Here is a 71,047-nt window from a genome sequence, read left to right as displayed (position 1 = left end):
CTCATTGCTACTAGTGCAACAGACCCCGTTTCCTATGCTGCCGTGCTTGATTCTGGAAATTTTGTGCTTTATGACAAGGATTCCAAGATGATCTGGCAGAGTTTTGATTTTCCTACCGATACCATTTTAGGAAATCAGACTCTGTTCAATGGAGGTCAACTGTCCTCCAGTTTAAATAAGAGTGACCACTCAACCGGACGGTTTCATCTCAGAATGCAGAGTGATGGAAACCTTGTTTTATACCCAGCAACCAGTAAAGACGACGTGGGAGATGCCTATTGGGATACTAACACTTACGGTTTGGGTTTCAATTTGCACCTTAATTCTACCGGCAGTTTGCTCATCAGCAACGAGTCCAATTTAGAAACCGTCCTTTATCCTTATTTTTATTCATCCAGCAGCATCAACCTCAACAGCAACAGAAATACCATATATCGTGCAACTCTTGATATTGATGGAATTTTCCGATTGTATTCTCACACCTACCATGAGAATGGCAACTACAGTGTCTCTCCTTTGTGGTCAGCATTTATCAGTTCATGTGAGGTAAACGGGTTTTGTGGCTTCAATAGCTTTTGTACACTCGATAACGATAACAACCAAACCGTCTGCCATTGCCTTCCTGGGCATGATTTTCTAAACCCTGATCAAAACACTCTTGGCTGTGAGAGAAACTTCCCAGATGCAGGGTGTAGTGGTGGTAAAGAAAATGCAGCCTTTTATAACATCAGTACTATGGAGAATATGACTTGGGGAGACACTCCATATTTTGATGAAAAAAAATGTCAATGGAAGATTGCAGCAGCTCATGTTTGGAAGACTGCAATTGCGGGGCTGCACTCTTTGATCATGATTATAATTCTTGCCAGAAACAAAATTTCCCACTGAGATATGTTAGAAGAGATGAAGAAAAGGGGTATACAGCGCTCTTGAAGGTGGGTCTTAACCAAAAGAAGCCACAGCCATCCGTTTCTAAAATAGCAACGGTACAAATTGTTCTTATAACAGGATTTACTATATTGTCATGTGTAGCTCTTGCAACCTTTGGCCGTTTCATTCTCAAAATTCGAGTTTTAACTTACAAAAGGCTGTTAAAGAATGGAAATTTGGGCCTGCCTGAGGAGGTAACCTTAAGATTGTTCACGTATAATGAGCTCAAAAGAGCAACAAATGGTTTTAAGGAAGAGTTGGGTAGAGGTTCTTTTGGAGCAGTTTGTAAAGGTGGTCTAAACAAAGGGAAAAAACTTGTTGCAGTTAAGAGACTCGAGAAATTAGTCGAAGAAGGTGAAAGAGAGTTCCGAGCAGAGATGCGAGCAATTGGAAGAACCCATCACAGGAACTTGGTTCGGTTGTTGGGTTTCTGTGCTGAGGGCACTAAAAGGCTTCTGGTTTATGAATTTATGAGCAATGGCTCTCTTGCTGATCTTCTGTATGGGGCTATATGGCGTCCAGATTGGAATGAGAGATTGAGAATTGCATTGGATGTTGCAAGAGGAATTCTCTATTTACATGAAGAGTGCGAGGCCCCTATAATTCATTGTGATATAAAGCCTCAAAACATTTTGATGGATGATTGTTGGAATGCTAAAATCTGTGACTTTGGGCTGGCCAAGTTCTTAATGTCAGATCAGACAAGGACCTTCACAGGGGCCAGAGGAACAAGAGGGTATGTGGCACCAGAATGGCATAAGAACATCCCCATATCAGTGAAGGTAGATGTTTATAGTTATGGGATTGTGCTCTTGGAAATTGTATGTTGCAGAAAGAACATAGATGTTAATGTATCTGCTGCAGAGGAGATTGTCCTTTCTTCATGGGTCTATAAGTGCTTTGCTGCTAGAGATTTATATAAGCTTGTGATTGGTGAAGAGGTAGATATGATGAGCTTGGAGAAAATGGTGAAGGTGGGACTGTGGTGCATTCAAGAAGAACCAGCTCTTCGTCCATCTATGAGGAGTGTCATCTTGATGTTAGAAGGTATTACTGAAGTACCGGTTCCCCCATGTCCAACTAGTCCCTCCATGTAATCAATTTCCCCTATAGTTGAAATTTTCGCTTCTCATTTGTACAAATAAGTGATGACACATGATGCATGGGCATGTTGTATTTTCATTTTGAAACAAGTGTATTACTTATGTGTAATCTGTTAGAAGTATGTGGTTAAATCATTGAATTTCTCATATCCCAATAGCTTAAATTTTTAAGAGAATCGGTCATTTAACATAATTCTCATTTAATAAATTGTTGGAGAATTACTTGAAACAAGATGTGAATATTGTGCATCATGGCTGCTTGTCTTTGGCAAGTTAAGATAGACTCGCACCAGAAGATAAAAGATCTAACAGCCTCCATTTGTAACATATGTTGCTCTACAATGCGAGGCAGATATGCATGGTTCTTGTGGATAGCAATAGCAGGCAGCCACAATATCTTATACAAATTCCACGCCAAATGTATCTTAAAATTTAATGAAAAAAATCTCCAAAAAGTTCAACCAACCAATGTCTTCAACATACCCCTTATATTTCTACCTGTTGCTCTCAGAGTATATGCTGTAATTTGAGTGTTTTGTCACCAAATTTTGGAAATAAGGTGGTGGTGGTTGTGCAAGTTACCAAAAATATAGCTGATGAGAGGGTCAGATGATCAATAATCTGCAAATAATCTTAATATGACATCTCGTCTGTTCATCAAAGTCTTACCATCACAAAATAAATAGCTTGATTTAAAACATTTTAAAGTTAAGTCATGTAACAGAAGTTAATCTCAAACAAGCATCTGTAATAATCAAATAACAAGACATGTAAAGGTGAAATAAAATTCTTAAATGTGAATGAGGAAATGATTTCAAAGATAAAAGGAAATAACATGATATGTAAATGTGAATTATTAAAACAAATCTGTTTAGTGGTTGACATGAAATGAAACTCGCAAAAATACATTGTTCTTAGCAAAACTTGTTCAAGTACTTTTAACTTGAACTCTACTTTCTCATTAAGCAGTGCTATTTCTGTGAAGGGTGAAGTTATGGAAGTGGGGGTAATTGCAGCTCTGAAGAAGTAAGGACATATCAATCTCTCTGTGCTAAAAGGTGGATGTCATGTGATTTCCTACCCTGTTGCATCTGTAACTGCAAAATTTATAAATTATCAACCTTTACCCCTAAATTAGATTCATAGTGTCGCTGGAATTTATAGTTGTATTTAAGAAAGAGCTTGCCTTTTAAAGCACCCACGCAGGGGAAAAAAAACCCCAAAAGTTTTAAGGACATGAAGTCCTTTCACACTTCAATCATAATAACTTCAAAACAGATCAGTTATATAATAGTATACCATATTTTATTTGTTGATGACATATTAATCTCTATTATTCAATCTGTCTGAGACAGCATTCCATGGTCTACTGCATCTTAGTATTTGAAAATATTAACTACTTATGCACTTAATTCTTTTACTCTACTCCAGGGAAATGGATGCTTGTGAAGAGAGTAGCATCTGCAGTTGAAGATGCTATTTCCAAGAAAATCAGAGAAGGGACAATAAAGCTTGATTCCTTATTGCAATCCCTTCCAAAACAAGTCCCAGTATACGACATTGCTGTTTTAAATGTTACTTTTGTGGACAAGCCTGTGTTGTGTAATTCTTCCATTGAATTTGGGATTAACAGTCTAGTCACAGGTACAACAAAGGACGCATTTGCAGTTTCAAATTATAACCATAAAGGATGGAGGCCTTCTACTTCCTGCAGTAGTCCAGCTAAGAAGATTCAGATCTCATTACAAGAAACTGTCCTTGATTCTTTATCACAGTTTACTTTGATGTAAGTGATTTTACTGTCAACTCTTTGCTTTCTACTTCATTATTCAATTATGGTTCAAAGGATCTCTATTGCTTTTGTGAAAGTTTCAAGATGGAAAAAAAAAAACTAAAAATATCAAGCTATACAACTGTGTGATGCATTTTTTACATTGTCAAGATGGGACATATTACTTTTTTTCCTTTTTGAGGGAAACGATGGGGCATATTACTTAGACTGGCTTCTGGCTTTGTCTCAGTATCGTCAAAGTGTCTTATGGTAGATTGAAATTGTTGCCTGAGCACTAATAACTCAACTTGAAATTGAGCATATCTGTGTTGCTCCCTTGTGTTTTCTTTATTGTAATTGAAATTAGACACTGAACTAAAGCTTCTTTTTGTGGTCAGGCAGATTATTTTCACTGAGTTGTTGACAAAATACCGTATCTGTCCATTTTGAACACTGCTGGATGTAGATACATTGTTCCTAAACTGTACAAGCAGTACTGTGCTATTTGTTAGTTCAAGAGATGAGTACTTCAAGCTTTGCAGAAATCTTGAGGAATAATTTAGATAGTAGTGTCAGATTGAAAGACTTTGCGACATACTTGAAGTGGAGTGAGATTGGAGACTTGCGCATACATCTTTAGATTAGTGTCATCTTGGTGTCTGTCAGTTTGCAACAACTTATTGTTGGGAAATTGAAGACTAACAGAAAGCCCAAAAGTGACCAAAATTTTCAGTGACTAGCAGAACTCTCGGAGTTAACCCCAACTACAAGGAAAATTTCACTATTAAAATCAACATTTACAATTAAAATAGGCAACATTACAAACTGCAACCTCTAACTTTGCCTAAAAATTCAATTTAGTCATGTAACTTCAATTTCATTCAATTCAGTCCTCTAACTGAAATCAAATCAATTAAAAGTTAAAACCATTGCAACCACTTCCAAACCAATTCATTCAACCCAATCAATTCAAACCAAAATCCATTCAAGTCTCATGGAGCTAAAGGACATTCCTGGTAAGCAAAAAATAATAATAAATTCAAGGGTTATGTGTTTTGGGCTTATTCAAAATTAATGCTCGTTGGAATTCGTTGTGTTTATTTCTGAATTAATGATGTCAATGAATGAATTGGTTATTTCTTTCGTACTCCACTTTTGGTTGGAGAATCTGTTCCATATGTTTTATCTGATTTGTAACGGATTCAAGGACGGCAGAGTACATTTCACTTGCTTTTAGTGGCTAGGAAGCTCAGCTTTGAACATGGTGACTGTGCTCAAGTAAGAAGAGGGGCTCAGATCTACTGCGAATGGACAAAGTTTGGGTACAACTTCACTCAATATCTTTTTATCAGATGTGATTTTGACAAATTCATCATTAAATTACATTTTTTTTTCTTAAATCCTTTATGTTGCAAATTTTCCAAAATATCAAAAATCAATACTTATATCATCAATTAAATATTTGAATTTCAAGTTTTTGTAGCCTTAAATTATACATTAAATAAATAAAATTTATAGATCGAATAATAAATAACATCTAATTGATACAAAATTTGATATGCGTATTAAAAACATAAAGAATATGCAATCCAATGATTAAATTTTTTAAATACATGATCATGTTTGTGAGAGTTATAGTCATCAACTACAAACAAGTATGTAGCTAAACTTTGTTTATTATGAATTAGACTATGCGCTCAAATGCGCGTTATCAGCAATTTGAGGCAATCTACTACAAAGAACGAAAGTAATATCCGTAAAAGAAATTTGAAGTAGAAAGTTTGAATTTTGTTGAAATCTCTGTATTGAAATTTTTGGATGAGAGAGATCAAGAGATGTCAAAAAAATTGCTTTTTAATTTTCTTTTAAAAAAAATAATATTTATCAGTTTTTTGGTTTTTTATTTTAAATTTAAAGAACCACCACCAAAAAAAAAAAAAAAAAAAAAAAAAAAAAAAACTAAATCACTTTGAACACTTAAAGACAGCCCATTTAGGGACATTAAAGGGAGAATTGAATTAAATGAAGTTGAAATTATAGGACTGAATTAAATTTTAGATAGAATCAGAAAATACAATTCATAATTTAAACGTTAAAATATATGTATATTCCTAATTAGTACCTAGTAGAACTTATTAGCGTGATCCCACAATCTACTCCAAGTCGTTATGACTATTCTAGTATGAACTTTTCCACATGTACATGACTTCAAGAAACTCCTTGATAATTCTTCTCCACTATAGAACAAAGAAAGCTTTGTGGCTTCAACTTTTGATCACCAAACTTGAACATCATTCTTCATATTCACTTTTGATGAACTATATTATGTGGTGAAAGAGATTCTAGGGTTTTGATCTTCTTAAATGCAAGCATTGTTTTGTCAAACCTCCAAAAACCTTAATTAGGTTGACTTTAATGAGCCCTTATATAGTAACCCAAGTAGGGCACGAATTCCACCTCATTAGCCAACCTAGTGGACCTCATTAATAATCAGGTTTCCCGTGTCTCAATTGAGCGGGCCTTAGTCGAGGAGAAAGTATACCATGTTTCGGTAATATCAACTCAGCATCTGTTTTGGTATTTTCTACCTAATAAATGAGTGACACATATTTCAAAAAACCATATTAAACTACTTCAATAAATTAATCACAATCTTCTATAATATCGGGAAAATAAATTAATCATTTATTAGAGTAGTCTAATATGGTTTTTTGAAATAGGTATCACTCATTTATTGCATAGGAAATACCAAAAAAGATGTTGAGTTGGTATTATCGAAACATAGTATACTTTCTCCTTAGTTGAGGGCATGTTGAGAGATTGGTCTAAATCAATCGAGAGACAACTGAGGGTTGATTGATATTCTAGTTATTATCCTTTTTTTAAGATAAATCTTAGAGTTGATCTTGTCTTAATATTTGACACTTAAAAGTCAAAAACAAGATACATTGTCACGGATTTGCTAACACCAATATTACAAACCTTTTATTTTGAGCTACTTAAATCAAAACAAGGGAGAGAGATTCTTAAAACACATGCCCATGTTTGGGTAAGTAAAACTAGAAACCTACTAATAATGTCAAGAGCCTTACAACTTAATGGCATCTCAGGCTCTCCTTTATGAGTAAAACTAAGGTTCAAATATCTCCATTATTGTAACCATCAAATTTTATTTAGAGAGAGAGAGAATTAATTAGAATCTTTTAATAAATTTGCTACTAGCAATATAAAAAATCTAGCAGCTGAATTAGACAAAAATCTCAAAATGAACAAAAATTTCAGCAAAAGGGTTAGGTAATGATATAATATAACTATAAGATAACAATAAAAATTACCATAATAATGTTCAAACTTGTAATATAAAAATTCTTAATCATATAAAAAGACTAGTTTATTTTTCCCTTTTACTCAAAATACTTGCTATAGTTACTTCCAATTTTTTTTTCAAAATTAAAATTGTTAAAATCCTACTCAAAATGAATTACATTACAAGCACATTAAGTGGATTAGCTCTTTATCAATTAAAAAAAAGTTGTTAGCTAGAATAATTATTTGCATCTTAGAAGCAAGACGAATCATTTTTAAATAAAATTTAGTGTATATTATACTAACCTCCCTTGTGGTTTTACGAAATGACACACTTTGTTGAATGTTTCATGAAACACTCACCCCTTGAGGTTTATATATGAATGCAACAATTAAGTTTTTTTTTGTTTTTTTTTTTTTTTTTGAGAAATAATAACATTATGCAGCTAACCCTGTAGCTCGAACCATTTTCCCCCTAGACCCCCAAGCACTTTGTACATAGGGAGTTGTCAATTCAGCTAAAAGGCCTTTGGCAATGCAACAATTAAGTTTTCACTTCAAGGGGAAGTGTCATTTATACAAACATTTAGCAAGAGAGTGTCATTTCAATAAATCTCAAGGGAGTGTGACGTAATTTACACAAAATTATATAATATATAAATTTAAATAATATTATTTAATTTCTATTTAAATATATTACGTTAAAAATATCTCATTTAATTTATGGTCATATCCCTCAAAATGTATCGAGCCTGATATGTCCAATGCATGAAATAATTAATGTTAAGATTGGGCCGAGACAAGTAAACAGAATCAAAGTCTTTTAAGTTTTCTAGCTAGCCTAGTCTATCAGTATCTTGTAACCTTTTAAAAGGGTGATTTTGTTGCTTCTTAAATTCTCAAAAATGACATACGGCCGATAAAATAAAATTCTCAAAATGATTAAATATCTATAATTATGTGAATCCAAGATAAAGGGAAACACTACAATAGGTAACTAAAGAAAGCAGAAAGTTAAAGGTTATGGGAATATGTTTGCTCTGAGTTTCTAAAGTAAAGGTTCAGAGATCATAGGATTTCTTAGTTGGATAAGTAAAGCATAAAGGGATATTGTAAGAAAACATGAAACACGAGCTTTGCACATAAACGTGAATTGTGTGATAAGGGCAATATATGTATGTATCATGGGAGGATCAAATATGAGTCACCTCTTTTTACAATACATCGATCTATCACAGAGTCCAGAACAAACATCTTATATTATAAAGTTTCTCATGATGTTTGGGCTAACACATAGATCTATCATTTTAATCCAAAACTAAAATTAGTGGTCAAAAATATATTATCAATCATTTATATTCTTTACTCGATGTGAGGAAATCATAAAACCAATCATATTCCACTCACACAAAACTATTCCAATAAACAGTTACATGTAATGCAATTGAAATGTGGATTTTGCTAAGAAAAGTTATTACCAAGAGTCGAAATGATGATACATTTTGACAGTAAATTAATAATAACGATGACAATAGTTATTCTAACGACAAAGAACAACTTTACATATATAAAAGATAATAATAATAATAATTGTAGCTTTAGAACAGCCGTACGTGTTGTGACCAAGAATAGCGTATTAACCTTGGACAGGAAAATTTTCCGTTTAGCCACTTGTTTTAAGCAATAAAAGTGGCCTTATTTTAACATAACAAACGTTGCTTGTTAATCCTCTCAAAAAATAAAATAAATAAATAAAGAAAAACGTTGCTTGTTAATTGCAGTAAGGCATCTTGTGAGACAGATGAGTGACCGTGTACTCTTTTTTTTTTTTTTTAGATTGGCTGATTTCAGGTCTATAATTGCCTTTTGAGCAAGATAGAAGCAAAATGACCAAATTCTCCGTAACCTATATTGATTTTGGCTTCATATCAATTTTCTTTTTTAACGAATAAAAGAAGGGTGGGTTGGGGAGAGGGTTTCTATACGTACATATCAGATCCACGTTAGAGCATTCATGTTAGTTCGTATATAATAGAAAAAATGTGTAAAATTTACATAAATTTGTCGAAAAATCATCTACATCAGTCCGTGTATAATTATGTAAATTTACGAGTTTGCTAGAGTCACCCTGTAAATTTACAATGACACTATTCATTTTGCATTTAATTATTTATTATTTATTTATGTATCTCGAAGATGAAAAAAGAAAGTGGATGGTGGTTGTTGTGTATAAAGAAAGAGAAACAATTAAAAAAAATCAAGAAAAATTGATATTTTAATTAAATATAGTGTAATAAAATAATTGAATGTGAGGTATTTTGAAAAGTGAGTATGTAAAATTTTATAAAAAAAATATTGGTTTTTAAGCAAAAATAGACAAAAAATCTTTGTACAAACTGATAAGAATGCTCTTAGAGTCACTCCATGCAACTTCTACCAAAGATAATTTTCAATTGGGTAGAGGGGGTTACCAACCGTGGCAATTTGACCTAAACGTGACTATAATAACTTTTTTACCAACTGAAGAACCAATTGAGGAACCTAAATAATAAGGGCTTTGATAACTGCACATTCAACTGTATATACACTCTTTCACATTATGTGTAAAATGTAAACATTCTTAAAAAATGTGATTACTGATATTCACGTTTTATCGCATGGTGCATCCGTGCATGGTGCGAAAGAGTGCATGCACTATTGGATGTGAAGTAATGATTAGGCAAATAATAAAGATTGTACTTTGTAGGCACCCCTTGTAGTAAAGTTAGAGACAACCAAGCCTTAGCATCTAGGCCTGTAACACTTCTTCAAACTTTTAAAAATCAAGCAACAATACAGTAAATCAATCCAATTTAATAGGGGAATAAAGTTATTGAGTAATGACACGCACAACACCTTTGTTACGCTTTGTGAAAGCATTGGTAATGGGGTAGGCTACATGGTCCAAAAGGGTTTCTGCCAATGAGAAGCTCCGCATAATTTCTTTCCCTACTTTTATCCAAACTACGGAATATAGTTTCACACTTCTATATGCCATTTTACCTAAGCTACTTTAAAACTGTCTCAAAAGACAGATACCAGAAGTAAGCAAAACTTAGGAAACGGTTGAAGAACATGTCTTCTTCTACCGAAATTGTAATAATTCTCATCACTTTGGCCTTTTTATCTCTTATCCTTAACATCAATGCTCAGACTGATTGTAGTGAATCTAGTGATGAATTCTTTGACTTGGCCAGTGCAAGAAACATCACAAAGTGCAAGAAATTGACAACATTAGGAGCTGAATTTGGCTGGAAATACAACGTCGACAACCACACCAAACATTTGCAGCTTGACATAATTCTCGGTGCAAGCCTGCACAATGCAATGGGATGGCTGGCTTGGGGTGTCAATCCAGGACAGAGGCCACAGATGGTTGGAACCAGAGCTATCATAGGCATTAGATACCTCAATGGAACCTCAGTAATCAAAACCTATAACATCACACAATATACAAAGATTGGTTGCCCACTCCTGCCTTCAGAGATCAGCGATGTAAACGTTTCAAATACACAAGTAAATTACTTAGCAACAACGAGGTACATGACTATACATGCCTCGCTAATTCTTCCTCAGAAGGACTACACAGTTTCAAAGTTGAACCATGTTTGGCAAGTTGGGCACTCTGCCGATGATGTGCAGCCATTGATGCATGCCACAACTCTTCAGAATGTAGATAGCACTGAGACTTTAGACTTGGATACTGGGACTTGTGTTAACATTGGACATCGCCGCCGCCACCTTAGAACGGTAAGAATAATTTGACTTACTTTACACACCCTTTACAGAATTGAATGTATATAGTGCATTAATTTTGATATGTTATGAACCAATGAAATTTGAGACTGTCCACCATATCTAGTGTCGTAGGGAACAATATCCTCTGCAATCCACTGGAAACGGAGAAAGTTCATTTCATGTTACTTTTGTGATTTATATGATTGAAGTATTATGACTTTTTTTTTCTGCTGGGTATATGAATTTAATGTGACCCCTATGTGGCCTTCAAGATTTATAGTCGCTACCAGCTACAGGGTAATTAACGCCTGCATATGTTCTTAAAATTTGAATATGATTGTTTAAGTTGTTGTGTGATTGTGTTTGACGTTTGAATTATAAGCAGAGCATGAAAGGATATATGTTCATAGAGAGAAAGTCCTTGACAGCTACATATCATGTGAAGCACTTATATTACAATAAACTTAAAATAGCGTTTATATAGTAGATAATATTTTACTAATTCTAGACTAACCCAAAGTTAAGTTACTTATTTTACAAGTACATGGGTCTACAATTAATTTTGGCCACTTGGGTCATATAACATATCTACCAATAATCAATCATTGTGTGCAATAGCGGTCTTACCAATTAACACTCTGCGCTACAAATACACAGGATATGTGTATAATGAATGGATATATAGCTCATATTCTGACTTGGGCAACAGAGGGTTTCATGGACCATGGTTACCTTGGCATGGTACTCACTACGATCAGAATTGTTTATTTCAAGTGCTTTAATTCATGAAAGAATGTTGGAGATTATAAAAAACTTTAGAAATGTATGAATATGATAAAATGATAAGACAGTATATTTTCCCCCCTTTAAATGCCTTAACTTGCTAAGTTGATATAATGGTTTGTGCACACTTTGTAGGTGCATGGAATTCTGAACATTTTGGGGTGGGGAATACTCTTACCCATCGGTGTGATTATCGCTAGGTACTTCAGGGTGCATCCATTTCCATTTGACTTTCAGAAGAAAAAGAACTTGTGGTTCTATCTTCATGTCTCCTTTCAGAGTGTTGGTTATGTTCTAGGCACCATTGGCTGGGGCATTGGTTTATGGCTTGGACACGCTTCAAAATACTACACCTTTCGCACTCACCGGATTCTTGCTATATTCATATTTACATTTGCTACATTGCAAGTAACTCTCTCTCTCTATCTCTCATTAATTTTGTGTAATTGTATTAATTTTTTTACATGGTTACATATTTAAACAAGTCGCATAATGTGAATGGTTTAATCAATTGTCATGTTGTTTGGAGGTAAACTTTTTCTCTTTTGTATTTTTTTTACCGATTAATAATGCCAATTTTGGTTCCTCAGATGTTAGCCTTTCGTTTAAAGCCAAAAGAAGCCGACGACTACCGCAAGCATTGGAACATGTACCATCATTTTCTTGGCTATGCACTGCTGGCTACGATTTCTGTGAACATATTTCAAGGGATTGCAATTTTAAAGCCGGTTTACACTTGGAAATGGGCTTACGTAGCGATTCTTGGAGCCTTTGGAGTCGTTACAATTGCGTTTGAGATTTACACATGGATAAAATTCAGAAGAGATATTAAAAATAAGAATCAAACCACAGCCACGAATCAAGAACAAAAACCAAAATAAAACAACACAAATGAACATTGTTGGAGGGTTTTCTATCTTTTGGTCTTCCCTTTTGTTGTATTTTTAAGTTTCCATTGGAAAATTGCGCGTACTTTGTTCGGAGTGTAGCAATAAACGCACTAATAATGTTGTGTCAAATTTTACTCAAAGTTGTAATTTGGAAATTCCTAAATATTCGATTTTTTTTCTCTCTCACTTTGAAATTTTGAATAACCAGTAGTAAAAAAAAAAAAAAAAAAAAAAAAAAAAAAAGGAATAACCAGTAGTCTTGTCCATAAGGACCATGACAATGTTCGAACTTCGAACTTCGAACGACTCTTTTGGCTTTTTTTGGCCTGGGGGCAGGGGTTGAATTAATGGTTTATTATTCATTAACATTTCTCAAAAAATAATAATAATAATCGCTCTGATTTTTCAGACAATGATGCTAAATTTTCTAAGAATATTATTAGTCTGTTATTGATACATGAGTAGAATATTTGTATACAATTTTTTTATCACAACTTTATGACCCCAATTCATCTCATTTTCCCATTAGAAAAAGAAAAAAGGAATTATTTCCTCCGGTAAAATAAAAATTTAAAAGGGAGCTACCCCATACTAGAATTTTAAAATTAAACAAGAACTATTATACCCTCCCATGTTTTGTTGCATCCATTAACGAAGAAAGAACGATAAATAAATATTAATTGGTGGAGACGATATACATTGTGCAAGTCTAATGACTGCCCCTTCAAAATTAGTACATGGATCATGTACTTGGATTTCATAACATTTTTTTTTTCAGCAAATTAGGCCACACAAAACTATTCCATCATCTAAGCATGCAAGTACTGTAGACATCAACAATAGCCTCTATTCCTCTAAATTGCTTTTGCATTCATTTCTTTTATGATTTTGTCTTGAAATATGTTTTTTCGTACGAAAAAGAGTGAGATTGAAGGAGTATACGGTTGTTCAATGGAGGTAATTTTAGTGGATAAAGTGACTTTTTTTTAAGTGTATGAAAGAGTGAAGTTAGAAAACATACAATCAATAAGATAATATGTATTGGAAAGTATTACATTCATAATATTTTTATAACAAATTTTAAATAGAATGTTATTATTAGTTCTAGCTTAATCCCATCATTAAATTTTTTTTTTTTTTTTTTTTGGCCCATTAGTATCAACCTGCCATTAAGGATTTATTATGAAAATTTTATGTATATTTTAACATTTTTAGTGAGTAATTATCCCCTTAATTACTACTATCTTATTATGTATGTATCATGAATGAATAAGTAGCATATTGTCCTTAAAATAAAGAAAAATGTTATTTCTATAACATTTTCACAACAAATCATAAGTGATATATTGTTATTTGTTATTTCTGATAGATAAGAAAGTAATTTCAATAATAAAATTCAAATTAAAACTAGTAACAACCTACCACTTAAGATTTTTTGAAAAAATATTGTAAAGAAGTGAAAGAAAACACTTATCTTCTCAAAAAAAATAAAAATAAATAATTTTTTAGAGAATTTTAACCTGTGACATCTACTTTTAATAATAGAGTAACAACCTACCACTTAAGATTTTTTGAAAAAATATTGTAAAGAAGTGAAAGAAAACACTTATCTTCTCAAAAAAAATAAAAATAAATAATTTTTTAGAGAATTTTAACCTATGACATCTACTTTTGATAATAGCTTTTTCTCTTCAAATCAAGATATCAATCAGTTTTTAGTATAAATAAAATTGAACTATAAATCTCTTACCCAACCATGAAGATTCTCTAAAATAAATATAAAAGTAATAAGAATTCAATAAAAAATTATATATATTCAATAAATTTTTTTTACCAACCAAAAATAAAAATCCAAAAAAAAAAATCCTTCACCTCAGGTTCCTCAGCTCGCCAGCACCGCACAGTCTCTCTCTCTCTCTCTCACTCACAGAACTTCGCATATTCTTGTTCATTCAATTTCAACCTCTCTAAGAGCCACATGGCTGCTCCTGCGGTGGAAGGCACAGCCGTGGCGGCGCTCCGGGCGGTCATGTTCCGAGTCCGGCAGGCTGCGGAGCGGTCTGGTCGGACACCCGACCTGGTCCGGGTCGTGGCCGTTTCGAAAACCAAACCGGTCTCCCTCATCCGCCAAGTCTACGACTCTGGATACCGTTGCTTTGGCGAGAACTACGCACAAGAACTCATCGAAAAAGCCCCTCAAGTCTCTTTCTCTCTTTGTCTTTCATTTAACTATTTAAGGTTTAATAATTGAGGTTGTTTATTTATGATTTTGTTTATGTTTGTGTTTGTGTTTGTGTTTGTAGCTTCCTCAAGACATAGACTGGCATTTCATTGGGCATTTGCAAAGCAACAAAGTCAAATCGCTACTCAGTATATGATTCTTTGCCCTTTCTTTTTCTTATAAAATCCCATTTTCCTCGTTGGAATATAAACCTTAAAGTTTTCGAATTGACAATCTGGGTCTGTTTGCTTTAGCTTTAAAATCTAATTTTCAATTGAGGAATGCTAGAGACATACATAACATTTTTCAAAATTGGCCACCTCAGCAAATTGTGATCCATGCAACATTTACTTTCACCACTGACATCGTTTTTATGGTGCACCAATCATAACAGGCTACCTCAACAAGTGGTGAAAAAAAAAAAAACTACTGTGGTGTGTGGCATACTTTAGGTACATATGCTAGGATGTGAAGTATCGGGTTAAATAGATTCCACAGTAGTATTGATATATGTTTTTTGAAATGGTTTTGATTCGACAAAATCGAAACCATTTATTTAATAATGTCAAGTTAGGATTTTGAGAACTTTATAGTGGAGTTATTTTAGGAATTCTAGGGGATCTCAATCGGCTAATAACCAATAGTGATTATATGATTACCTTTTGTTCTCACGTTTGGTGGATTTTGAGGGCACATAAAGAACAATTTGCAAATGGGGTTTTGAATAATCTGGTAGATCTTTGTTTGCCATATGGAGAGTTGGATTTGTGTCTTGTGTGCATAACAACAGTGATTCAGAAATCACCCACTTGATGATCATGGTGACAGTGTGTGCATTATCTACTTATCTTATTCTGTGTCTTCTTTTTAAGTATGTGGGAGAGGAGTATGGTGAATGTTAAGGTTTTAATTTTGATACGCAGCTGGAGTCCCAAATCTGGCAATGGTTGAGGGTGTAGATAATGCAAAGGTAAAGACTTAGCCTCATATCTGTTGTGTGTTTGTTGTCAGTAAGAACTTATTTTCTCATTTCTGTTTATGATATGAAGGGAATTCATATCATTGTTCTTGGATTGTGCTCAACTATGTAATTTTTGTTTCTTACAACTAAAAATGTGCTGTAGAAACCTTCATGACTTCAGTTGCTTACTAGTTGTCTGATGCTTTCCAAATGTTTTTGACATTAATGTTTTTTTTTTATAGGTAATATAAGAATTATTATTGATGAAAATTGAAAAAGAAACATACAATGTGTTCATGAAAATGAACACAGCAAAGCACAAAACAGAACACAACAGAAAACAATCAAGAGACTAAACTAAGAGAAGAAAAAAACTGAACATTGTACCGTAACATGAATTAACATACATTAATAGTTCATTCATGTTACAGTACTTATGTGGCCCTGTTTGAGTTTCAAATTGTAATTTTAGTAGCCTTCAATGAAAACAAACTCGTGTTCTAATTGATTCACGTGGAATGTCACTCACATGACATTGCATTACTATACATTATTGATCTTCAGGTTGCAAATCATCTTGACCGGGCAGTTTCAAGCCTTGGAAGAAATCCTTTGAAGGTTTTGGTCCAAGTGAATACCAGTGGAGAAGCTTGTGAGTAAAACCAAAAGTCATTTCTTCTTTTCACATATGTTCTGCCTGTTATTTAGTTGGGCATAATAATGACTTTCTTAGCTCTGTAACTTCCTGAACATCTCTCACCCCCCCCCCTTCCCCTTTTAGCATCATATGCTTATCCTTAAACCTATGGGCTTTTGTAGCTCTACAGCACATACTATCCAAATTGACAATGTTTAGCCAAGGTTACACGACTACACAAATGATCAGAAAATATGGTTGTATAAGAACACAGAAATCATAATATTTTGAAAAGGATACAATATTTACAATGAAGATGATGTCTTCATTTCTTTACATTTACTATTTTGACTTGACTGCCGTAGCACTAAATATTAACACTCCAGTGTTATTTACATGTGGTTGCATGCACAAAATAGCACCTTCGTCTTAATAATTGTTGGCTTCTCTGTGATGTTATTTTGGTATTATTTGTGTTCTCCTTTCTTCCCATATTTTCATTGACTGGTTAGTTCATGGATTTTTGTGATATTCTTGCAGCAAAATCTGGCATTGATCCTTCTGACTGTGTCGAACTTGCGAAACACATTAAGTTGCAGTGCCCAAATCTAGAGTTCTCTGGCTTAATGACAATTGGGATGCCAGACTATTCATCGACTCCAGAAAACTTTAGGGTGGTGATTCTGTGTTTAACAGTGAAGTGAAACTGCATAAGATTGAATTTACCATATCTTTATGCAGAATTTGATTACTAGTTTTAGTTTGTCTCACAATACTTTTTATATTCATGAACTTCAATTCTTTTTCAAATTTAAAAAATTAAAAATAAAAAAAATCATCTATTTGTTATTTATCTGCTGATATTAATGTTGTTTCATTTATATATTTGACTTAATTTTCAATTGCTATGAAACCAGACATTTGTCTTCTTCTCCACCCCACCACGTTTCTCTTATAAGATTTCTTTTATTCTTTTTTCATGTAATGTTGCTGCATTACTATCTTAGAAATTGTCTTTATTCTTTTTCTACTTTTCTTTTCTCTGCATTTTTTATTTTAAGTTAATATACTGAGGCATTAGCTTTTGTGTTGTGATGCATTAGACGCTATCAAACTGTAGAATTGAGGTTTGCAAGGCACTTGGAATAGCGGAGGAGCAATGTGAGTTGTCAATGGGCATGTCAGGTGACTTTGAGCTAGCGGTAAGGGCTACCTTGTGCTTTTGTCAAATGAATTCTTAATAAAATATAGCAATAAACTTCAATTTTCTTTATTTTTGGATTGCGAGCTATTATGACAGTAATTCCTGAACATTTTAATCCTTAAGCATATTGCTGTCCGAAACCATCACTGGACTGCACTGTGGTTAGCTAGAAATTTTATCACTGGCTGGATGGATAATGTGTTGGTAAGAAATGGGTTTACAAGGAGGGATTAAGCTGCAGGCTTTTTATGGTAATTGTTTGGAAAACACTAGCAAAGCACTTCAGAATTGCTAGGGAGTAAAAAATGATCAGGGATTGTCTCTAAAAAAATTGGCAATTATAGTACCTTACAACCGAATTTTACATAATTCTCAAAGTCTTGTAACATTGTAATAATGTATTTCTTGTTCTTAACTTCTTATTGCATCTTGTAGATTTTTTTTTTATGCCTTAGCTCATATCCTTATCAAGGATGGAGCATCACTAAAGAGATCTTGCCGTTGATAATGGGGCTTTCTGATACCTGCAGATTGAAATGGGCAGTACCAATGTGAGAGTCGGATCAACCATATTTGGCCCGAGGGAGTATGCCAAGAAACAACCAAATTAGCATCTTCAAGATGCATACTGTTGCTTCAGGACAAAAATGGGAATTCATGCTCTTGCTTTATGTAATTATGTATTCAAATTTGTTGGTCTAGCACAAAAAGAAAAAGAAAAAGAATTGTACCTTTTACCTGAATGTCATTTTTTATGTAAATCAAAGTGATTACCTATCCAACTTCTTTTATTTTTGGCTCATTGACTCTTTGATATCATGATTAAGTTATTTACCAAAAAATAATAATAATGATTAAGTCAGTGTCTTGCACATCAATTATTTAATTAACTTTGTCAGGACTTTTATTCTAATTATTTTGTTCATTGCCAATTAAAAAATGCCATCCATTAACTCTCTTCAAATGATTCGTTCACATTTGTTTCTCAAAAAAAAGAAAAAACGATTTGTTTCACATTTGTAATTAAACAGGAAAATTTGATGCCCTTTTACTCAGATGTTGGTTTACTCATATGGTTTAGAAAAAATAAAAATGAAAATCTTTTGTTTTTGTTTTTCAGTTTTTTAACTAAAGCAAGAATGTATACTTATAAGTTAAAACCTACATGTATCTAAGAAAAAATGTGATGTAAAAAAAAAAAAAAAAACTTCTTTTTTTCTACAAACAAATGGGTAGGGTTCCTTCGTAGGATTATTATTATTATAAGAATAAGAATTAGATTATAATCAATGGTAAAAGTAATAACCTTTTTAAAAATTTGGAAAATATTTCTCTTCAAATTAACTCTTTAAAATCTTCATATATTTTTTTATTGAACGTGAATTTTAAAAATTTAATTATTGAATTGCGTCTTTATATTTGTAAAATTAAAAAAAAAATCAAATATTAAAAATTATGTTTTAAATTTTAAGTTTTTATGTTAAAATATTATCGAATAGTAAAAAACATTTAATTTAAACCAAAATTAACATTGTGGGGCCCGGCCCAGAAATAATGGGCTACTCCAAAATCAGGCCCGTCCGAGGAGCGTCCTGCCCGAAGAGAAACCACACATGAAGCACTATTCAATCCCAATAACGAGGAGGCAACCTTTCCGAGGAGCAACTCCTCCTCGGACGTCACGAAGTCCAGACGGGGAACTCTCCCCAGCCAACTCAGTTCACCCTCTCAACATATAAAATGAATAAAATCCAAAATATCCCAGGGAGAGCTACCACCACATTAATTGCGCCCCAACCACCCTCTTGGCCGCATTAATGAGGAAATGACCCCTGAACAGTACCGCCTTGGCCTCTGCAACTCACATAGGGAGAGATGAGGGCGTCTGATGGGACAGACACTCAAGTAGATGCTTAGATGATCAACAGGTGTAAGGTTGAGATGAGAGGAAGGGAACTATATAATGTAGTGGAGTCCCTCAAAGAAGGGGACGAAAAATTCTGTATGAGGAACTGAAGAAATAAACTTATACGTGAGAGATCCATCCTGGTGTTTTCATTTTCTGCAACAATGCTATCCATATATCAGACCGAATAGACTCACTGAGACCAAGTTCTTTGACCCATCCTCTACAAATATTTATTGTGGGTTGCGCTTTGGGCCAGGGCCTGATCAATCGAATTTGGGCCGGGAAAATCGTGCAACCACAATTGGCGCCGTCTGTGGGAAGAACTAGAGCATCAGCTAGCACAACGGTCAAGCATGGCAGAACTAGGTCCGCACCAGGAGAATCCTCACCAGGCTGACTCCCAACAGACACAACCCGCCGAGTCCCAGAGGCAAAATAACCCCGTCAACCCAGGCCACAGGGGAAATCGTGAGGGAAGTGCGCATACTATCCGGACAAGCCAGAGTCACACTCAGATAGGTAGTCACGTGTCCTAGAAGCGAAATAGTCACCAGGCCATGCAGCGAGAGATAGATGATCTGAAGAGGAAGCTACGACGAGCACAGCGAAGGCAATCTCCTTCAGACTCAGACAAGTCCTCTAATGCGGAGGATGTGAGTTACCGACGGAGGTCAAGGACCCCCCCAAGCGAAACCTTTACCTACGAAAAGGAACCACGCCCTGTGCGGAAGTATGAGAGCACATCTAGTAAGGGTTCGGGAAACGACGCCATGAAGAAGGCGTTGGATCAGGTTTCAAGGTCCCCTTTCACGTATAGAATTGAAGGGGCTGAGCTGCCTCGACGGTTCAACCAACCAGCATTCGCCATCTATAGCGGTCGATCAGACCGGGTAGAGCATGTGAGTCAATTTAACCAAAAGATGGCGATATACTCGCAAAATGAGGCCCTTATGTGTAAAATCTTCCCGTCCAGCTTGGGATCAATGGCGATGAGGTGGTTCAACGGCTTGAAGACAAATTCCATAAGCTCTTACAAGCAGCTCACTCGGGATTTCTGCTCTCGCTTTATCACCAACACCAGAGTCCCTAGGCCCCTCGGTTCGCTATTGTCCTTGTCCATGCACGAGGGAGAGACTCTGAAAGCATACTCCGATAGATACTGGGAAGTATATAATGATCTGGATGATAACCACGACGCTGTCGCTATCAGCACATTCAAAAGCGGCCTCCCCACCGACCATGGCTTAAGGAAATCCCTCACTGGTAAACCGGTTGCCAACGTTGATCAGTTGAGGGATAGGATAGACAAGTACAAAAGAGTGGAGGAAGATCAGCTGCAAGGGAGGGGGAAGGAGAAGGTTATCCACCCCAAAGCAAATGATTTCAGGTCGGAACGGCACAACCATGGTCAGCCGAGGAGAGATTTTTCGCGACAGGCTGGGCAGAGTAACCCGCAAACAGTGAATGCCGTATTCAGAGAGCCCGTACAACAGGTACTGGAGAAAGTAAGAGATGAGCCCTATTTCAGGTGGCCGGGAAAGATGGCTGGAGAACCTTCCAAACGTAACCAGAACCTGTACTGCCACTATCATCAAGACCATGGGCACACTACTGAGGACTGCAGGAATCTGTGGAATCATCTGGATCAGTTGGTCCGAGAAGGAAAGTTACGTCACCTGCTGCACCCGTCGAGTGGCCACACCAGCCAAGCAACACAAGAGCCTCGAAAGGACGTGACCTTAAGACCACCCACCGGGACGATACATGTCATCCTCGCCGCACCAGGAAGAACGGGACCACCCATCCCCAGGGTGTTAGCTGTTGATCGGCTCCCCTCTGGGAGCAGGCAGAGGGAACACAAAAGGTCAAAAAAGGGAAGCTCTTTGATACTGGGGTTCTCGGATGAGGATAAGAGAGGAACTATTCAACCTCACGATGATGCCTTGGTGGTCACTCTGAGGATTGGGGGTTTTGACGTGAAAAGGGTGTTGGTGGATTCGGGAAGTGCAGTAGAGATAATGTACCCTGATCTATACAAGGGGCTGAACCTGAAGCCAGAAGATTTGGCAGTTTATGACTCCCCCCTACTTAGCTTCGAGGGAAGAATGGTTACGCCAAAAGGACAAATCCGACTACCCGTACAGACTGGGGCGGAGGTGGTGGAGGTGAATTTTATCGTCGTCAACGCTTACTCACCCTACACCGCGATAGTCGCCAGGCCATGGATCCACGCCCTGGAAGCCGTAACCTCCACACTTCATCAGAAGGTGAAATACCCATCCAAAGGACAAGTAGAAGAGATCCGAGGAGATCAGGCCGTATCCAGGCAGTGTATGGTGGCCGCCGTCTTACATCGGCCCCATGCCGAGTCCTCGGCCCCTGAAAGTTTATAGCAATCAGCCGCCTCGGCAGAGTAAGACGACGGACTGGCCGAGGAGATAGGGTGTGAAAGTTTAGATAAAATCGCTGTCAACGACGACCCGGAGAAGTTCTTTCTGGTCGGCTCGGAATTGCCGCCTCAAGAAAAGGAGGAACTGGTCAGATTTCTTAGAGGAAATGTCGACGTGTTCGCATGGGACGCCTACGACGCCCCGGGCGTCGATCCTAGCCTTATTTGTCACCACCTGAACGTCAACCCCTCTTCCACTCCGAAGAAGCAGCCACCCCGACGCCCTTCAAAGGAACATGCTAGTGCCGTAAAAGACGAGGTGGCAAAGCTAAAAAGAGCGGGGGCTATCAAAGAGGTCTTCTACCCAGAGTGGCTGGCAAACACTGTGGTGGTAAAGAAGAAGACAGGGAAAATGGAGGGTCTGTGTAGACTTCACGGACCTGAACAAGGCGTGCCCAAAGGACCCATTCCCCCTACCCCGAATTGATCGATTGGTGGATGCAACCGTGGGGCACCCTCGAATGAGCTTCCTGGACGCCTTCCAAGGCTATCATCAGATACCCCTTGCGCTAGAGGACCAAGAGAAAACGGCTTTCATGACGCCCATCGAAACTATCATTACAAGGTGATGCCGTTTGGGCTAAAGAACGCAGGCTCAACCTACCAAAGAATGATGACTCGGATGTTTGAACCACAACTGGGCAAGATCATTGAGGTTATAGACGATATATGGTCGTCAAGAGTAGAAGGGCGTCCGAGCACGTGAAGGACCTCGGAACAATCTTCACCATATTAAGGGAGCACCGGTTGCGGCTGAATGCCTCCAAATGTTCCTTCGAGGTCGGGTCTGGGAAATTCCTAGGGTATATGGTCACCCACAGGGGAATAGAAGTAAGTCCCGATCAAATCAAAGCCATTAACGGCCTACAGGCTCCTCGGAATCCGAAGGAAGTACAGAAGCTCACTGGTATGATTGCGGCATTGAACCGGTTCATATCGAGATCGGCGGATCGATGTCGGCCTTTCTACCTCCTGATAAACAAGTGGAAAGAGTTTGCATGGTCGGAGGATTGCGTTCAAGCTTTCCAGCAACTTAAAGACTACCTGTCCCGACCACCCATCATGTCCAGCCCTGAGGCAGATGAGGTGCTGTTTGCCTACATCGCCGTAGCTCCCCACGCTGTAAGCCTGGTACTGATACGGGATGATAATGGGGTGCAGCGACCGGTGTACTATGTGAGCAAATCACTACATGAGGCCGAGGTGCGATACCTACCTTTAGAAAAGGCAATTCTGGCAATAGTGCATGCAACCCGAAAACTTCCTCATTACTTTCAGGCGCACACGGTCATCGTTCTGACTCAGCTTCCTCTCCGAGCTGTGCTTCGAAGCGCTGACTATACAGGAAGGATCGCCATGTGGAGTGCGCTCTTGGGAGCCTTTGATATAAAATATATGCCCAGATCCTCCATCAAAGGACAGGTCCTCGCAGACTTGGTAGCGGAGTTTGCTGAGCCCTCCATAGAAACAACAACCGAGAAGAGGGACATGGATGGAAAGTCGGTTGGTGCGATTTCCACAGGGAGGAACACGCATTGGAAGGTCTACGTAGATGGCGCAGCCAACCAGAGAGGGTCAGGAGTTGGAATAGTTTTAATATCCCCGGACGGTGCTGCCATTGAAAAATCATTAAGGCTCGGATTCTCAGCTACGAACAATGAAGCCGAATACGAAGCCTTACTTCAAGGGATGACGATGGTTCAAAAGTTGGGCGGAAGAATAATAGAAGCGTTCTCGGACTCCAGACTGGTAGTCGGACAGGTGATGGGTGAGCTGGAAGCCCGAGATACTAGGATGCAAGAGTATCTGGGACAAGTCAAGCGGCTGCAGACGAATTTTGAGTCCTTCAATCTGACACACATTTCCAGGAGTGTCAACACCCATGCGGACTCGCTGGCCACTCTCGCCACGTCCTCGGCACATAATCTGCCGCGAGTGATCCTGGTTGAAGATCTAGCCCAGGCAAGTCCCATCAGCAGAGGCCCTGCCAGAGTCCATCAGATCAGCAAGAGTCACAGCTGGATGGATCCCATAAAGAACTTCCTTCAAAACGACGTCTTGCCGGAAGAAAAATTGGAAGCCGAGAAGATACGAAGGAATGCTCCTCGGTTTTGGCTGTCAGAGGACCACAAACTATATCGGCGCTCCTATTCTGGACCGTACCTACTCTGCGTACACCCAGAAGAATCCGAATCTCTACTTGAGGAGTTACACGAGGGGATTTGTGGAAGTCATACCGGAGGGAGATCGCTGGCGCACAGGGCACTTACCCAAGGGTATTGGTGGCCGAACATGCAGAGAGAGGCCCAAGAATACGTTAAGAAGTGCGATCAGTGCCAAAGATTCACCCCGAATATCCACCAACCCGGAGGAGTTCTCAACCCCCTCTCGAGTCCATGGCCGTTCGCACAATGGGGCCTTGATCTAGTTGGACCCTTCCCCAAGGCCGCAGGGAACAAGCGATACATAGTAGTCGGAACAGACTACTTCACTAAATGGGTGGAGGTTGAACCATTGGCCAACATTAGGGACGTGGACGCCCAAAAATTCATCTGGAAGAATATCATCACCCGCTTCGGGACTCCGCGTACACTCATTTCCGACAATGGTCTGCAGTTCGACAGTAAAAACTTTAGGGAGTATTGCCGCGAGTTTGGAATCATCAACCGATATTCCACCCCCGCCTACCCTCACGGAAATGGACAGGTCGAAGCCGTGAACAAGGTCATAGTGAACGGACTGAAGAAGAGGTTGGACGAGGCGAAGGGGAGATGGGTAGAAGAACTCCCCCATGTCTTATGGACTTATCGGACGACGCCGCGACGATCGACCGGTGAAACCCCCTTCTCGATGACTTACGGGGCTGAGACCGTGCTCCCGATAGAGAACAACTTTCCCACACTGAGGTCTAGATCGTTTACCCCAAGCGATAACGACGAGTTATTGGAACGGAGTCTGGACCTAACCGAAGAAAGAAGGGAAAAAGCGATGATTCACGTGGCCTATTATCACCAGAAGCTGAGACAAGGATATGATGCTAACGTCAAACCACGGCCTCTGGGGCCAGGTGATCTCGTAATGAGGAAGATTCTTGGCAGCGCAAAGAACCCCTCATGGGGCAAGCTGGGGCCCAATTGGGAGGGACTATACCGTGTCACATTCGTGGCCGGAATAGGCGCCTACTACCTAGAAGATTTAGATGAAAAAGCTGTACCTCGACCATGGAATGTAAATAACCCCAGAAGATATTATTATTAATGAGAATGGCTTAGCATACGTTTTCTTTCATGATTATCCGCTGCTTGCTGAGCTACTGACAACTATTCATAGTTTTAAACAGAACCCAAGTCCTGCATGGCTCCTCGGACCACAGACTTGGGGGAAATTATTACTCATAAGTTTTAAACAGAACCTAGTCCTGCATGGCTCCACGGACCACAGACTAAGGGGAAATTAATACTTAAGGCAACTATTCATAGTTTTAAATAGAACCCAAGTCCTGCATGGCTCCTCGGACCACAGACTTGGGGGAAATTATTACTCATAAGTTTTAAACAGAACCTAGTCCTGCATGGCTCCACGGACCACAGACTAAGGGGAAATTAATACTTAAGGCAACTATTCATAGTTTTAAACAGAACCCAAGTCCTGCATGGCTCCTCGGACCACAGACTTGGGGGAAATTATATCTTATGATAGATTGGGAGATTATTACTTAAAGGAAATCATTTTAATACGTGCGCGCAGTCTGGCACCATCGCAACTCTCAGATGCGCAGCCCAAAAACCCATTTTATTTTGACCGTTTATCTGTATCTACATAGTTGCAAATGTTCAAAGAAGAGCGCTCTTGACGTGCATCCATAGTGAGCAAAACGAACATTTTATATTAATATTCCGAGTACATTAGAAGGAGAGGTCCTTACAAAAGAATGGGAAAACAGGACGACTCTCGATCAAAAAAAAAAAAAAAACAAAAAAACAAAGATCAAAAGCCTAGAAGGCTAAGCCTCAGCAGGAGGATCTTCTTTCTGCTCGGGCTGAGGAGGCGGAACCTCGATGGTAGAGTCTGCGACGGGATCCTTCGCCATATCGGGCACAAGGACAGCATCAGGCGTCGCCAGATCCTGCTCTGAAGCCATTTGGGCGTCATCAAGCTTCTCTCGGATCTCCTGAGGATAGAAGATGTTCTCGGGCAGTCTTAGCGCTGAATCCGCAGGAACTCCTGCAGCATCGAGAGCATGAGCCCATGAAATACTGCAGTAATCCCTGCACACCTCGGGGATCTCCTCGGATAGCCTAGCCTCCGTCTCTTCGGCCCCGAGCTGGCGAGCGGCACTCTTCTCAGCCTCTGTGGCCTCTCGGATCAGTTGGGCCTCCTCTTTGACCCGCAGCAACTCATCCTCGACCTTTTGCAGAGCAGTCTTGAGGTCCTGCACTGCCTGTTTCTCGGTGGCGAGGTTGATCTGGGTCGCAAACAGCTCCTTGCGCTGGTCCTCCGCCTGGGCCTCAGCATTCTTCAAACCAGCATCTGCAGATTTGCGCCGGTTCTCCGACTCCTTGAACTTGTCCATGAGTTCAGCGTAATCGTGCTGGAGGGACCCCAAGGTTTTCTCCACCTCCGCCCGCGCCTGGGTCTCGACCTCAGCCCGACTACTGTTGCCGCGGCAAAATTCCTCAGCCACGAATACCTGCTGAGTAATCTACAAACGAAGCAAGATTGCTTTAATCTAACAAGGTCAAATAGATCAATGAAACAGTAAAAGGATTACTTACCATCGCGAGATCCCTTTTAAGGGATAGGAAAATCTCAGGCTGAGAGAACCGCCTATAAGCCTCCATATCCCGAGGAAGGAGTAGGGGCTGCTCTAAGGCCTCGGCCACGTATCCCGCCCGGCCTCGGTTGTACTCTCGGATCGAAGCATTGTAGGGGATGGCCACCCCATCCAACTCCAACCTGGGGCCCCATACACGCGGGGCAGCACGTACCTCCGCAAGATTCTCCTCGTCCCGACTCTCCGAGGAGTTGCCCCTTCTGCTCCTTGGCGCGCGAGTGGTCTTTTGCTGCTTGGTCGGCTGGGCAACCACCTCGCCCTCCTCAGGAGTGTCGGCCGGCCTTTTCTTCTTTAGGTTGGGATTAACCTTAAGGCCAAGCTCCGAGGTGTCCGTAGGAGCCACAGGAGGGAAGGTCTTGCCCTGTGGTGGAGTTGGTGCCTTCGAGGACTGCCCTTTCGATGACTGTCCTTTCGACGACTGGCCTTTCCCTCGGGAGGCCATCAGTTCCTTCAGAGTTTTTCCTTTTCCTGCCATGGGCTCTATCTCTTCGCCCGAAGTATCGTCCAAACAGATAACGATGGAAGGAACACCAACTGCAGAATGTCGGTCCCGCTCTCCTTCCGGATCGGAAAGTTCCACCAGGGGGGTCTGCTGAACTTCCTCCTCAAAATAAAACTCGTCTATCTCTACCTCAAGGGAAAGACGAGATGATTCAGCTTGCTCTTCAACCTGAACGGCAGCACCAGGCTCGTTTGGCGGAAGTAGCTGCTCTGCCAAGTAGGGATCTCTAACACCGGGCAGCACAACTGGTGGCAGATCGTGTTCAGCTAGGAACCCGTCCCTGGACACATCAATCCTAGCCAACCTCGGACTACCAGCCCTTATGGCGTGACCAATAGCCTGGAAAGAGCTGCTCAGAGGTTGATAGCCCAGAACCAGATGGGCAGCACGCAACTGCCCGTCCTCGGAAATGTAGATCTCCGACCTAAGAAGGTAGTTCAACGCTGGCACGTTCACAAAGTTTAGCCGAGGGGCGACGTGAATTTTATCTGCAAACAATCAAGGAAAAGGGGATTAGTTCACGAAATCTTCCAATTATAAGGAAAGCAAAAAATGTAACCCCTCAATGCTAAATCCTATCACAAAAGGGACCGATCCTAGAGACGCCGCACTTGGGTTTCCTGCCCGAGTTGGACAATGAATACCGTCGAACCACTCCCCAGAAGCAATAAGGAAATCATTCTTCACTGTCTTATTGGATATTGGGAGACAAGAGATCAACCTAACGTCCTCGTTCCGGGATTTAAGATAATACCCCTCATCCCCGAGGCGATGACATTCGTACAAATAAGCCACATCGTGCCAAGTAAGGCCCAGATTCATCCACTCGTTTAAGACATCTACACAGCCTAGAATCTTGAACATATTCGGGGCACACTGATATGGCGTCAACCTATGGTTGAACAAGTACTCCCTTGTAATCCTACGCATGGGAAGTGTCATCCCTCCCTCTATGAAAGCAATCATGGGGATAACGACTTCTCCCTCACGCCTATCTGTCAATACTCCTTCAAGAGGACAGTACCGCAGCCCAACCCCCGGGGGAATGTGGTATTTTGCCCTAAAGGTTTCCATAGCGGCTGAAGTTTTTACTAATGTCTCAAATCTACCCATCAGAACTGAACTGGGGAAACGAAAGTAAAAACTAAGAAGAAAAGTAGAGTCCGAGGAGGGAATTGAAACGGCGAGATGAACAAAACGTACCGGTACTTTCGCAAAACGCTCGACGGGACGCCTAGAAATCTCTCGTGGACGAAACGCTTCACAGAAAACGGCTACGGTGGCGTAACGGACGCAAGTGCTGATATATCTCTGGGATTCGATGGGGTTCTCTAGAGTCCTCTGAGGTTTACGAAATGCAGATAAAAAGAAGAAATTGCACCCCTCTGACGTCTTATATAGCCAGGACGTGAGAGAAAAGATTGCTCTTGCCTAAAAACGCGAGAATAAACGATGGCCGTTCGATCTACGCCACACCGTAGGATGAGGGAACATAACGCCTCCAAAAGTTAATGGCCGCGCCTCGTAAATTGTAGCGCGTCAAAAGTAACGGACCGCACGCGCGCCACACGCTCTCCTTATTTCCGTCCTCTCCCAAACATCAAAACCCCGTTTTCTCCTCCTCAGAATGAGATAGAAACCGGAGTTTTGAGGGGCTATTGTGGGGCCCGACCCAGAAATAATGGGCTACTCCAAAATCAGGCCCGTCCGAGGAGCGTCCTGCCCGAAGAGAAACCACACATGAAGCACTATTCAATCCCAATAACGAGGAGGCAACCTTTTCGAGGAGCAACTCCTCCTCGGACGTCATGAAGTCCAGACAGGGAACTCTCCCCAGCCAACTCAGTTCACCCTCTCAACATATAAAATGAATAAAATCCAAAATATCCCAGGGAGAGCTACCACCACATTAATTGCGCCCCAACCACCCTCTTGGCCGCATTAATGAGGAAATGACCCCTGAACAGTACCGCCTTGGCCTCTGCAACTCACATGGGGAGAGATGAGGGCGTCTGATGGGACAGGCACTCAAGTAAATGCTTAGATGATCAACAGGTGTAAGGTTGAGATGAGAGGAAGGGAACTATATAATGTAGTGGAGTCCCTCAAAGAAGGGGACGAAAAATTCTGTATGAGGAACTGAAGAAATAAACTTATACGTGAGAGATCCATCCTGGTGTTTTCATTTTCTGCAACAATGCTATCCATATATCAGACCGAATAGACTCACTGAGACCAAGTTCTTTGACCCATCCTCTACAAATATTTATTGTGGGTTGCGCTTTGGGCCAGGGCCTGATCAATCGAATTTAGGCCAGGAAAATCGTGCAACCACAAACATACTTTTTAATAATATGCAATTCAATAGTTTGATAATTTGATTTTCAAAATTCTCCGTCCAATAAAAATTAGTGTAAATGGATATAGGAACAGATTAAAATTCAAAAAAATAATTCTTACAGTTGCAAACGAGTCAGTGATTGTTTGATTCGTTTCTTTCACCGAGTCAACTCATAAACCTCTCACTTCAAAGCATTCCTTTTAGACAGTGTAACCGCCTTCTTATCCTAAAACCCCTGCCCTTTCACTCAGTCACTCTCTCTCTCTCTCTCTCACTCTCTGAGAGCTTCAACAACTACAGCTAACACTCCTACTCTTATCCGATGGCTTCACTTTCTCTCCCAACCAAAATTTTCCTCTACCCAAATAGCCCCTCCATCCAATTCCAATCCCAACACAGACCCCCCCAGAGACTCACTTTTCCCAGAAACATAAAGATCATATGCTCAGCCACAGAGCAACCGCAACCACAACCACAACAACAACAACCCAAGAAGAAGAAGAAGAATGAGACAGAAAGCGAGAAAGGAGTTGACCCAGTTGGGTTCCTCACCAAACACGGCATTTCCCATAAAGCATTTGCTATTTTCCTCCGTGAAAGGTACAAGTACTTTTTTTTTTTTTAAGAAAAAAAAAATAGTAAGTGAAATGGAGTGTTTGGTTGAAGAGAAAGTATGTGAAGGGGAAAGAAAGTTGGGATTTTTTTTAAAGTCATAATTTTTTTTATTTTTTTTTTATTTTTTTTTATTTTATGATTATAGTATGTTGCATTAATTGAAGTATGTAGAAATAGAAGAGAATGAGAATAAGTAGAAAGTGAGATGGGTGTGTTTGGTTGATGAGAAAGTATGTGAAGGAGAAAGAAAGTTGGGATTTTTTTTTTTTTTAAGTCATAATTTTGTTTTTTATATTATGATTTTAGTATGTTACATGTTGTTTTATTAAAGTATGTAGAAATAGAAGAGAATGAGAATAAGTAGAAAGTGAGATGGGTGTGTTTGGTTGATGAGAAAGTGAGGGAATGAGAAATAAAGTTGGGATTCTTTTAAGTCATAATTTTGTTTTTATATTGCGATTATAGTGTGTTACATGCTGTTTCATTTGAAGTATGTAGAAATAGAAGAGAATGAGAATAAGTATAAAGTGAGATGGTGTGTTTGGTTGATGGGAAAGTGTGGGAAAGAAATGAAGTTGGGGTTTTTTTTTTTTTTTTTTAAGTCATTTTGTTTGTTATATTGTGATTATATTGCATTACATGTTTTAATTGAACTATGCAGACATAAAGCGTTGAAGGACCTTAAAGATGAAATTTTCAACCGTCACATCAATCTCAGGGACATGGCTTCTGGGTTAGTCCTATTGAATTCAACTCCAATTTTTTATCAATCTCCTGATTGTGAGTTATAGTTTGAGTTTGATGGGTAGGACTTATAGCTTATTGAAATCTAAGCTTATTATTGAAGAGGATCTGTATTTGGAATGGCTCAACCATCATGCTGAATATTTTTGTGAAAATGTTGATGTTATAGTTCTGATTTGTATGCAATTTTTTTTTTTTTTTTTGGTATCTTTTGGGTTATAAGGGATTCATATGCTGATTATGCTTTTGGTGGGGATTGAGGTTTTCTTTAGCTGAGTTTGGTTGTTCTTGGTTTTGTTGTCTAGATTTGAAATATTGGGTATGCATCGTCACTTCGAACATCGGGTGGATTATATGGAATGGGCTCCAGGTTTGACTCTATGCTCAAATGTTTCTTCTCCTGCTTGACAGGGTTCTCAAATGTTTAATTAACTTTCTGCAAACTTCTAGCCCCAATATGTGCCTAATTCTGATAAATGGAGTCCCTCACTATTACAGGATTTTAGTTTTTTATTTTGGTATCTCTTTTTTATTTTTATTTTTTTCCTCTTTTACCTGATTTTCAAATTACATAGCTAATTATATGGTCAAAAAAAAGATGGTTGAGAGTTTTGACATTAATCCTCCCCTGAACTTTTCTCTTCTTCAGCTCCCTTCTTGAATTAGCATTTCCTTTCTTCTTCCTGAAACATATGTGAACTCCTAGCCTAATCCTGTATTTAGAATGAGTAGTTATTACTAGTCTCACTTTTTTTGGATCAAGATTGGAACTTGATACAATGGACATTATCAATTTGGTTTCACTGTCAAATGACTTGTTCTCCCTGGTTGGAATAGGCAGGTATATTCCTTCCATTACAACCATACATGAGAGTTTCCTACCTCAATGTTTCCCTTAGAGCTGACTTCCATTTTGTATGTTTATTAAAAGAAAAGAAAAAAAAGTTTCCATTTTGCCTACATTCCTATTTGTCCTATGTTATATGCTGTTAATCAAGCATCTTGAATTCAGGTGCTCGCTATTGTGCACTGATTGGTGATTTCAATGGCTGGTCACCAACTGAAAATGCTGCAAGAGAGGGTTTTTTTGGCCATGATGATTTTGGATACTGGTTTATTATTCTTGAAGATAAGTTGAGGGAGGGAGAAAAACCAGATGAACTCTATTTTCAACAGTATAACTATGTTGATGACTATGATAAAGGTGACAGTGGTGTCTCAATTGATGAGATCTTCAAGAAATCAAATGATGATTACTGGGAACCTGGAGAGGACCGATTTGTTAATAACCGTTTTGAGGTGCCAGCAAAGTTATATGAGCAACTATTTGGTCCTAATGGACCCCAAACTTTAGAGGAACTGGAAGAAATACCAGATCCAGAAACAAGATACAAGGCATGGAAAGAGCAGCATAAAAATGACCCACCTAGTAACTTACCTCCTTATGATGTGATTGATCAAGGAAAAGAGTATGACATATTTAATGTGGTTAGCAGTCCTGAATGGGTGAAGAAAGTTTTTGCTAAGAAGCCTCCCTTGGAATACTGGTTAGAGACACGTAAAGGAAGGAAGGCATGGTTGAAAAAGTACACTCCAGGTATTCCTCATGGCAGCAAATACAGGGTGTATTTTAACACTCCTAGTGGGCCATTGGAACGGGTGCCTGCTTGGGCTACTTATGTGCAACCAGGTAATTGGCATCTGCCAGAAGTCTTTTGCTCATTGTATTGTTGTTGGAAACAGGTCCTCTTGCATGATTTCTTGTCTCTTTTGCTTGTACAATTAAACATCAATTCATAAGTAATGAAGATAAATTCATTGAGCAAATGACCAAAACCAAAATTATTTTAGAATTTTTTTTCTTTATCTCATAGGAGAATGAATCATTGTAGAATTTCGTTTTTGAATTCAGATAGGGATTAGATTTGAGTTTAGATAGGGATTAGTCTCGAGATTTGTTTCAGTTTTAGATATGATTATCTTTTATTCCTAAACCCTCCTTCTAGACGGTTGTATTTTTGGATAGACAATTGATTAATGAAATTTCAGATTGGAGATTTTCCAATATGTTGGGTGCTGATTCCTAACACCTTAGGTGTTGGTGCCTAAGTTTCTTGCTTGGTACTAATTCTAGGCAAGCCCTAGGTGCTGATTCTTTGGGTTTATCTCTTGTTCTTTTATTTTCTCTTGATTGTCCCACATCACATTCTCTATAGTATATATGGTATATATCTATGTTTTAGATACGTATATTTGCATCTATGTATCTATGTATTTATGTATGGACTAATCTATGTATATGTTTATGTATGGATTGCACTTAAGGTTTTGGTATGAGTTTTTTTAGTAGTGATTCCTTTTAGGTTCTCCACTTGCATATACAGGGCTAGTAACTATGATTATTGCATACATAGGACATACGTAGAGTACCCTGCGTAATTGAAACTCTAGTGGCTACTACTTTTTTTAGGAGTATTTTTCTAGCAATCTTACACTTTTATTTTCCTTCCAATTATTTTACAATAATATTTTACAAGCTTTGGCATGTTGTATTGTATCTACTTCATCTAAACTTTGTTGGTTATATTCAGATATAGATGGAAAGCAAGGTTTTGCGGTCCACTGGGAACCACCACCTGAATCTGCATACAAGTGGAAAAACACACCCCCAAAAGTGCCAAAGTCCTTGCGCATATATGAATGCCATGTTGGAATTAGTGGATCAGAGCCAAAAGTATCTTCTTTTAATGATTTTACAGAAAAGGTAACTCCTTGCTTTTTGCTATCTTAAAATATTCCTTCAATACAGTGGTATCACATTCAATTTCTTCAGCTTTGCACTACTTTTCTCAATACAGGTCCTTCCGCATGTAAAAGAAGCTGGCTACAATGCAATCCAGTTGTTTGGAGTTGTTGAGCACAAAGATTATTTTACTGTTGGTTATAGAGTGAGTTGAACATTCTTTTCCCCTTTCCCTGTCCATTATTAAGTATAAACATTTTGCTAATGCATATATCTCTATGAGTTCCCTAAAGTGCCGACATTGGAAATTGTGCTGTCTTTTTTTCTTATGTTGATTAGCAGAGGCTTCTGATTGGTAAATTAATTATATAGTTTCTGTGTTTACAAGAGTCTGATCCATACTTTCAAGATTTGTGCAAGTGCAACTTGGTCTGGTATCCGGTTTATGCATGTATATATATTTTTTATAAGTAGTATCCGGTAAATATTTCAACCTGCCTTAACATTTTAGATTGGACAAGAAATAAATTAAAATACGACATGGCAATAAGAAATAATGTCAATAACAAAATTATAAAGTGGGTGATAAAAGCCCGGCACTGAATGTTTGGTTGCTTTAGTGACTTCTATTTTTTTCAGTTTTATTTTTTATCGTTATTTCTGTAAAAAGTAATGTCACATGCATGGTGGCTTATTTTTGTGTTTTTCGCTTGTTTTTATCAGCACTTAACTGATAATGATCTCTAGAAACAGTCTCAATTTGAGAATTTGGATTTTCTTAATTTCTTTTCATTATTATTTCTACTAAGTGCATTTTATTATGTCTTCCTTTAAATGTAATCAGACTTCTCTGTCACAATGCAGGTTACTAATTTCTATGCTGTTAGCAGCCGATATGGCACTCCTGATGATTTCAAGCGCTTGGTAGATGAAGCACATGGTTTTCATTCTTTATCTGATGTCTTTTTCTATACTACTATTTAAGGGGTTTCCCTTGTTTGGACCGGATTTTTTTTGTTCTAAAATATCCGTACATCCCTATGTTTAAGTAGAGACAAAATTAAAGGACAATCCGGTAAAAATACAATACTAACTCTCACTAAAACATTGCTTAAAAAATAGGGTTACTCTCCTATTGATTTTCAATTTTTTTTTATCCACTTATAAATTAGATTCTCAAAATAAAAATTATATATAAAATAAATAAATAAAAAACAGATTTTTTTTTTTTTTTTGCTATGACCACTTAAAAAAAAAAAAAGAGCCTCATCACACACGCGCTTCGCGTGTGTGATGAGGCTAGTATTTTATTAAAGATTTCATTGGTTCTTTTCATATGGATGAATCAGTTTTGGCTCATCTTAATAGCTTATGTGAGAAATACATCTTGCGTTATAGTTCTTTTTTGTATTGTAACATTATTAAGGTTGGTCTGAGGAAAAGATGATTAAGCAAAAGTGTAATAAGGTGCTTATAATGTATGGACATACACTGCTTCTATGAAAGGAAAAATAATTCACAAACAGAGCTAGCACTGGGTAATATGAGAATTAATTAAACCTCTTTGAAAAAAAAATTTCTTTAAAATCCAAATGTCTCATCAAGCAGCATTTATGCATAAACAGCATTTCTATTTTTACATAAAAATATGTATTCTTAACAAAAATTTCAGCTTATTGTTTTTCGTTTGTTGCTGATAATAAAATTTACATATTGTTAATTACATCCTACATTTTACAGGACTAGGACTGCTGGTTTTCTTAGACATTGTCCATTCCTACTCAGCTGCAGATGAGATGGTTGGACTGTCACTATTTGATGGATCAAATGACTGTTACTTTCATACTGGTATATGCACAAACTCCTTGTGCCTACTTTTCTAAGACACGAGGTCTCTCCTCTGAGTTGGTCCTTTCTGCTTGCCTTGCTGCTCTACTTTATCAGCTTGTCTGTAACCTATCTCATAAACTTGGGGGGGGGGGGGGGGGGGAGATTTGAATTCTGTATAATTTTCACTTGGTCTCTTAAAAAACATTCCTGAGGCGTGTGTTGTCATGCATTTGAGATAATATTTATCAGGCTTTCAAAATGTGGCTGTCCCAGTCCATTACGTGTTAGGCATAAGCCTCATTTGCTGAAGAGCAAATGCAGTCAAACCTACAATATTCCATTTCTAGCTTCAGCTGTTGAAGCAGATGCCTTGTGAAATCATTTTGTAGCTAAAAGAAAGAGTGCTTTGAACATAATATGCATCCATATTCGGTTGGTTGGAGAAAGCGAGAGAGAGATGTCTGTAGGGACTAGAGAGGTTGGTTTGTAACTTACTATGGAAGAAAAGAGGATTGGTCCTGTTAATGAGATAACCCATCTTCTTTGTTAGTAGGAGACTAGGAGTATACATAAGCAGAACCATTTTAAAGAATAGAAATAAAGAGTTTAAAACCTTGCATGCATTGAGTTCATTTTTGTAATTATCTTCCTAAGAAGTTTCAATGTATTTTCTTTGAAGATCTGAGTATGTTGTTACTGTCACCCATGCAGTGTGTGCTCATGAACCACATGTTTGGATTTCATATATCAATCTGAGCCAGTTTTCATCTTTTTGTGTCATCGTAAACAAGCATCCTTTATAATGTTTTTGTTGTACAATTGAAAGAGTCAAACTTAGTGCAATGAGTTTACAAACTGCTCGATTGACCTTTTTTCTTTAGTTCACATACCATTTACTCTGCATTCAACTTTTCCTACTTCAATAGGTAAACGAGGGCATCACAAATACTGGGGTACCAGAATGTTCAAATACGGTGATCCTGATGTGCTGCATTTTCTTCTCTCAAACCTGAACTGGTAACTGCAAAGCAGAAACAGTCATTAAATATTTTAATTTTTAAAATTAATGGACTTGATTGGTTGCACCATTCTTCCTTTTGTACCTATAGGTATGTGCTCATATAGCTGCTGTTAGTTTATTTTTGGGGAACTATAATAGTTTCTGTCCTGGCCTGCCCCTTTGGGTGGATAGGTTGGTATTGCTTACACAATGGTGTTTGAACAGGTGGGTTGTGGAGTATCAAATTGATGGCTTCCAGTTCCATTCACTCTCATCAATGATGTATACGCACAATGGTTTTGCTTCTTTTACCGGTGACTTGGAGGAGTAAGGCTTTTGTTGAGACTTTTTCATTATCCACATCTTACCACATCAAATTAGTCATTTTTTTTACTCTAAAAACTAAGCTTAACTTTAAACTATATTTTTATGCTTTCTACTGTTATATTATGTACATAACAAAGATATAAACTTACCACCATGCCTCTTAGCTTGAATGGTATCTCCAGCCCTCCCCTTAGGGAGAGTCAAGGTTTGAATCCCCATGGCACATGTCGCCCTGCTTAATGTAGACCAACAAAAAAAAAAGATATACATTTGTTCTCCTAGCATATGCTGTCTACATTGCATTGACTTACACAAAAAAATAATTAAATTGTTTACAGATGTATCGTCAATGAGGACTAAAATTTAAAATGAAGATTTTAAATGTTAACTAAATGTGATGTTATATGATTTTACTCTAATACCATGTACTCAACCTCACAATTATTCTTTAATCCAGGCCTGTTTCATTCTTTGGTCCCATACAGTCATAATTAAAGCTAGTTCACATTTTATTTGATGGTAGACTCTGTTCTATTGCAGATACTGTAATCAATATGTTGACAGGGATGCATTATTATACCTTATTTTGGCAAATGAGATACTGCATGTTCTTCATCCAAATATAGTAACAATTGCTGAAGATGTAAGTATTTCATGTTGTTCACTTCTATTTCCTCCAAAAACTCGGCAAATTTTATCATCTTTTTCTCTTTTCTTCACTATTGGAAGATATATGACAATTTCATTATTTTTCTTTTAAAAGTAGTAGTATGTATTGAATTTAAATGAAACATGCAGCATCTGTTAATTGCAAGTTCATGCAAAAGACATTAGGATTTGAGCAACAGATAATATTTTGATTCTCTTATTACTGATTACAGTTTAATTTCTTTACTATAGTAAATTAGATTATATTATTTTTGGTACCATTTGGTTTTTGCTTTTCAATGGTTGAAGAGGAGCCTTTTTGTCTTTCACCTTTCCTTCAGTTGGAATCTCCTCCCCCTTAAGAATAAGGTGGAGGATAAAATCATTGCTTTAAGACCCACTTGGTACATGTGTAACTTTTCAATCAAAGAAAAATACAAGTAATAAAAGGAAATAATATGAACCCAAAAAAAAAAAAAATGAAAGGCATGTTTGGTAACTCTGCCTTGTGTCACCAGAAACTTGTGGGATCATCATTAGAAATGTCAACATCCACCTATACAAGCCTTCCAACAAAATTTAGTCACAATATGTTTTAAATCTAGCTTGACCCAATTTTATTTTCCCTGATTACGACAATTTTTTTCCACAAGTGTTCCTGGCTACAAGAAAATGTCTTGCTTCAATTGTGTTTGCCCATTATTTGAGTTGCAGTAAAGCTTCTAAAACAATAGTCCCTTTTTATTCTTTGTTGAAACTTTAGCCCCTCATATACCTATTGTTTTTCATTTATTTCTTTAGGCCTTTGCCTTATGGCAGAATATTAAGCTCTCTGATTTGTATTTTCTGGCATTTTATGAAATTTTCTTTCCTTTTTATTTTATTGTTCAGGCCACTTTTTATCCTGGATTGTGCGAGCCTACTTCTCAAGGTGGATTGGGATTTGACTATTATGTTAATCTTTCTGTGTCAGAGATGTGGTCATCTTTTCTTGAGAATGTCCCTGACCATGAATGGAGCATGAGTAAGGTTGTATTGTTTGATATATGCAATTCACTCTGCATCAAATAGGAGTATGCTTTTTCGTTATTAATTCTTTACTTATATCATTTTACATTCTATAATTCCCAGTACTTACAGAATTAGATATATAATGCAGATTGTGAGCACATTAATGGGCAATAAACAACACGCAGATAAGATGCTTATGTATGCTGAAAACCACAATCAAGTAATCATTCACTCTAATCTCTTCTTACACAACTATAATTCTATTAATATAGCAGCACAATTTTTGTATATAGATTTTATTTATGTAGTATATTATTATTGCTAAACAATCTTTCATGTCAGTCAATATCTGGAGGGAAGTCATTTGCAGAAATATTGTTTGGTGAAAGCAGGGAGGATTCTCAGGGTTTGAAGCAATCATTGCTTAGAGGGTGTTCCTTACACAAGGTATGATATGAACTCATTTTCGTAGTAATGATGTAAAATTCAAAATTTCAGGTTATGAAATTCCTTTTTTCTTATTTATAGATATTGCTTTCTTCATTTTTCCTTAGGCCACTTATTTGGACACCACAAAAAATGCCTTGATATAGGCTACATTTTATGATTTTAATGCATTATTGGAGAAAGGCTTTATGTTAATTAAAATAACAGGCAAATACATGGAAAAACCAATATCATCTATTGCCAACATACATCAACTTAAAAGGGGCACTTTTCAACTGTCAAGCACTTACAGTGCATGAAACGCATTGCATATATTTTGATTTTTTGTCAAGATTTTCATGATTTTGATTGGTTAATTATTCATTTCTTTGTTGTAATTATTTATTTTTCTTTGGGTCTCGAGGCAGATGATCAAATTGATTACATTTACAATTGGTGGGCGTGCTTATATGAACTTCATGGGTAATGAATTTGGGCATCCAGAGGTATGATTACTTTCCCTGTAATACTAAAATAGGCGTTATTTCATGTGACTGACAATCTTCTCATGTTCTAGAGGGTTGAGTTCCCAATGGCAAGCAACAAGTTATCATTTCAACTTGCTAAACGTCGCTGGGATCTTTTGGAGAAAGGCATGCATCGTGATTTATTTTCCTTTGATAAGGTGTCTATCTAATGATTTGCATTACAAAATTTTAATTTTTTTATCATACAATGCTTATACGATATGACATTCACGGTTCCCTGTCTGTGGAAAGTGACCTAGATATTGAACTAGCTGTTGTCAAAAATTGTTGAACTGTTTAGTATTTATATTAGATCTATAGTTATTATGTTCTCCCATTACATGGATGCAGTTTATACTGTGGTATATTGTTGAATTTATTCTTGGTTTTATTGTATAAACATGCAAGATGCAACTTTAGTTGCCAAGAGGCTTGTAGCTCAATTAATTGGCACCTCCCTAGTGTTTCTAAAGGAGACATCCAGGGTTCTTTAACTAGTTTATGTTGCCCTCCAGCCTTTATTTTTATGACCAATAACTTTTAGTGAGCAAACAGGAAATACATTGATAGCTTATTAACAGATCAGATTACTTGTTCCTCTTTTCTAGGACTTGATGAAGTTGGATGAAAATGAGAGAATTCTTTCAAGAGGTTTACCAAACATTCACCACGTTAATGACACTACCATGGTATGGCAACGTGCTCCTTCCATTCAATTACTTGATACATATTCAGCTAAATTAACTAATTAATGCCTTCCACCAATCATTCGTGGAAAGGCCTGCATGTCTGTATGCTTTCTTGACTTGCTCTTTCCATTTATTACTTGACATATTCAGCTCAATTAACTAATTTATGCCTTCCACGAATCAGTTTGTGGAAAGGTTTGCAATGTCTATATGCTTTCATGTGTCTGTAAGGCCAAAATTGTGACTTCTTCCAGGAATTAAGAAAATCCACTTAGCATGTTCTGTGGGTGTAATCGCCTTTTGGATAATCTAGAAATGCGGAACATAAATTGATTGCAGAAATCTCAACAAAACCTATATTAATTTCTTGGGTTTGATAAATGTTTCGTTTCCACTTTCAGTATTTCTTATGGAAGTAAGTTCTGGTATTACCATATAACCTCAAGTCGTTGAGCTTCTTAATGTCAGTGTCTCTCTTTAACCTTAACTTAACCAATTCATGAATTATGCCTCTGAGCGTCCAACACTTTTTTTCCTCCGTCCTGTTCTTTTGTATACACTCACACAACAGAAACACTTTTTTTTTTTCGGTGCATGTTGTCCCATTTATTTTGTTGATAATTTGGTACCTTCCAGAAATTGATACATTCTTTGCAATTTACAGGTAATATCTTACCTGCGAGGTCCTCTTCTCTTCATATTCAATTTTCATCCAACAGATTCTTATGAACAATACAATGTAGGTGTAGAGGAAGCTGGAGAGTATCAAGTAAGTGTAATCTTTTTGTAATTCTTTCATCAGCCAGATATGGAGCTTCTAATTAATAACTGTACATTCATTTGGTATAGCATATTTTCATTTGTTTATTTTGCTTAGAAAATAAGCTGGGAAAAGTACAGTTGACCTAGAAAAATGTGAAAGTTTTAGAGCTGTACATTCTCTTTTAGGATGTAAATAAGACATACCAAGCAGGCACTAGTTTATCATTATGATCTGGGTACGGCCATTATGAATGTTTTAATCTTTGTGGCAACCAATGCATTCACATATACTACAAACTGATAGAAGAGTGATTGTAATGACAAAGGTTGTGTTAAATACTGATGAAACAAAGTTTGGAGGTCAAGGGCTTATTAAGGACAACCAATATCTTCGAAGAACCATTAGCCGAAGGTAGTTATTTACATTCTTGAATCTTTTCCTACTTTCCCCTCAACAATTTTTTGGGTACATCTACTTAGGGTAGTACTTTCTTCTACTTAATCTGGCATCTCTGTTTTTGCAGAGTTGATGGCCTCCGAAATTGCTTAGAAGTGTGTCTGCCCAGCAGGACTGCCCAGGTTGGTACATTTTCTTACAGTTGTCATGTTGGGAAATTCTTTTTGGGTGTGCATGAATTTAGGATGGTTTGCGTTCTTTGCTACAAATTGGGGAGGGGTTATACACATTATTCTGTAGGACTCATTTTTTGTAAAACCACAATGTCAGGGGATGATTGTAAACACTACATTCTCTAAGATATCAGTTGTATAATGAGCAAATGAATATGAAAAAGTTTGAAATGTTTTAGGCGCTCTGAATTGATCTCCATGCTCTGCATTGGGTCATCCGCACTTCTGCTCTGTGTTCTACTTATCCACGTCCTTACATGTCCCAGCCTCAAAATCTTGGACTAGAAAGAGCAAAATTTATTTTCAATAACGGACTGTTTCAACCTTATATTCTGATACACCAGATAATTTCTAAAACTAACATTTTCACTGATTTGATGTGGAACTAAATTCTTCTTTCATTGTTGCAGGTTTACAAATTGAGTCGGATCTTAAGAATATGACCAAATTTTCACTCTAAAAAGTAACTTGCACGGCAGTGTTCCAGGCTATAACAACTTCTTGTTCATTGAGCGCACATACTTGTATCTCTGAGAAAAAAACAAGGAATTATGGGAATCGAATCAGCTTACGAGAAAAGAAGCACTCTACCTGCCAAATCTCCACCTGTTTTTGGTCATTTTTGGATGTATAGAATATACGAATTGACATTTGCTGACTACTTTGGACTCTTGGAAGCTTTGCTACAATGATATGGGATATTGATCTTATACCTGCCCAAGTTTACACAACTAATGATCCCGCCACATGGAGAAATAATTCATTTGAAACAGCCAGATTGGAGTTTTTATTGTGTATGCAATGGTAAATTAGGTAGGACTGAATTCAAATTTCAAGACAAGGTAGTGTTTGAGAGGCAGACATGGGTATGAACATTGTAATATGATATATAGTAGCATAGAAGAGAGGGAGATGCATGTGTAGGGCTTATTGTTGTTTGGACAAAGATTAGTTCTAAACAAGGTTGAATGAATCTCTTGTAACTCAATACGTGATGATTTATAAAACTATTTATGTATATTATTTAAACAAATTGTATGACTTGTTAAAAAAGTCATGTGACTAAAACTATATGTAGATGATCTCTTCAATCACTATATAATGGATTGGAGGAAGATAACTCCAAACTGGTTTGAAACTAAACGTTTTCCTTATTTTGTGTAGAACACTTAGATTGTTTGTGACTAATGGTATTAGTTCTACTAAGATTATTTATTTATAGCTAACTCAGGCTCAAGGCCAAAATAAATTCTCTAGAAACTGTTTTTTTACGGATCTTGAAAATAATATAAAAAAAAAAAAAAAAAAATTGTCATATGCAGTTCACTTTATTAAAAAGTGTGAAATGCATTTTGAATGTAAATACCAAACACAAGCTTTGACCCCATTCCATTCATTTCTCAATACATAGGTTATTAGTGTAAGATATAATGCAGCTACATTTATTATTTTATTATTATTGTTCATTCATCAATGTTTTTGTTTTTATTTTTTAATTATTGATAGAAAATCAAATCTCAGGTCTTTTATTCGACAATAAGAGAAATTATCACTTGAGCTAATTAGAACCCACCTTTAGCATTTTTATTCAATAATATAAAAATGTGCAAAATGCAAAGATTTCTAAAGTTAGATGAATTAAATCAACTCTATAATATCAATTTAGTATTCCTAACTCTTGAAACATAAAAAAATAATGACAAAATTGACAATTCGTCTCACTTTATTATTTGAGTGTTATTTTAATAAAATTCAATAAAATCTTCATTCTAAATTTAATAAAATCATTTAATTAAATCTAACAAAAGGGTTATTTTTAATTGAATTTGAATAGAAAACCTAGAATATGGAGTTTTGTTTCTCTCTCTCCATCTATATGCTCATGCTCTTGTACAAAATTGTTGTGCACAGGGGTGGAGTTATATAGAGTTCAAGGTCTTCAAATGAACCCCCTGAGCTAGAATGTTTTTTTATAATATATAATGTTTTTTATTTTTTATTTGTTCTCCTAAAATGAAAATTTGAACACCCTGATCTTAAAATTTTTTTAAGTTTAGTTGAAATAAGATTAAATATAATCTTCTTAGCAATATCTTGGTCTTTTTAAAAAATAAAAAAATTAAAAAAAATTAATAAAAAAAAAACCCAACAACAAAAGTAAAAATTTGTTCATCTTAAACCTCAAAAAAAGCCTATTTAGATCTTAACAAATTTGAAATAAACTAATAGAAAATTCTTAGTTTACATTGTATTATCAATATAAGATTTACATTGTCTCTAAACAAATGTGTATTGTACATTTTTTGCAAATTTGTATAATATTGTACATATTTGTTTAGTTTACAATGTAAATCTTACATTGATAGGACAATGTAAATATATAATTGTCCTAAACTAATAGATAAAATTATTTTAAGTAGTGATAATAGAAGTTCACCTAATGAAAATGATTTATATTTTCATTATATTAAGAAAAAATATGTCAAATGAACTTATAGTTTATCTTTTATTCTTTTGCTAGTACATACTATAGACAAATTTGTAAAAAGAAATCTTCATAAAGTTTAAGATTCATCTCTTACCTAAGATATATCTTCTTGTTGACCCCCAAGAAAAAAATCTTTGAGTCACCATTGGTTGTGCGCAAAAAAAAAAATAAAAAATAAAAAATAAAAAATAAAAAATAAAAATGAAGAGAATGCAAAATTAGAAATGAAATAATAATGCATTTCTTGGAACCTAAAAATATTACCAAAGAAATTATTTTTTGTAAAATAAATTTCACTTTCTTGAAAGTTGTCAAAATGCATTTTGAGTAGCGATGCCAAACACAAGTTTAACTCCTCATTCATTAATTTCTTAATATATAGGTTACTCTATGAATTACGATTGCCCGTATGTACATTTATTATGACTATTACGATTGCCAGTTCCTTAACCCTTTTATTCAATAAAATAAAATCTCAACAAAACCTATATTAATTTCTTAACCTATATAGGTTACTAAATTCTTTCATTGTTGCAGGTTTACAAATTGAGACGGATATTAAGAATATAACCAAATTTTCACTCTAAAAAGGAAATTGCACTGCTGATTTCCAGGCTATAACTTCATTGATCTCACATACTCGTATCTCTGAAAAAAAAAAAAAAAAAAAAAAAAAAAAAAGAAGGGAAATTGAATCAGATTACGAGAAAAGAAGCACTCTACCTGCCAAATTTCCACCTGTTTTTGGTCATTTTTTGGATGTATAGAATATACAAATTGACTGGTGTTGACTACTTGGGGCTCTTGGAAGCTTTGCTACAATCATATGGGATATTGATCTTATATCTGCCAAGTTTACACAACTAATGATCATGCCACATGGACAAAATAATTCATTTGAAACAGCCAGATTGGAGTTTTTATTGTGTATGCAACACTAAATTAGGTAGGTCTGAATTTAAATTTCAAGACAAGGTAGTGTTTGAGAGGCAGACATGGGTATGAACATTGTAATATGATACTAGCATAGAAGAGAGGGAAGCATGTGTAGGACTTATTGTTGTTTGTACAAAGATTAGTTCTAAACAAGTTTGAACAAATCTCCTGCAACTCAATATGTGATCATTTTTAAATCCATTTGATGAGGGGGAAATTTTTGATGTTCCCAAATAGAATATGGGGTAGCCAAGCCGAAACTCAACGATGGACCCTTAAAATAAAGCCCAAAGGCTATCGGTGTGGTGTAAGTCCGCCTAAGTAAGAGATAGAGGTTGCACCCTAACAAGAAGATAACAATAAAACCCAATAAACACGTTAGTATTGTTAGTTTGTTATATTATTAGTTTTTTTACGGCATCATAGTTCAAATCAGTCCTCTAGCGGTACGGTATTATCTCCAACAGTAGAGTTGAAATTATACTTAGAGTCTAGCAGTCAATGATTAAATAAATTTAGGAAAGTATTCACTCCTGGGGGTCTTTGTGTGTCTTGGTCAAGGGAATTTATAGTGCTTTCAACCATCATTACATCAATGTGAGGAAAAATTTCAATTGTTACAAATACATTATATCCTTCATCATAATAATAATAAACAATGATTAAAGTCTCCATAATTACAAATAAAAGAGGAAAAATAAGATGGAATGAAGGGAGAGAAAGATCTTCAGCTCAGTGCAGCAAGTATTAAACTAAGATTTTGGTGAGTATATAATTATAAGGCATGAATGAGGTGAATGTGGGCTATTTTGAGTGAGTGAGATGGGATTAACACTGAGATTTAAGTTTTTTGTGAGTAATGAGCTGTTTGTGTCTAGTTGGAGGACATTTTTGAGCTGTGGTTGTGTAGAGGGGTGGGAAGAATATCTGGAGTTAGATGAGTGTAGGCTGAAGATGATGAGTGGTAAGCTTAAGGAAAGCCAAACCACGAGTAAAGTAGTAAATAAACCAAGGGTTTCAGGAGGAGTGGCTGTCCTGGTCAGTTATGGGATGTTTATGGAGTAGGAATGTGTAAGCAAGGTGGTGAATGTTGGTGTTATGGTGACTATAGGCTGAGAAAGGTTGTGAGTGAGCTCCAGAAAGCTTGGGGAAGCTTAAAGAAAGCTTAATAGGGGTTGAATTTCTGCAGAATGTAATCAATGACAGAAGTTCTTAGAGAGGCTTCCTCCTCCCCAATGGGTTGAGGTGTGTGTCTTTTTATAATGAAGCCTGAGAGAAGCATTGATTGACAAGAATCCAAAAATGCATGACTCATCAAGGGTGACGAATCAAAGTTAAGCTTCTTCAGAATTTTTGGTCAAAAGTAAGATATTCACTTTAGGGGCTGCCTTGCTTCTTTGGGTAATGATAGACTTTTAAAGCTTTTTGCATTAAGTGGCAAGATTTTCGAGGCTGAGCTTAATTATTGTGTATCAAGAATGAATCTTAATGCTGCAAATTGAGATCTGGTCCCCCAAGAAGTAAGATTTCAACACCCCAAGCTAGGTGTGAAGCTTTAGTCTACTTCAGAGGATTCTGCTAGAGATCCCTTTATACCCTCCAAACCACATGTTCTCAAATTTTCCCCTTTAGGATTCATGGGCTTGGTACATGAATTATGTCTTGATCGTTTTTAACATTTATAGCATCAATTTGTTGAAGTTTGGATAATTTGGTTTCAGCTCCCCTTCCGTTGGAGGTGCAGTTTTGAGGAAGATCATGGAGTCTCTTCATCCTTTTGACTTCAGCTAATATGACAGCCCTTGGGCACTGTTTACGTTAGGCAGAGGGTGGCAGAAAATTGATGGGACAGCCCTTAGTCCATTCTCAAAGGCTTAGTTCCCTTGTATAAGTCTCTAGTTGCCTTTTGGTTAGTTGCTTGTATTTTTTGCTTGGGCTTGCTCATATGGGCTGGGTTGTATGCACATGTTGCAATGGGCTTTCATTCCTTATAGATTTTATTAGTAAATATTTTTGGGTTTTTCATAAATACTTACAATGGGCCTTTGAGCAATTAGTTGTAATGTTTGAAACAATAGGACAAGTTTCAAAATACTTTTGTAAATACTATTTACTTTGATGAATTCCATGTTGCAATAATGTTCATGGTTTCTAATAATCGCATCATAACTTAAATGATGAGCTTGTGGGTTTGAATGTTTACCATGAGTGTCGAAGGCGTATATTATGAATGTCGCGATGCAAATGATGTCCATGTATTTCATGGGTTTATAACAATAAATATATGTCATGGGTCTAACAATCATAACTTTTTATGGACTTTTACAAAATGATTGCCATGGATTTTGAGAATAGATAATTCATAAATTCCATGAGCTTGTAATATTGTAATAATATGTTTAAGAATAATTATGATATAGTATTTTGCTGAGTATTTAATAACCTTGGGCTTTTGATAGAATAGTGTCAAGTAATTAGCTTGGGCTTTTAATAGTGCCAACGCAAGTTGGACTTTTGATATTGCCAATGAAAATTGGGTTTCGATATTGCCGATGAGAATTGGACTTTAAATAGTGCCAACGTAAGTTGGGCTTTTGATGTTGCCAATAAGAATTGGGTTTTGATATTGTCAATGAAAATTGGGCTTTAAATAGTGCCAACATAAGTTGGGTTTTTGATATTGCCAATGAGAATTGGGTTTTGATGTTGCCAATGAAAATTGGGTTTTGATATTGCCAATGAGAATTGGGTTTTGATGTTACCAATGAGAATTGGGTTTTGGATAAATAAATTGTCATGTGTTTAAATCATGGGCTTTGATCATGGATTTGAATTCCATTGATAAAATTGTTTTTCCATGGACTTGAATCATGGGTTTCTTAAATATTGCCAAACATAAGTATTCTTAGGCTTTAAATAGAATATGATAATAAAATTGGATAAAATATGAGTTTTAGGGCTTTTTGTGATAGTTTATATTATAACCCAATTTAGATAATGAGATATGAAACATTTGTAATTAACATAATAATAGAGCAAAAAATATTTGGGAAAACCCAATAACTTATTAGTGGTGTTTGAAAATAAATAGGTGGTACCCAAATAAAATTAGGTGTAAAAAAGAAAAATTACCCTAACACCATTTATGTATATTATTTAAACAAATTGCATGACTAGTTAAAAAGGTCATGTGACTAAAACTATACATAAATAATCTCTTCAATCATCATATAATAAATTAGAGGAAGATAACCCTAAATTGGTTTGGAGCTAAACCAATTTATAGTTAGCTCAGACTCACGTCCAAAATAAATTCTTTAGAAAATGTATTTTTTTATTTTTTTATTTTTTTTATTTTATGGATCCTAAAAATAATATCCAAACAAATCAATTTTTGTCATATGCATTTCACTTTATTGAAAAGTGTGAAATGCATTTTGAGTGTAGATACAAATCAATTTTTGTCATATGCATTTTGAGTCTAAGACCAAACACAAGCTACCCCTGATTCATTAATTTCTCAATACATAGGTTATTAGTGCAAGAGTGTATACAGCTACATTTATTATTTAGCTCGTTTTTTTTGTTTTTTTTTTAATTATTAATAGAGACTCAAATCTCAATCTTAGTCTTTTATTCAATGACAACAGAAATTATCATTTGAGTTAATTAGAACTCACCCTCAATATTTTACTCAATAATATAAAGATGTACAAAATGCAAAAATTTCTAAAGTTAGATGAATTAAATCGGCTCTATAATCTCAATTTAGTGTTCCTGACTCTTGAAACATATAAATGACAAAATTGACAACACCTCACTTTATCATTTGAGTGATATTTTAATAAAATTCAGTACAATTTTCATTCTAAATTTAATAAAATCATTGAATTAAATCTAACAAAAGGGTTTTTTTAATTAAATTTGAATAGAAAAACTTAGAATATGGAGTTTTGTTCCTCTATCTCCATTTATACGCTCACTCTTTTGTACAGAATTGCTGTGCATATGGGGTTCAATTAATTTCAACAAAAAAAAAATGAAAATGAGAATGCAAAATTAGAAATGAAATAATAATGCATTTCATGGAACCTAAAAATATTAATAAATAAATTATTTTTTGTAAAATAAATTTTACTTTCTTGAAAATTGTAAAATGCATTTTGAGTTGCAATACCAAACACAAGTTTAACTCTCCTGATTCATTAGCTTCTCAATATATAGGTTACTTCACGAATTTCAATTGCAACGTACGTGCATTTATTATGACTACTATGATTGCTAGTTCTTTAACATTTTTATTCAATAAAATAGAAAAGAACAAGACATAGTATTTAGATATTGTTTCTTAAATTCTCTTTTTAAGATTCTGTTATGTGGATTTCTTCTCATAAGATGAAAGTATATTTTTTAGTTAATTAGCCACATGACTGAATTTTAAGAGGGAAACTTAAAGAACAGCACTTAAGGTATTATACCTAAAATTTGTCCAAATAAAAATGCCTTAAGGTAGGAGTCCCTTAAACCATCACCTTTGCGAGTCCGAGAGTTGTGATTCGAGTTGTGATGCTTTAGTTTAAAATGTTGTGCTCATATGGATAGCCCCAAGCAGTTTCAGTGATCCTACGCCATAAAATTCGAGTTTAAGTAAGTTAGAGCAATGATACCGCACCATATGAGCCATTTCTCATGAGATGAAAGTATATTTTTTAGTTAATTAGCCACATTATTGAATTTTAAGAAGGGAACCTAAGGAACAGCATTTAAAGTATTGTACCTAAATTTTATCTAAATAAAAATGCCTTAAGGTAGGAGTCCCTTAAACCATCACCTTTGCGAGTCCGAGAGTTGTGATTCTAGTTGTGATGCTTTAGTTTAAAATGTTGTGCTCATATGGATAGCCCCAAGCAATTTCAATGATCCTACGCCATAAAATTCGAGTTTAAGTAAATTAGCGCAATGATACCGCACCATACGAGCCCTTTCTCATTCATCAAAAAAATATATATATATATATATATATATAAAATAAAAATATTTCTTAAATTGGATGAATTTCAATCCCATTATACTATCTCAAACTAGTGTAATTGACTCTTAAGATATATTTAAAAGACAAAATTGACCATTTTGTGACACTTCATTCGGCATGAGGGATCATTTTAAATAAAATTTCAGTTTCAATTTAAATAAAATCTAATGAAAGATGCTTCTTCTTAAAATGATTTCATTTTTTAAAAAAAAATTAAGAAAAAACTAGAATTTATTTGTGGAATTTTGAATTTTCCCCCTAAGCTTCTCTATTTTCAGAGAAGTTATTCAATGCATCTAGTGGAACACGTCAACATAATCAAGTGATCCTCACATGACTCTACAATGCGTGTCCTCTTCAAACTAAACAAATTATTACATTATCCGCAACCTTCTCCCTTACACATGTTCGCAGGCGCAGCATAGGCTGTGTTTGGTTGAGTGTAAAATATTTTTCGAGTGTAAAATATTTTCAGGTGAAAATATTTTCGGGAAAGGAAAATATTTTCAAGTGTTTGGTTGCATTCCAAAAAATACTTTGGAAAATATTTTCTAGTGTTTGGTTGTGTTGCTAAAAATAGAAAACCCATTTTTATCATGTTTCTCACATTTTCTTAGAATCCAAACAAATATTATTACAGAGAATCAAAATATATAAACAACAGAAGAAACGAAAATCAAAACAAAAAAAAATCAAAATCACAAGACCAATCGTGAGAGAGGGACAGAGAGAGACCGATTTATGGGTGCGACTCGTCGGTGGATGATCGGTGATGAGGGAGGGGTGGATCAGTGATGAGGGAGAGGCCCGGCCCAAACGGTGGTGCCGTCGATCTCAAACGTGGGCTAGTGGTCGGTGACGGCCAGATCAGTGACGTTAAGCGGTGACGGCCAGATTGGGAGAAGAAGCGTTGAGGAAGAAGAGAGAGGAAAAAAAAAAAAAAAAAAGCTTGGCCAGCGAGTGATTTGGGTGGTGGGGGCGGCACGATCTGGGCTAGCCAAAGCTTGGCTGGCCGGAGGGGTGTGCTCTCTCTCTCTCTCTCTCTCTCTGTGTGTGTGAGGGTTGGAAACCATTTGAAGGTAAAATAGAAATTGAAATTGATTTCCGGCTTGAGAGGGGTATTTTACAGTCAAAATTGAAATTAATTTCCATTGACCCTATTTTCCTATGCTTACCAAACACATATAGGAGTGTAAAATGATTTTCTGAAATCATTTTTAGCAAAAACAAACGGATCCTTAACCTCTTTGAAGGGAAACTTCTTTTGTTTTTTTCCCCCTTAAAATTGAATAAATAAAAAAATAAACCTATAATTATGGAATTTTGTTCCTCTTCATATTCAGGCTCACACATTCTAGTACATGGTTGCTTAATGATCAAAGGAAGTGTGAATATGGATTCCAAGTAGTTTCAACAAAAATGATAATGAGAATGCAAAATGAAAATCTTCAATTTTGGATTTCTCATTTGGGCTTTAAGAAAAGAGAAATGAAAAATATATTATTCATACTAAGCATTTCACTAAACCTAAAAATATTATCAAAGAACTCATTTTTTTAAAATCACATTTCGCTTTCTTGAATACTAAAATGCATTTTAAAATAGTTTTAACTTATGGCATCCACTTAATACCGGTTTTATATCCTTCGATCATTAATTTGTCTTAATATATATGTTACTTAGGTACAACTACATGCAGGTGCATTTATTGTAACAACTTTTCTCCTTAACCTTTTTTTTTCAACAAAATAAAAGAAGGACAAAATGTAGAATGATTTTATAAATTTGAATGAATCTCATGAGTTATAAAAGGCTCTTGAGTCTTGATTATAATCTCACTTAAGATATTAAAAAAGAAAAAGACAAAATTGACCATTTTGTGTCACTTAATTAAGTCATGGGGATCATTTTGAATATAATTTCACTTTCTTTCTAAAAATAACATTTAAAATTAAAATAAATTCTAATGCTTTCTCTTAAAATTGATTTTTTTTTTTTTTTGTTAAAAAACCCTAGAATTTATTTTCCTCAATCGACTAGCCAACATTTGTCCTCATTTATTGGATTTTAATATGGCTGATGTGGTGTTATTTGATACCAAATATCTTTTCCTTATTTAAACTAGAAAAAAGTTAATGGAACTTCTAAAGGAATTGATTTAAGAAATATTTTTAGTATTTTTTTTATAGAAATTAAAAAAGTAACTGATTTTTTGATAGGTTTTATATTTCTCATAACACTTCTTTTGTTTCAATGAAAAATTTTATGTGCAGATAGTTTTTTACATTTTCTTGTATTTGGTGGTAAAAAAAAAAAATTACTATCTCTTTAACTTCCCTTATTTAGGTAGAAGATAGATTTACTTTCCACTAAAATTTGGTGAAAACAACTCTATCTCATCTAATGCTAAATAAGGAAAGCCTAGAGCCAGTTTTTCGACTCATCTTAATATTGAAATAAATTTTTAAGAAAAAAAAATGTGATAGTTTTCTAGTAAATATTTTTTGAGAAATAATTTGTCTTTCAAAAAATGTTAATACAAAATAATACCATCAAAAAATTTTCTAAAATTATTAATTTGTTAATTAAGAAATGCCTTAAGTCACACGTAAACAACACACGACTAACTTATTACATTATCGGATTATCCACAACCAAATCCCCACTCCGAATTGAATTGAAATTTGAAACATCAACGACAACACTGACACGCACATAAAAATTCATTAAAAAAAAAAAAAAAAAAATTGTAACCTGTCTCTTTCCCTCTCTCTCTCATATCTATCTTAATATTATTTTCAAAAAAAAAAAAACCATAGAAAGTGCGAGAAAAAGTCACGGTTTTGGCAGCCGATGGCGAATCTACCCCAATCGCTCTCCATGAACGCGCCGTTCGGAGGTCCGAGCGCGTCTGCCCCAGGCGCCGCCGGAGCTCCGCCCAGCAAGGACCGGAAAATGGCATCGGCCGAGCACTTGGTGCTCGACCTCAGTAACCCTGATCTTCGAGAGAACGCTCTCCTTGAACTCTCAAAGGTACCAAAATCGCAAACCCTTCGATTTTTTTTCTATCGCTTTTTTTTTTTTTTTTTCTTTTTTTCAAAGTTGATTGCTTTATCTGATATATTGCTTATTAAAAATTAGGTCTTTATGTTCATTTTGTGTGTTTGGTAATGTGGAAGTTAGGGTTTTTGATTGTTTCAATAGGGATTTTGGATTTGAAAGTTTAGTAGAGTGGAAACAAAAAATGGGCGATTGATGTTAGTTAGCTTTCTTTGACTGACCTGTGTTTGGTTGCGGGGAAAACTAATGAGCAGAGAAGAAAGTTGAATTTTTTTTTTAATTTCATTCTGATTGAGAAGATCGCCTCGTCTGAGATAGCTAGTTGCATTTAGAGTGGAGATTTATTCTGTTGAGGGAGAAAGAGAAGGGCGGGGAGTTCAAATCGAAGTTGCTGTAGGAAATTATATATAATTTCTTGGTTACCTAATTAGATATTTGGTAGGACAAAAATTTCATCCCAAAATTCCTCCGAACAACCACGCACTGATACAATGATCATCCACCTAAACTCTTAATCACATCATGTATTTGATAGTCATTGGACCCGACTTGTTTAAATCATTTAATGAGTTGTGTTATTTGAAATACATGTAGATGGTCATCTAATGGCTGTGTAATGGGTAGGAGGAGATCCCTCTAAATTGGAGCAAAAATTTATCCAATCCATTAAGACAAAGATTGAATTTTTGATGGATGCTTTAGATGGAAATGTTAAATTTGGCATGTTAGGTGTTCTGTCTTATGAAAAAAAAAAAAAAAAAAAAAAGCCTAAACAAACAGCTGTATCGTGTATGCAATCATGGTTTTGGGTTTGAATTTTTCAGCCGTGTTGGAAAATAAAGATTGTCATAAATGGCATGAACACATACCAAACAAGTAGACAACATGGGCCATAACCTCTAAATTGGCATGATGGTCTCATTCATACTTGGTCTGAATTGGTTTTCATATTTGATCTTGAAATGAGTAGGACGTAAATGACAACCAACATCGCATGCAATTTGCAGTATCGATTTGGAAAATTTTGGGGAGTGGGATGCTGGAATGGGAACTGAGCTGGTTTCTAGGCCTGATGGAGATGGTTTACAATATTTTGGATTGACTATTGTAGGAGTCGTTACACTACTTTATAATTGAAGAATATAGATAATATGCTAACATCTAAAATATTTTTGATTGGTAAGTTTACACATGCACCTAGTGGGTTTTAGCCACAACCTTACCCTTCACCCTTTCTTATGCTAAGAGGATACTTTTTGAGCTAGATCTTGTTGGAATATGCTGACATTTAGATGCACCTTAAGAAGAAAGCAGTTGTGATAGTGTTTGTTTAATATGACTGCATTCATCACCTAACTGACTAACTTATTGGGCTTGTACCTTCAGTAACAGCTTGCTTCAACTGTAGAGGTGGTATCATTTTCTTCATTTTGGATATTAGGGTTGAGAAAATGGCGTTTAGGTATTTTCTTAAGTTTTCAAGTTTAAAGTTAAAATGTGTGTTATATCAACCTTTAAATGTAACATATATGCCAATGTATCCTAAACTTTCAGTTAGTAGCATTGAATTTAAACTTTGATGTCAAAATTTCATTGCTATGGGCGATGGCCAAGAGAGAATTTTTTATCATGTTGGCGATTAGTGTCTCAATTAGGAAAATGTGAGGATCAAATATTTGGATATTTTTAATAACTTCGTTTCAGTGTTGTTTTCATCTGGATTTGCTTCATTCAAACCTTAGATACTCTTAAAGATTAGCAACACATTGATTTCATTGGCAGTTAAATCAGTGTGTTGTTAGAAGCTAATAGGTAGTTAAATCAACACGACATATCTACCTCAAATATTAGTCACAAGCTAGCTTTAACTATCTCTTGTACCCAATGAAAAAGTGGGTTTTGAAACAAAGACCCCAACCTCCATTCTATTTTTGTTGATGAGGAGGTGCCATTTGAGCTAGAGCTCTTTGTGTTTGTTTTATTTTTCAAACACTGTCTTGCACATCTCTATTGTCATTAAACACAGTATTCACTCCCCACCCCTCAATTCTGAAAAAGATAAAGGACGTTGTTATCTCTAGTAACTTGAAATTTTAAATTTGTCTCCTTAACTTGAATATGCCTAGAGACATGTGATTTTCCATAACCACTAGGATAAATTTACCTAGTAGTTTGATAGTACGCTGCAAGAGGTTTTGATATTGAGATTACCTGTGTACTTGTGCTTGTACAAGAAGATTTCATATTTCTTTATCATAAAAGAAAAAAAATTGGACTTTATTGCCTAAAAAAACAATATAGATACTGAGCTACTTGGATTTGTGCAATGACTGGTTTTGTTGAAGTCTTTGTATGAAATATGCCCATGTTCTTATCTTTGAATGGTTATGCGATTAAGCTGTTGTATGCTGTAATTATAAACTTCTGTCTACCTTTGGTTTCATTTTTTAGAACAAGGAATTATTTCAAGATTTGGCTCCTTCCCTGTGGAATTCTTTTGGTACTATTGCTGCACTTATACAGGTATGCCTAATTAATTTATGTTTGTTTTTTTTTTCTTTTTTTTTTCTATTTTAGAAGAGAGAATTATTTCAAGATTTGGCTCCATTGTTGTGGAATTCTTTTGGTACTATTGCTGCACTGTTACAGGTATGCACTTTATAATTGTCAATTTATTCTCATTGGTTTTATTTTCTGCTCTCTCTGTCTCTCTCACCCTGTTTTTCACAGTTGTCATAAATAAATCTATCTTAGCATCTTATGTATTTGGGATTATAAAATAGTTACCTCAAAATTTCTTCCAAGTTTGATAGCAAAATTTGATGGTTTCTGCTATCATACATAATTTTGCCAAGCCGTTACTGTATTTCCTGTTTACGATCATTAGCTGACAAAAGTAAGGGTGAATATCAATAAGTGGGGTGGGAAGGTATGACAGAGGACTAAGGCTGAATTATCTATGTTTATTGTTTTAAGATTATACTGCAGTTGGGTAGTTGATTTAAATGGTCAATCTTTATTGTCACCTCAGTTGCGGTTGTATATATCGATTTATTTGGGTAAAAATGTGTTTCAAATTGTTCCCCCCCCCCCCCCCCCTTTTTCTTCCCTCTTTAATAAGGATTTAACATGTCAATTTGTTATCAATGAAAATATTTCATTGTGTATGTTGTCGTTATATATTTTGCCTGTACATATTTCATGTATATTGTTTGTCATTATATATAGATGTTTTCAGTGAAAAAGCAAATTTATTTATTTGCTCTTGTGATTATGTATATTGCTTGCTTCTTTCTAGAAGTTGAATAATCCAAAATTGGATTTACTGACAGGGGATTATGATGTCCTTTCCATGATGTTGAGCCTTTTTCTACTTGCAGGAGATAGTTTATATATACCCTGTATTGTCACCACCAAATCTAACTCCTGCACAATCGAATAGAGTTTGCAATGCTCTTGCACTTCTTCAGGTAAAATGTTTTCCACTAATTTTGGTTTGTCAGTATTGTATGGACTTTATTTTTCATTTTCTTTGAGCTGACAAATGTAACATGAGCTTTAAATACTGATTTTTGAGTTGGATTGTTCAATTGTGATGATGAAGCACCTTTGACTTGATTAAATGTCAGTGTACATAATGTGGTCCTCACCCCTCACCTTAAATGGATCGAGAAGACTATGCCAACAAGTTGTTAGAGGAAGTAACTGATTGTTGTAGGTGGTTGAACTGTTGTTGCTTATTGCATAAGACCATATGATTAATATTTTGACAAACAATTCTACAGAATGATAAACTCCCTCTTCAATGAACAACTTGTGCAATTGTAAAGTTCTTCTGCATGTATTGCTGTGAATTTTGACAAAATATGTTTTGGTTTTCTGTATTTTAGATATGATAGCCATGCCACTTTTTTTTTTTCATTCCTCCCTTGCTGTGGACATGCTTAATCTCTTAGACGAAAAATGTATATTGCAATTGTTGCTGTTTATTATTAAATCTTTATATATAGGTCATGCTGATGCTTTGTGTTCTTTTCATTTTTTTCTTACAGTGTGTAGCCTCTCACCCTGACACAAGGATGTTGTTCCTCAATGGTAATTTATTGATATCTTTAACATGTGAATACCTTTTTAACCACTTCAGTCTGGTCTTATATTCTTGATGCAATTGCATAACATGTGAGAACAAAATTATTTGTTTTGCTTCTATGTGGAAGTCTTTAATAGTGTTATATAGAAGTTACTTCATTTGCATTTTCCACATGTTGCATACAAAATGACCAATCCCAGTAGTATCTGGTGTACCCTATAAACGAGATCAACTATTGTTAAATTATGGGGTGCAGCTAAGCTGATGGTTGGGTTGGAAAATGATTGGGGGATGGGCCATGGATTTTTTTTTTTGGGGGGGGGGGGGTGGTTGGGGCCTGTAACTTCTCTCTTGTTAGTCTTATTAGATAATATTTTTGTGATGAAACCCATAATAAAAGTTTATTCTTCCTTTCTGCTAGTAGTTTCTTTCTTCCACTTACGTAAAAAAAATTCCTTCCACGAAGGTCATGTGTCCAATTTTTAGGGTGTGACGGTTTGTGACTGAATGACTGCTACAAGGTTATATATATTCTCACTATTGATAATGTGATCAAGAAGGCCTTAACTTTAATAGGCTGGTGCTGCTTACGTTGGTGTAGCGGGGAAACAGTGGATCATGTATTGCTATACTGCAAGTTTACTTATGCTTTGTGGGGTGAAGTTTTTATCATGTTTGGTGTCCAGTGGGTGATGCCTTTTTTGAGTGGTGTTGGGTTTGGGGTTTTACTCATTGTACTTCTATATTTGAGTTTCATTCTGCTCTTAGCTTTGATGGTTGATTGATGTAGGACAAATTCTGGGAATTGTTTAGATGTGTTTGTGGTGGGCTTAGGGTTAGGAGAACTTGTAGATCTAGGTTTAAAATTGTTAAAGAAGGGTTATAGGATTGTGTTAGGAAATGAAAAGTGGTTTGATGAGTTATTTAATGGCTATTTGGTAAAAGAAAGCAAGTGGGGATTTAGGGTTTTGATAGTTAAAAGAAAAGGGTTGAACTTGGGGTTGTAAGGAAGAAGGAAAAGGGAGAATTTTTGGTGTTCAAGAGCTGTATGAACAGCATCCGTGAACGGCAACTTTAAAAAGAGAAGAAGAAAAGAGAGAGGAGAAAAAGAGAAAAGATCCAACAAAGTCCAATGTCCCTCTATGCTCAAAACATTGCAAAACTTGAACATCTTGTACATGGAACCTTTTGCTTATAGTAAATTAATAATGTACACCATTATTGCTTAAAAACTAAAGAAATAGAGAAAATTTTGACCTTTTATTCATAAAAAGATTATCTGCTGGCACGTTCATAAGAGTCACATGTTATGATTATTTATGGACAGGTTTCAAGAAATGATTCTTTCAACTGACCCTTTTTTCCTTTGCAGCTCATATACCATTGTATCTGTACCCCTTCCTTAATACAACAAGCAAGTTAAGGCCATTTGAGTACTTGAGACTGACTAGCTTAGGTGTCATTGGTGCCTTAGTAAAGGTATTTCATGCTTGCTGACATTGTTTGAACTCATGGTCATTCTTGTTTTATTTCAGTTGATAGTGATATGTGATTTTGGAGGTGTATGATTGTATCATGTTCAAACAGATATTAAATTCTGAATAGAATATTGACATCCAATTCTTAGCTAGTACTTAGGCATAATGCAATATGATATCTGAAAATAAAAAATATTGTAACCTAATGTATGCCTTGGCCCATATCGATGAATTTCTTGCACCCAATGCTTGGATGCTCGCTTAAGTGCCAATTTGGTGTGACTTTGATGTTTGAAATCCATTTATTTTCTGCTCAATCCACAAATTGAAAGATGAAAAGAAAAGGAACTATTCAACCATTGGTTTTATTAATCTTGGGCAGGACTGAAGTAGATTTTAGGAGAAAATTTAATGAGACAAAGAAAACGGCTGTACAAAACGGTTACATATTTGATTTTTCTATAAGCAATTTAGATGGATTCTTGTGATTATGATGGAGCTGATAAAGAATAACCTATATTATGCTCCATTTCATTTATTTTATTTCAGATATTCTTCATCCCTAAGCCCTAAAAAAAAATCAGATATGTTTTGTATATAATTGATTGTTAGCCCTATCCTATATTGTTGGTTCTCTATTCCATTTTGGGGAGTCCCAAAAGATAGCCATCTTTGAAAAGTCAATGGGTACAAATATTGATAACTTTCTTATCATTTACTTTTAAAAAGTCAATATCCCTCTTTTATTAGAGTTTAAATTAATGAGTGTAGATTTGGAAATGAATACTTTTTATTTGAAAGGCAATGCATTTTATGATGTTCCCCAAAAAAGTACAATTTTCTAAACAAAACCACCAATATGGGATAGAGGGAGTTTCATATTAATACCTAGTTGCAGTTTTGCTCATACTCCCCCTTTTTGTGTACACCTCTCTCTCTCTCTCTCTCACACACACACACACACACACACACATAGATTGATATATTGTGTATCATAGTAACTAGCATTTCTATGCCATTGCTCATATATCTGTTACTCTTTGACTCTTTTTTTAAAGTGCTCTTTCTTTTTCTCTTCCCAGGTTGATGATACAGAAGTTATCAGTTTCCTCCTCTCAACAGAAATCATTCCACTCTGCTTGCGCACCATGGAAATGGGCAGTGAATTATCAAAAACAGTTGAGTTTCCTGATTTATTTCTCTAGACTTCACTAACTAGACAGTCTTGAGCATGAGGTGGCATTTTAGAGTTTAAAAACACTCTGCATCTCATTTGTTCCTGACAGTCTTGGCATACTGCACAGATGGCATATTGAAAATCAATGAAAACCAAAATTTGTTCCCTTTTTCTTTTCATTTTAATTTATTATTTCTACATTAATCTTTTTCTCTGATGGGTGTTGCTGCCAAGCTGCACTGGAGGCACAGGTTTTGGATTACCTATGAAACTTTTAAGTGATGAAATATATGCCAGAAATGGACACACATTTCTTGCTCATCAACATTTCTAACTGTTTAAGTCGGTCATTCAACTTGTCATCTTGTCATCTTTTGCCTAATTAACAAGGCCATGTCCAAAGTACTTGTTATCATATTTTAAGGTTCTTAAATGTCTGACAAGTTTTTTGATGGCAGGTTGCAACATTTATAGTTCAAAAAATTCTGTTGGATGATGTGGGCTTGGATTATATCTGTACCACAGCAGAACGGTTTTTTGCTGTAGGTAGAGTTTTGGGGAACATGGTTGCAGCCCTTGCTGAACAACCCTCGTCCCGTCTTTTGAAACATATTATTCGATGCTATCTTCGTTTGTCTGACAATCCAAGGTTGGTTAAATAGATTGCAATTCCAGTTCTCAAATTATGCTGCCACATCCTTCTCCTGCGTAGATTTCTTCTTTCTCAAAATTTTTTTTTAAGGGAAATGTTCTTTGATTTTTATGTTGCAGGGCTTGTGATGCATTAAGAAGTTGCCTTCCGGACATGTTAAGAGATGCTACCTTCAGTAGTTGCCTCCGTGTAAGTCCACCCCCCACCCCACTCTCACTGATTTCATTCCTAAAGTAGGTTTTTTTATTTTGTGAAGTTGTCTTGAGAGTCTTGTGGAGAAGGTTAGTTTTTAGCCTTGTATGTATTATTTTCAATTGAGCTTTATCGGTAGCTATGATTGTGAACACAAACGCAATTATCATGTTTTGAATGGACATGGTAACACCTTTTGTCTTATACACAGGGACAATGACTAAGTATGTTATCTTTCTAGTTACCTTTAAAGAAAAAGAGGGTGGTTAGTGTACCTGCATTCAGGAAAAAAGCATAGATGGCAAAACAATTGGGAGAATTTGACTGGTTGCTAGTTTCTTGACCAAAAGCAAATCACTTAATTCTGCTTATGTTTATTTTTAATTTTACTTCTCCCTGTTGTTTGCCTGTTTTCCAATTTCATGATTTTCATTTATGCTTCCAGGAAGATCCCACAACAAGGAGGTGGCTGCAACAGTTGCTTCACAATGTTGGAGTAAACCGGGTTCCTTCACTACAGGCTGGAGCAGGATTTGATCATATGATGGTGAACTAATAAACATTATGCAATGCTTTGTCCGGCTTCTCATATGTTTTGTTTTTTTTTTTTTTAAATCCCTGCTCTAGATTGGGTAGCATAGGGAGAGTCACCTATCTATCTTTTCTTTGTTTTTTGATAACCGTTTATCTCTCTAATTTAATTTAATGCTCTAACTATGCGATTTTTAACTTGTAATTAGTGAAACGGAATCCAGTTTGATTATCTTTGTTAGTCTGTAAGTCTTCTATGTAGTTCTTAATGAATGTTGTGGAAAAAAAAATTTCGGCTGTTAATTTATAAGCAAGACATACAGTCTCTCTTAACAAAGTTCTGCTGGTCGGGTTGTGGATTATAAACCCTACAAAGGCTTTGTCTATTGAATCTCCTTACCTGCTTGTCAGATTTCAGCGTAGCCTTTCCTGCCATTCTCCTTCACCCCGAACAGAATAATTTAAGGGGCCTAACCAAGAATGCTTCATTCCGTTTAGCTTATTGAGATTTTTTGCAATTGCTCTTCCCTCATGGGAAATAAAAATAACTATTGTACATCTCTTTCTATCCCGATGAAGTGGCATGTTTAATGTTTATATATCGTGATTGGTATATAATAATTAAAAAAAAAATAGTGTTGATAGTTGGTTTATGTGAAAAAGATTTTACATCAATAATTACTTATGATCTTAACTAATTGGAAGACGCCAACTTGCAAGTTGAAAGACTCTAACTTAGGTTGTTTTCTATCTATTTTTTTATTCATAAAAAAATAAAATAAAAAACCTGTGATCTTAACAATTTTTAGAAAGGGAGTTGCGAAAGCATTATTAGCAATTAATATATGAATTAAGTAATGAATTGGGAAATGCTTATTCATTCTTCCTGTCCAAAACACTAAGACACCACATGTTAAGGGATTAGAGCATTTCCAGGAGAGTTAAACTTCATTTTGTATGTGTTTTTTTAATTATACCTTCTAATAGATTCTCTAGCTATTTTCTATCCCATTTAAACATTGTTTCTTTAATCTTCCTTTGTTATTTTTATTTTTTATATATATAATATTTCTATATTAATTCCTAATGGTTATATTATTAAAATCTCCCCCAATAGTCGTATTTCTCAAGGAAATTTTTCATTTAACTTGATTTTAGCAACTATTTTATTAGTTAGCAGATTTTTGAAATATTTTAGTAAACTAGCATTTCGAGCCTTAGAGGCTTGAGTTCAGTGAATAAAATTTGATTCTTAGAGACTCAAGTTCTAAGTTGATGTGGAAGAAAAAATCCACGTAGAACTCGAGTCTCCTCACACCAGTAAAACCAATAAATTTTCCATCTCTGGGAACCTCTCACCCAACTCCTACATTCATTCTTCTCAAAAACACCAGGTTCCATTGCCTTCATTCTTCATCCCAGCCATTGCCTACGTTCTACTCAAAACCCCCAAGAACCACTGCCATTAACCTTCTCAAAAACCCTAGACTTCGATCTTTTGGGCATGGATGTTGATGCTTGCTTAAGAAGAACGAAGCAATGGGTAGGGCGTAGGTGTTGATGGTTGCTTAAGAAGAATGAAGTAGAACAATGACAACATCTTTTACGGAACTCGAGTCTCTAAGGCTTGAGTTCTACATGGATTATAATTCTCAAGCCTCTAAGACTCGAGTTATTTATGGAACTTGGGCCTTCAAAGCTAAAGATACTAATTTCCTAAATAGTTTGAAAAACGTGCCTACTAACTAAATAATTTCTAAAATTGTGTTAAATGACAAATTTCATCCATATTTTCCAACCAAATTATGTTAATGTTTATATATTGTGATTGGTATATAATAAAAAAAAATAGTGTTGATAATTGGTTTATGTGAAATAGATTTTACACCAATCATTACTTATGACCTTAACTATCTGGAAGATACCAACTTGCAAGGTGTTACTATGGTTATGCTCAAGTGAAACACGCTAACTTAGATTATCCTCTATTCATTTTTTCTATTCATAAAAAATAAAAAAATAAAAAACTTGTGATCTTAACAATTTTTAGAAAAAGAGTTCCAAAAGCATTATTAGCAATTTATATATGAATTGGGAAATACTTGGATACAACGTTTAGATGGTATATTTTTCATTCTTAAAATAAATTCAAAACTGTAAGACACTATACGGTAAGGGATTAGAGCATTTCCAAGAGTTAAACTTACTCCATTTTGTATGTGTTTTTCTAATTACACTTTCTAATAGATTTTATCTCTTTTCTATCCTATTTAAATATTGTTTCTTTAATCTCCCTTTGTTATTTTTATTTATTTTTAATATTTCTATATTAATTCTCAATGGTTATATTTTTAAAATCTCCCCCAATAGTCATATTTCCAAGGGAAGTTTGCCATTTAACATGATTTTAGCAACTATTTTGTTAGTTAACAATTTTTTGAAATATTTTAGTAAACTAGCATCTTATGCCTTGAGGCTCAAGTTCTAAGTTGACGTGGAAGAAAAAATCCACAAGAAACTTGAGTTTTTGAGACTCGAGTTCCTCACACCAACAAAATCAAACCCAACAAAATTTTCCCATCTATGTGAAACTCTCACCTAACTCCTATCTTCGTTCTTCTCAGAAACATCAAGAACCATTACCTTCGTTCTTCAACCCAGCTACTGCCTTCATTCTTCTCAAAAACGCCAAGAACCACTGCCTTCGATCTTCTCAAAAACCCCAAACTTCGATCTTCTGAGCATGGGTGTTGATGGTTGCTTGAGAAGAATGAAGCACAAGAATGACAACACCTTTACAGAACTCTCTAAGGCTTGAGTTCTACGTGGATTACAATTCCACATTTATGTTGCCAGCATATAAAACTTGAGTTTCTAAGACTCAAATTCTTCATGGAACTCCAGCCTCTAAAGCTCAAGATGTCAATTTCGTAAATAGTTTAAAAAGTGCTTACTAACAAAATAATTTCTAAAATTATGTTAAATGATAAATTTTCTCCATATTTTCCAATCAAATTTTACAAATAATTATATTTTTCAAATCTCCCAACAATCGTATTTCTCACCTGTCTTTTTTTATTGGCTAAAATGCAAAACTGACCCTCCAAGTTTCACCAAAATTCATTTCAATCCTTTAACTTTATCTTTTGTCAATTCAGTCTTCTAAGTTTCAAAAGTTTTCAATTCAAGCCTTCCATTTGATTTCATCAACTGCACTATTAGTTTCATTTATATATTTAAAAATTTGTTAATTTCTCCATTTAAAAAATCCATAAGAATTAAATTAGCATAAAAATTATATTTTGAAGAAACAAATGTTTTAAAAATAGAACTTGAATCTCTCTCTTGGTTCTCTTTTTATAATTTGAATCTCTCACACACTATATCTCTCTCTAGGCTGGATCTTGGAGCTTCTTTCCAAGCGTCATTCATGGCCGACCACCAAGCTCAACCGCTCGCCGCTTCTCACTGGTCATTGTCCGACTATTGTTGCTTGGCAGTAGTCATCTTTTTCTTAGCTCAGTTCGACTAGGCCAATCTCCTTTCTCGTCAAACCCTCATCAGAGTTCCAACCCACCGCTAGGCTGTTGTATTTGGTTGGTTTTAGAATTTTTTGGATTTGGCGAAAAATCCAGTGAGCTATCTCTCCGATGAGATCTAGGTCTCTAAATTTTTTCTCTCTAATCTAATCTAGGTCTCCTTGGATTCTCTTTCTCTGATCTGATTTGGTTTTGCAAGTTTAGTTTTAAGTCAAATTTGTTCTTATTTCTGATTTTGTTTGTAAAAACTAGATGAACCCTAAAATTGTAAAACCTAGATAAATTGGTTCATTGGTGAATAAATAGCGAATTTGTAAATTGTATGTAGTATTGATGGTTGACGTTGGATCCTTTTGTTCAAGTTTGATGTGCTTTTTTTTATTTTCCTCTCTGAATTTGTGTATTGAAATTTTGTATTTGGATGCCATTTTTGGTTGTAATCAATGTAAAGACATTTTTTGTTTGTTTGTGTGTTGGGTTTGTTATATTTCTGGGATTTCTTAATTTTTTTTTAATAATTAAATTAGTTTTTTTGATTTTTTAATTTAAAAAATTAAAGAAGGGATACACTTAACGGTAAAGCATTAAGGAAGTTAGTCGAAGGCCTGAATTGAAAACTTTTGAAACTTAGAGGATTAAATTAATTGAAGATAAAATTAAAGGACTGAAATGAATTTTGGTAAAACTTATAGGCTCAATTTTACATTTTAACTTTTTTTTTTTTTAATATAATTTTTTTGTTTCATGTTCATATATTTTTTAAAATGTTCAAATTTTTTACAACAGTTATATTACAAAACCGCGAAAGAAAGTATTGTACCAGATTTATAACAGCCGTCTCAGACTCACTGAACAAACAATTTCATGTCCCGTGTCCTTGACTCAAACTCAAAGAAAGCTCGCGTCTCAGACATTCTCTCTCTGCCACGTGCCCTTTTCTTACATGAGTTCAGTAAAAGGTCACCGCCTTACGCAACAAAAAGCGCGTCCCACCACGCGCTGTTAATCCTATTCCTATAACTGTTCATATTCATACCTCAGCTAGGACTCTCCTGAAATTGTAGGAAGTTGAAAGAATTAAGAAAGAAACTATATAGAGTCCCTTTTTCCATAAAAGCAAAAAAGCCAATAACGATGAACGCAATGGATTTGGATCCTCAGCCAGATATCCTCACACACTGGTGCACCGATCTCTACAATCTCCCTATGCCCTCAATCTCACCTTTCCTCTACACAATCCCCACCGCCACCTCACTCTCCTCCTCCTCCTCCTCCTCCTCCTCCTCACCGCCGTCCACATCCGGTGGTGCTTCTGATGACATGGAATCTTCTATAAGATCCGTGGAAGAAATCCTCTCCTACAGGTTCAAAAACAAGTCGCTACTAAAAGAAGCACTCACTCACTCCTCTTACAACAACGGCGAGTCGTTCAAGTCCTACCAGCGCCTCGAGTTCGTCGGCGACGCCGTGCTCGGCCTCGCTATCAGCAATTACGTCTTCCTGGCTTACCCTAACCTCGAGCCTGGACAGCTCTCGTCTCTACGCGCCGCCAATATCAGCACCGAGAAACTCGCTCGCGTCGCCGTCCGCCATGGACTCCACCGCTTTATCAGACACAATGCTGCCTCTCTTCATGATAAGGTCAAAACAAAGCTTCCAACTTTTTTATTTTTTTTAAAATTTATTTATTTATTAGTTACTTTTTGTCGTTTTAATGTTTTTTTTTTCTTTTATTTTCTTAGGATTAGTTATTTTTCGTACGTTATTCTGAATTTTTTTTTTTATTTATAAGACGTTATTCTGAATTTATTGTCGACTACAATGCTTAAAGTCATTGGTTAGCCAGCGTTTAATATTACAGTTTTTACTTAACTGAGAGAAATTTTGTGTATGTGTTTGTATGTATGTATTAATTTTTGTTCTTGAATTTTGGTCCAAGTTCAAGTCCCTCGGGTTGTAATTTTTTTAAAAATCAATGCTAGAGACAATTTTATTTTTTCAAAACCTTTTTCTTTACGATTTATTAAAATGGTAAGTTGAGATTGGAGTAACTCTGCTTTCACATGAATCTACCACTAACATCATTCTATTATACAACCAATCACAACAAACCACATCAGCAATTGTGAAAAACAAAAATTGTCTTTCTAGATTTATTGATTCAATTTTATTTGGGAAAAAAAATAAAAAATAAAACTATACCAATTTTTGTGGTAGAAGGAAGTGCAACTTGAGCTAGAGGGGCTTTAAAAAAATTTAAAAAGTACCAGTCTCCTGTTTCCATTTATCCACACGTAGTTTAAGTTGCATATAGTGTTTAAAAAGTGGCACATTGAAATATTGAGGCGTTGTAGAATAAATTTATGAGCAAAATGATGGAAGTACACAATCAATACAATTATAAAAACAATTTAGGATGGAATTGTAAATTTTGAATGCGGGGATATGAGGAAAGTGTATTTTAAACTATATGTATTCGATTAAACAATTTTCTAGATGTGGGAGAGGATGGTTGTGTTCATAAACTTTTTGTCTTCTTTGTCACTAGAAATTTTAGGTTTTGAGTAATGAGTTTTTAGTGAGCTTTTTTTATGGTGGAATTTGTCTTAAGGAAAGTGTATTTTTTTGGAATCATGACAGATATTGTCTCTTATTTGTTTGGTGCAAATAACTAAATATTTTATGACTATGGCAGTGGATGCTTATATTTTTCTAATAAAAAAGCAATGAATTGAAGGCATCCTTTGAATGTGAATAAACAGTGTGTATGACTCTTTAAGAGTTTATAAGTGAATTTTCTGATGAGGATCCGTATATTTTGGATTTATTTTTGGTTAAAATTTGTTTAGAATTTGGGCAAAGATTGGTTCTTGATTTGTTCTATGCAAATGGTTTTGTGTTATTTCTATAGGTTAAAGAGTTTGCTGATGCGGTCAGTCAGGAGGACGATACAGTTGTATATGGCGGATCAGTAAAAGCCCCAAAGATTCTTGCTGACATTGTGGAGTCTGTGGCAGCAGCTGTATATGTTGATCTCAATCTTGACCTACAACAATTATGGGTGGTGTGTATTTAACTCATCTTTTCTTATTTGTCAAAAATGATTTGTCTTTTTTATTATCTTGTTTTGGACTTTTAGTGTCTATCTCTATGTTGATATAGAATTCATCTTTGGTTGTTTTATATTTGAAGATCTTTAGGGCTCTCTTGGAACCTATTGTCACACTTGAAGACTTGCAACAACAACCACAGCCTGTCACAATGTTGTTTGAGTTGTGTCAGAAGCAAGGGAAGCAAGTTGACATTAAGTTTAGGAGGACTGGGGCAAAGAATGTTGCGACTGTATATATTGATGGTAAGTTTATTGCCTTAGGTTCTTCTGAGAAGAAGGAAACTGCAAAGCTTAATGCAGCAAGGCAAGCTTTGCTCAAGTTATCGGAATCTATACCCACTAACGTTGGGAGGTTAGATTTTTCTTTTGGGCTCAATAAGTCATTTGAGATTGATGGAGCGAAGCAAAAGTTACATGAGCTTTGTGGCAAGAAAAAGTGGCCTAAGCCTATTTACAGGTATGAGCTTCTTTATTATGAGCAGTGACGAATTAGAGAGTATATATATATTTGTGTGTGTGCCTCCAGTGTGTGTGAGTGTTCTGAATTATTTGATGACATGCCTGTTAATTTTGTGAGTTGAACCACAATTATGCCTTCTGTATTCTCTCTCCCCCTCCCTCCCTCCTCTCTCTCCCATAGTTTATGATATAGAATTTCATAAGGATGGTATGGAATGTTTTGAAGAGCTAGATTACTGGGTTTACAATGACTGGAACCAGGAATACTGATCTCTATGACATGTCAAATGAATATAAACTAGTAGGCTTTGTAGTTTGTTCTATTGGCTTGTGGGCACTCACACCTTCATTGCAGTGTTTAATTTTGCAATGAAATGCTTTTTTTAAATCTCCTCCATGTGTGTACTGTCAAACCACCACCTATTTTGGATATAAAAATTTTTCATTGCCTTTCTTCTTCTCAAGTATTCACTGTTTTTTCAAATTCTCACTTTCATATCTATATCGTAAGATATTGAATCTAAATGTACTTTTGCTATAACTTGCAGCCTTGAGAAGGATGAGGGTCCACCACACGACAAGAAATATGTCTCATCAGTTAAAATACCAACAGTAGATGGTGTTTTATATATAGAGGGAGATGAAAAGTCAAGAGTAAAGGAAGCACAAAATTCTGCAGCTTCCTTGATTATCCGTGCCTTACAAGAATCTAATTATCTATGATATAGAGGGGCTTTTTTCTTATTTATATTTTGGACAGCTGCACACAGTTTTGCATATTTATCAAGAGCTAAATTTGTTGATATTATTGTGATTCCATAATATTTTTGTCTGATGAGATCAGTATTGTAATTTGTACATATGGCATACTGAAAATCAATGAAACCCAAAATGTGTTCCCTTTTTTGTTTTTGTTTTTTTTCATTTGAAGTTATTATTTCTACATTAACCTTGTCTCTAATGGGTGTTGCTGCAAAGCTGCATGGGAGGCACAGGTTTAGGATTACCTATGAAACTTTTTAAGTGATGAAATATTTTCCAGAAATGGACACACATTTCTTGCTCATCAACATTTCAGTCATTCAACTTGTCATCTTGTCATCTTTTGCCTAATTAACAAGGCCATGTCCAAAGTACCTGTTATCATATTTTAAGGTTCTTAAATGTCTGACAAAGGTTTTTTGATGGTAGGTTGCAATATTTATAGTTCAAAAAATTCTGTTGGATGATGTGGGCTTGGATTATATCTGTACCACAGTGGAATGGTTTTTAGCTGTAGGTAGAGTTTTGGGGAACATGGTTGCAGCCCTTGCTGAACAACCCTCATCCTGACTTTTGAAACATATTATTCGATGCTATCTTTGTTTGTCTGACACTCCAAGGTTGGTTAAATAGATTGCAATTCCAGTTCTCAAATTATGCTGCCACATCCTTCTCCTGCAGAGATTTCTTCTTTCTCAATTTATTTTTTTCTAAGGGAAATGTTCTTTGATTTTTATGTTGCAGGGCTTGTGATGCATTAAGAAGTTGCCTTCCAGACATGTTAAGAGATGCTACCTTCAGTAGTTGCCTCCGTGTAAGTCCACCCACCCCCCGCTTGCTGATTTCATTCCTATAGTAGGTTTTGTTATGTTGTGAAATTTTCTTGAGTCTTGTGGAGAAGGTTGGTTTTTAGCCTTGTATGATTTTCAATTGTGCTTTATTTGTAGCTATGGTTGTGAACCCAAACGCAATTATCATGTTTTGAATGGACATGGTAACACCTTTTGTCTTAGACACGGGGACAATGAGTAAATATGTTATCTTTCTTGTTACCTTTAAAGAAAAAAGAAAAAAAAAAAAGGTGGTCAGTGTTTCTGCATTCAGAAACAGAATCCGATTTGATTATCTTTGGTATTCTGTAATAAGCAAATTATGTGTCTTCTATATGGTTCTTAATGAATGTTTCGGAAACAAGAATTCGGCTGTTAATTTATAAGCAAGACATACAGTCTCTCTTAACATAGTTCTGCTGGTTGGGTTGTGGATTATAAACTCTACAAAGGCCTTGTCTTTTATATTTCCCAACCTGCTTGTCAGCGTATTAGCCTTTCCTGTCATTCTCCTTCACCCCGAACAAAATAATTCAAGGGGTTGGACAACTTGAAGCAAGAATGTTTCATTCCATTAAGTTTATTGAGATTTTTGCAATTGCTCTTCCCTTGTGAGAAATAAGTAACCATTGACATATCTCTCTGTCTCTCTGTCTCTCTCTCTAAGGTGACATGTTTATATATTATGATTGTTATAAAATAAAAAAGTAGTGGTAATAGCTGGTTTATGTGAAAAAGATTATACATCAATCAGAACTCGTGATCTTAAAAAGTTAAACAAGTTATGAAAAACATTTGCAAAAACGTTCTTAGCTATCAATGTATGAAGTAATGAATGGACAACTGTACTTAGTGTGCGTTTGGAGTGCGTCTACATTTTCTTTTTTTCTTTTTTCTTTTTTTGAAGCTTGTTTCAATGTTGAAACACACTTCTAGTGGGTTTCGTGCACTGTTCATGAGACTCATAAACCTCTTTTTTTCACTAAAACTTTCATTAAAAATGGATCCCACAACACTATTCACACATTTAAAAATTATTTTGTTACAGTATTTTTAATTTTCAATTTTCAACAAAATAAGTGGTATCCAAACACACCCTTAGAGCATTCATAGTAATGGTACATCACTACCTAAAATCC

General features: G+C 35.7%; 5 protein-coding genes and 1 pseudogene across 6 annotated transcripts; all 6 read left to right on the top strand.

Annotated features, from left to right (window-relative positions):
- LOC115962048 overlaps positions 1 to 2,118 on the top strand; it is a 2,440-nt pseudogene extending 322 nt beyond the window's left edge.
- Positions 2,119 to 10,158: 8,040 nt separating this feature from the next.
- Positions 10,159 to 12,743, top strand: LOC115960978 (cytochrome b561 and DOMON domain-containing protein At4g12980-like). The gene is made up of 3 exons (XM_031080017.1): positions 10,159 to 10,899; positions 11,806 to 12,078; positions 12,261 to 12,743. Exons 1-3 carry the CDS (start codon positions 10,225 to 10,227, stop codon positions 12,549 to 12,551), a joined length of 1,239 nt encoding a protein of 412 aa, XP_030935877.1. The 5' UTR covers positions 10,159 to 10,224; the 3' UTR covers positions 12,552 to 12,743.
- Positions 12,744 to 14,419: 1,676 nt separating this feature from the next.
- LOC115960921 (pyridoxal phosphate homeostasis protein-like) lies at positions 14,420 to 18,374 on the top strand. The gene is made up of 7 exons (XM_031079926.1): positions 14,420 to 14,760; positions 14,864 to 14,930; positions 15,705 to 15,751; positions 16,307 to 16,394; positions 16,920 to 17,053; positions 17,483 to 17,581; positions 18,114 to 18,374. The coding sequence occupies exons 1-7, from the start codon at positions 14,539 to 14,541 to the stop codon at positions 18,192 to 18,194; spliced, it is 738 nt and encodes a 245-aa protein (XP_030935786.1). The 5' UTR covers positions 14,420 to 14,538; the 3' UTR covers positions 18,195 to 18,374.
- An 11,475-nt stretch (positions 18,375 to 29,849) lies between these two features.
- LOC115960424 (1,4-alpha-glucan-branching enzyme 3, chloroplastic/amyloplastic-like) lies at positions 29,850 to 42,194 on the top strand. Its single transcript, XM_031079319.1, has 21 exons — positions 29,850 to 30,218; positions 30,895 to 30,966; positions 31,283 to 31,347; positions 31,990 to 32,667; positions 33,569 to 33,741; positions 33,836 to 33,925; positions 34,585 to 34,660; positions 35,461 to 35,568; positions 36,477 to 36,567; positions 36,776 to 36,877; positions 37,418 to 37,520; positions 38,417 to 38,554; positions 38,685 to 38,756; positions 38,879 to 38,983; positions 39,391 to 39,468; positions 39,540 to 39,647; positions 40,098 to 40,178; positions 40,843 to 40,947; positions 41,267 to 41,352; positions 41,465 to 41,519; positions 41,981 to 42,194. The coding sequence occupies exons 1-21, from the start codon at positions 29,941 to 29,943 to the stop codon at positions 42,011 to 42,013; spliced, it is 2,697 nt and encodes an 898-aa protein (XP_030935179.1). The 5' UTR covers positions 29,850 to 29,940; the 3' UTR covers positions 42,014 to 42,194.
- Positions 42,195 to 52,717: 10,523 nt separating this feature from the next.
- On the top strand, positions 52,718 to 61,516 carry LOC115960559 (CCR4-NOT transcription complex subunit 9). 2 transcript variants are annotated; one of them, XM_031079502.1, is made up of 9 exons: positions 52,718 to 53,059; positions 55,664 to 55,735; positions 56,467 to 56,556; positions 57,139 to 57,181; positions 58,549 to 58,655; positions 59,737 to 59,832; positions 60,290 to 60,480; positions 60,603 to 60,672; positions 61,121 to 61,516. In XM_031079502.1, exons 1-9 carry the CDS (start codon positions 52,880 to 52,882, stop codon positions 61,229 to 61,231), a joined length of 960 nt encoding a protein of 319 aa, XP_030935362.1. In that variant the 5' UTR covers positions 52,718 to 52,879; the 3' UTR covers positions 61,232 to 61,516. The 2 variants fall into 2 exon arrangements, with proteins under 2 accessions (XP_030935362.1, XP_030935361.1); XM_031079501.1 differs by lacking the exon at positions 55,664 to 55,735 and adding an exon at positions 55,538 to 55,609 and having other exon boundaries at positions 52,775 to 53,059.
- Positions 61,517 to 65,802: 4,286 nt separating this feature from the next.
- Positions 65,803 to 69,222, top strand: LOC115958952 (ribonuclease 3-like protein 2). The gene is made up of 4 exons (XM_031077234.1): positions 65,803 to 66,386; positions 67,657 to 67,809; positions 67,938 to 68,314; positions 68,865 to 69,222. Exons 1-4 carry the CDS (start codon positions 65,880 to 65,882, stop codon positions 69,037 to 69,039), a joined length of 1,212 nt encoding a protein of 403 aa, XP_030933094.1. The 5' UTR covers positions 65,803 to 65,879; the 3' UTR covers positions 69,040 to 69,222.
- Positions 69,223 to 71,047: the final 1,825 nt, after the last annotated feature.

Source organism: Quercus lobata, chromosome 9, assembly GCF_001633185.2.
Source record: "Quercus lobata isolate SW786 chromosome 9, ValleyOak3.0 Primary Assembly, whole genome shotgun sequence".
In the NCBI taxonomy this organism is placed as follows: Eukaryota; Viridiplantae; Streptophyta; class Magnoliopsida; order Fagales; family Fagaceae; genus Quercus; species Quercus lobata.
This window is presented reverse-complemented; position numbering and strand designations above follow the sequence as displayed.

Excerpts from the sequence above, each read along its gene's own strand:
- LOC115960424 (XM_031079319.1), top strand. The coding sequence starts at position 29,941 with ATGGCTTCACTTTCTCTCCCAACCAAAATTTTCCTCTACCCAAATAGC. Across the intron at positions 33,926-34,584 it reads ATTTTACTGTTGGTTATAGA|GTTACTAATTTCTATGCTGT; the intron begins GTGAGTTGAACA and ends GTCACAATGCAG. Across the intron at positions 36,878-37,417 it reads TTTACCGGTGACTTGGAGGA|ATACTGTAATCAATATGTTG; the intron begins GTAAGGCTTTTG and ends GTTCTATTGCAG.
- LOC115960559 (XM_031079502.1), top strand. The coding sequence starts at position 52,880 with ATGGCGAATCTACCCCAATCGCTCTCCATGAACGCGCCGTTCGGAGGT. Across the intron at positions 59,833-60,289 it reads GCAGTGAATTATCAAAAACA|GTTGCAACATTTATAGTTCA; the intron begins GTTGAGTTTCCT and ends TTTTGATGGCAG. Across the intron at positions 60,481-60,602 it reads CGTTTGTCTGACAATCCAAG|GGCTTGTGATGCATTAAGAA; the intron begins GTTGGTTAAATA and ends TTTATGTTGCAG.
- LOC115958952 (XM_031077234.1), top strand. The coding sequence starts at position 65,880 with ATGAACGCAATGGATTTGGATCCTCAGCCAGATATCCTCACACACTGG. Across the intron at positions 67,810-67,937 it reads ACCTACAACAATTATGGGTG|ATCTTTAGGGCTCTCTTGGA; the intron begins GTGTGTATTTAA and ends TTATATTTGAAG. Across the intron at positions 68,315-68,864 it reads TGGCCTAAGCCTATTTACAG|CCTTGAGAAGGATGAGGGTC; the intron begins GTATGAGCTTCT and ends TATAACTTGCAG.
- LOC115960978 (XM_031080017.1), top strand. The coding sequence starts at position 10,225 with ATGTCTTCTTCTACCGAAATTGTAATAATTCTCATCACTTTGGCCTTT. Across the intron at positions 10,900-11,805 it reads GCCGCCGCCACCTTAGAACG|GTGCATGGAATTCTGAACAT; the intron begins GTAAGAATAATT and ends CACACTTTGTAG. Across the intron at positions 12,079-12,260 it reads TTACATTTGCTACATTGCAA|ATGTTAGCCTTTCGTTTAAA; the intron begins GTAACTCTCTCT and ends TTGGTTCCTCAG.
- LOC115960921 (XM_031079926.1), top strand. The coding sequence starts at position 14,539 with ATGGCTGCTCCTGCGGTGGAAGGCACAGCCGTGGCGGCGCTCCGGGCG. Across the intron at positions 14,931-15,704 it reads CAAAGTCAAATCGCTACTCA|CTGGAGTCCCAAATCTGGCA; the intron begins GTATATGATTCT and ends TTTGATACGCAG. Across the intron at positions 15,752-16,306 it reads AGGGTGTAGATAATGCAAAG|GTTGCAAATCATCTTGACCG; the intron begins GTAAAGACTTAG and ends ATTGATCTTCAG.